The sequence below is a fragment of the Eptesicus fuscus genome, chromosome 2, assembly GCF_027574615.1.
Source record: "Eptesicus fuscus isolate TK198812 chromosome 2, DD_ASM_mEF_20220401, whole genome shotgun sequence".
NCBI lineage: Eukaryota > Metazoa > Chordata > Mammalia > Chiroptera > Vespertilionidae > Eptesicus > Eptesicus fuscus.
The window spans coordinates 45646427-45718515 of NC_072474.1; the positions used below are offsets into that span (position 1 = coordinate 45646427).

Here is a 72089-nt window from a genome sequence, read left to right on the forward strand (position 1 = left end):
TTGAACCAATAGGACACCTAGTACACAAAACTACCCTACCAACTTAGGGAAGCAGAGAATATGAGAAGGCAAGGAAACAGATCACAAACCAAAGAAATGGAGGAGAACAAGTGACTGGACATAGAGTTCAAAACCACGGTTATAAGGTTTTTCAAGAATTTCATGGAAAAGGCCGATAAATTCAATGAGGACCAACTAGAAATTAAACATACACTGACTGAGATAAAAAATATCATACAGAGACCCAAAAGCAGACTAGAGGATTGCAAGAATCAACTCAAAGATTTGGAATACAAAGAGGCCAAGGACACTCCTCCAGAGAAGCATGAAGAGAAGAGAATTCAGAAAGTTGAAGATAGTGTAAGAAGCCTCTGGGACAACTTCAAGCGAACCAACATCAGAATTATGGGGGTCCCAGAAGAAGAGAGAGAGCAAGATGCTGAAAACCTATTTGAAGAAATAATGAATGAAAACTTCCCCCACCTGATGAAAGAAATAGACTTACAAGTCCAGGAAGCACACAGAACCCCAAACAAAAGGAATCCAAAGAGGACCACACCAAGACACATCATAATTAAAATGCCAAGAGCAAAAGACAAAGAGAGAATCTTACAAGCAGCAAGAGAAAAACAGTTAGTTACCTACAAGGGAGCTCCCATACGATTATCAGCTAATTTCTCAACAGAAACCATGCAGGCCAGACGGGAGTGGCAAGAAATATTCAAAGTGATGAATAGCAGGAACCTACAACCAAGACTACTCTACCCAGCAAAGTTATCATTCAGAATTGAAGGGCAGATAAAGAGCTTCACAGATAAGAAAAAGCTAAAGGAGTTCATCACCACCAAACCAGCATTATATGAAATGCTGAAAGGTATTCTTTAAAAAGAGGAAAAAGAAGAAGAAAGATAAAAATTATGAACAACAAATACATATCTATCAACAAGTGAATCTAAAAGTCAAGTGAATTAAAAATCTGAGGAACAGAATAAACTGGTGAACTTAATAGAATCAGGCATAGAATGGGAGTGGATTGATAATTCTCAGGGGGAAAGGGGTGTCTGTGTGGGGAGTATGGGAAGAGACTGGACAAAAATCATACACCTATGGATAAGGACAGCGGGGGGGGGGAGGTAAGGGCAAAGGGGGGGTAGGAACTGGGTGGTGGGGAGATATGTGGGGAAAAAGGAGAAACAATTGTAATCTGAACAATAAAGATTCATTAAAAAAAAAAAGAAAAGAAGAAATATCTAAAATTTATAACCTAAGTTTCCACCTTAGAAAACTGGGTAATGTAAAGTAAAGCAACTTAAACCTAAAGTAAATAGAAGAAAATAAATAATAAGAATTAGTATAAAATTCAAATAAATTGTAAACAAGTCAATAGAGAATATAAAAAAAAAAAAGCTTTTTTTTTAGAAAGGTCAATAAAATGGATAAGTCTCTAGCCAGACTAACAAACAACAACAACAACAACAACAAAGAGAACACAAATTACTAATTTTAGAAATGAAAGAGGAACATTATTACAGATCCTATGGATATTGAAAGGATAATAAAAGAATATTATGAACCACTCTATGCTTATCTCAAAATGTTTTTCACGAACCAAAAACAGCATTCTTTGTAGGACGTTTAATTCTATCATCTTCATTAATTTTACCACACTCACCATGCGAATCATTCACTCTTCATCAATCCAAGAATACATTTCCTCTATTCTTCTCCTCAGCAGCTAAAAATCCACTGCAAAGGCATACATATATTCCATTTATGTTGAAATATCAACCACTTTAGCCTTCTCTAGCTTATTTAATTAAATTCAAGTCAACACATATTCATTATTTAAAGTATTCCATAGAGTCTGTTAAATCCTGGACTGCCCTCCTTATTTCCCTGAGTGAACATTTCAAATATTTACCACGGATTTTATACACTACATCTGCCCCCACTTTTACCAAATGTTCCTCACCTCCTGCCTCAATGAAACAACAGAAGTAGTCAGAATTGAAATCTCTTTTTAATTCCAACTACACTACTTCAGAATTTGCCATTATATTCCTCCATATAACCTCTTTACTTTTACTTATTATTCTTCCCTCTTTGCTCTTTTTTTTTTTTTTAATCAGAAGATTGTTTTTATTCATTTCCAAGGCTAGTTCTATCATTTGGACTTCTGGTTTAATTCTTAAATTTCCATTTTAACTTTATAATTATTCTCATTTATATATTTTATCTTGCTCACATTTATTCATGCTTTTTTTAATCGAATTACTACTATAAACCCTGCATTAAAATAGCTTTGAATAAAAGTGCCCTGGTTCTTGTATAGCTTACCTTCTGTAAAGAGAAACAGCTTTTAAAATATGTTCTTTATATACTGTTAGGAGTGAGAAAATCCTATCAGGAAAATTAAGCAGTGCATTCGTCAGAATTCTCTAGAGAAACAGATCAATAGGACATGCACATATAGAAATAAGGAATTGACTCCCACCGTTATGGATGCTGAGAAGCCCCGCAATCTGCCATCTGCAAGCTGGAGACCCAGGAGAGCTGGTGGTGCACTCCCAGCCCCAGTTTGAAGGCCCGAGAACCAGAAAAATCCATGGCGTAAGAACCAGTCTGAGTCTGAAGGTTGATGTCCCAATTTGAAAACAATCATGAAGAGAGACTCAGTTCTCCCTTCCTCTGTCTTCTTGTTCTATTTGGGACCTCATCAGATTGGACAAGGCTCACCCCCACTGAGGCGGTCAATCTGTTTTTACTCAGTGTAAAGATGAGAAATGTTCATCTCATTCAGAAACACCCTCACAGACACTCCCCAGGAATGACCTTTAGCCACACATCTGGGCACTCCGTGACCCTGTCAGGCTGACACAAAAGTAAACATCCCAAGTAGGAAAGGGAAATAAGGCGTGCCAGTTTGTGAGACAACATTTTAAAAAGTGGACAGGTAATTCCTCACTGAGAAGGACCTCTCGGTTTGAGTGAAAGCATGAAGGAAGGAAGTGAATAATGTGTGGGGATGTGGGGTAGGAAAGAACAAGCCAGGCAGAGGGAACAGCCCTGCCTGGTCTCGAGGGAGAGCAAACCTAACTATCGCAGGAATAGCAAGGAGACTGGAGTGGCTGAGCATGGAGGAAATTACATAGAAAGGTGAAAGGGAGCCAGATTATGTAGGCCTTTCAGCCACTATAGACACTTGGGCTTTCACACTGAGGGACGCAGGGAGCCACTGGGATTATCACACAGTAACATGAAAAACCTGACATTTGTCTTAACAGGGTCACTATAGCTGCAGTGCTAATAATAGCCTGTAGGAGAGAAGGGGGAAGGAGGGGACCAGTCATGAGGGACTGGAGGTGAGAGATGCTGGTGGTATCAACCAGCGCGTTAGCAGTTGAGGTGGTAGGAAGCAGTCATATCGTTGATCTGTTTTTATTGTAGAGCAAATAGGAATTACTAATAAATTAGATGTGGATTGTGAGATTAAAAAAGAGTAAAGAATGATACTATAATTTCTAATCTGAGCTACTGGAGTGTTGTAGTTGCCATTAACTGAGGGTCAGTTTCAGTGGTGTTAGGAAGAGAGGTGTTCAATCTCAGATAATTTATGTAAACTTTTCAAATATCTATAATAATAAAAGGGTACTATGCTAATTAGACCAGATGTCCTTCCTGACGAAGCCGGGGCTGGAGGGAAGCCAGCCGGGGCCCCGGGTGCCTGCTGGTGTCCCAAGGAGGGAAGCCTGGGTTCCGGGTGCTGGAGGGAAGCCGGTGCTGGCAGCCAGGGGAAGGAAGGCCTACGCTTGCATGAATTTTCGTGCATTGGGCCTCTAGTTTAGATATAAAAGTCCAGATTGAAGATTTACATATTGGAGTCTTACGTATATAGATGCAATTTAAAGCCATGAGATTGGATGAGTTCAGAAAGGGAGTGAATGTAGACAGATAAGTAAAAGAAGTCTGAAGTCTGAACCTTGGGTCACATCAGTGGTTAGCAAGGCAGGAGATAAATCAGGAGAGTGGTTTCCTAAAACCCATGTGAAGAGAATGTCAAATGCTGCAGATGAGTCAAATGAGGGGAAGACTGAAATTGATCTTTGGATATAACAAGGTACAAGTCATTGGAAATCTTGACAAGAGCCTGATTGGAGTTAGTTCAATAGATAAAGGGAGGAGGGAAATGTGACATTGCATATACACTGTTCTTTCAAGAAATTTTGCTGTCAAAGGAGTGAATGAGCTCTAGATAGAGGGGAGGAATGAGCTGAAGTAGTAGAATCAAGAAAAGACAGTGGAGTAAGCAAGGAGCTTAAGTTGAATTTGCCAAAGATTAAAGAGAACTCCAAAGTCCTTTAAATAGATGACTTCAGAACAGAAGCAGATAATGCAGTGTGATGACATTAATGTTAAAGCAGGGAAGGGGAGTGTTTGAGAGCACAAACTAATCTCTAAGTGGCAGTGAAGAACAAGGATGAAGCTTTCCTATCATGGACAATGGAGAGAGCTACAGGGCATTCAGTGCCTCTAAAGGAGCTACATTTCAGCAAGAAGCAAGAAGAGAAAGGGAATTTTCAGAGCAATTGTTGAGGACCTGGGGGCTTTGCTCATGATAAACAGTTTCAGGAACCAGGGAGATAGACACTGAAAGATAGATGTACAGAGCTGTATGTAAATGAGTGTGGAAAATAACTATGCCCTGGGAATCCAGGGTTTCTGATTGCAACCTACAAAAGTAGTGATGAAGTACATAAAGAGATGAGACTTGATGATCTTGATGACCCTGATGAGGAGGTGAGTGTTGGGAATTATGCAAAGATTAAAATCTATGCCCCTCTCTACATCATCTTGATGGAGGTGTGGAGATCACAAAGGTGATGTTCTTAACTGAATAATTATGCACAATAACCATAAATCCTTTAACCTCTTCTCTGAATGGCAGAGAATCCTTATTGCCATATGTGTTGGCTCCATTTGAGGCAAGCTCAAATATATAACAGGCACCTCTAGTTTCTGGGTATTTTTTTCAAATATCTACTAGTATAATAATAAAAGGGTAATATGCTACTTAGACCAGATAGCTAAATGACTTTCCAGATGTCATTCCGAACATACTTCGGGATGAAGCCGCAGCAGCAGGGGCCGAGGCAGAGGCAGTTAGGAGTGATCAGGCAGGCAGAGTGGTTAGGGGTGATCAGGCAGGCAGGCGAGTGGTTAGGGGTGATCAGGCAGGCAGGCAGAGTGGTTAGGGGTGATCAGGCAGACAGGCAGAGACAGTTAGGGGCAAGCAGGCAAGTGGTTAGGGGCGATTAGGCAGGCTTGTGGGATCGGGCCTAAACTGGCAGTCAGATATCCCCTGAGGGGTCCTGGATTGCGAGAGGGTGCAGGCCATCCTAAAGCCCTCCCCCTCGACCTCCTTCTTCCCCATGCATGAATTTCATTCACTGGGCCTCTAGTGAATAATAGTTTTCTATAAAATAAATAATAAAAATAACTGTAATTTTGGCACATGAGTAAGCAGAAGCTAATTGTGGGGTTGTACTCAGAGTAGTAATAGTAAAGGGAGTCTCCCATCTCTTCCCAAACTTATTAGTGGTGAAAATAAAACTACTCTGAATACAACGCTAGGATTGTCCCAAGCAGCGTCTTTGAAGCCTTTCTGAAACTTTCAGCATTATTATTTGTGTAGAAAACGCAGCAGTTTAGGAATACTCTTTCTTTCAGGATTTCCTGTCACTATCTCCTTTCCTGGTGGCTCTTTCCGACTCACCTTCCTTGTCTTCTGAAGCTCATCTGTCCCCTAAGTAAACGGTAGGCATATCTAAAATTTTCTACTTGGTCTCATTTCTGTTCCATTCTTCAGCAAGGATTTGAGTTCTAAAAATGCCCTTAAGGAACAAAATCTCCTCCCTCCAAATCATCTCTAAGGTAAGTCAAAGTCACCTTTAAAAGAAAAACAAAACAAAACACCTGATAGTAAACATCCTGTGCTCAAAACATTTACTGTCCTCTTTTTACTACTGAGCAAGACTTTTTCCTCAGCATAACGTTCAAGGTTACATACATTTTGACTCAGTTCTTCTTCACGCGTCTCATTTCCCATCACTTCTTCTCTTCTTGGGGGTCCCTTTATTGTAGCCACATTCAACAACACACCATTCCTGGGCTCTGCTATACACGTCACTTGTGTTCCCTCGGCTTTTGTGTGCACTCATTTCTTTTCACCAAATATTATTTCTGCTCTTCTCCGTTTGTTAGTCATTCTAGTCCAGAGCAGACTTCTTTTGTGAGGTCTTTCTGAGGAGCATCCCAACCCTCCCAAATGTCTAGTCCTTCCTGTTTGCTATCAGTGCACTCTATTTACACTTCCCATATACAAGTTTTCAGAGTCTGTGTTTTGTTACACTTTACCTAGTCATATAAATTCTTGTTCAAAGAGAAGTGAGATAATTGTCTTTAGATCTCTCTCCTCTCTCTCTCTCTTCTCTCTCTCTCTCTCTCTCTCTCTCTCTCTCTCTCTCTCTCTCTGTGTGTGTGTGTTTTCTCCGTATCTGAGTCCTCTTCAGATTATTAGTTTCTCCAGGGCAGTTTGCCACTCCCTCAGTACTTAACACTGTGCTGTGCATTAACTGGTATTTAGGAAATGTTTACTCAGTTAAAATATTACAGGGAATAATCAGCCTGGAAAAGAAGAGTGCATGGCCACAGATGAATAGGAGATGACAGTGGAATGTGAGTTCCACAAGGGTAAGGATTTTAAACGATTCTGTCTTTTGGGGATGCTGTAAAAATTCACTGAATAAAAAAGACTAATATAGGAAATTTCACACACATTCCAACACTTAACCTTGAGCAATAGGCAGGTGCTGTATGAAGGGTGGAGTTGGTCACATCCCAAGTCAAATGCATTTTCGAGAAACGGTGGCTATTTTCTCACAGTCAACCTTTAAAAAATCTGAACAGATATAAAGGAGAAAAATGTTTACCCAAGTATAATATTACAAAAAATAGTCATTCTTCCTTCTACCAAAATTTTTGGTTTAAGGAATGCTTATACTCCTTAATTCTATTCCGTTTTTAAAATCAATCACTTTTGTGCTGAATATTTTTAAATGAATATGACACTTTGCATGAATTCCCTAAATAAACAAAACGTGCACAGCTTTGTTTATGTCAGGAACCTTCTGCTAAGTGTTGCTTCTATTTATTTACTTTAAAATTATGCCAGATTTTTGCAAATTTGAGTCAGTTTGAGGGTCAATTGAAATTTTAAAGACTGGCTATTTACTTTGCTTCTGATACTTTGCAAATACGTGAAAGTAATAGTTTTAAGGGCCAACAGAAGGTCTGAGGAAATTATTCATGATGGATTTAATTATGGAAATAGAGGTGCCATATTATAAAATTTTTACCACTTCTTGTAATTTAATTTGGCTTAACTTCCTCATTCTCTTTGCTTTCTTCTCATAGCCACAGTTTTTAGCTCCATCCCATGTATCTCCAGCTTAGGTATTTCTTGATTTGTGTGTCACAGCACAGAAGTTCTTAGACTATGAACATAAGAGGATTCATTAAAGAAAGGTTGATAAATCAAAACTTTGCCCAGAAAGTCATGTTACTATAAACAAGCTATACTTATAGATATTCCTTACTGAGATTGTAAGTCACTAATTCATTCATGATAAAGAGCTGGTATCCATAAACTGACTTCCTTTTATCATGCACTAGAGGCCCGTTGCATGAAGAGATTCGTGCAATAGGCCTTCCTTCCTCTGGCTTCCGGCACCGGTTTTCCTCCGGCACCCGGGACCCAGTCCTTCCCTCCGGCTGGAATCTGCCACCTTTGCTGCAGACTCTGGCCAGAGTCTGCCATCTTCATCTTTGCTGCAGGCTCTGGCCAGAATCTGCCATCTTTGTCTTCGCTGCAGCCAGAGTGCTGCTCCTGTAGATCCCTTCGACCCCCCTCCCCGCCCTCCCTCTCATAGCGGACATCCTGACCCGCCCAGCCACTCCACGCCTGGAGCAGCTGGGTGACCGCCATCTTTGGCCTTCTAATTTGCATATTCCTTCCTGATTGACTGGTGGGCGTGGCTTGGCGTATCTGAGTGATGGTTAATTTGCATGCTTCTCTTTTATTAGTGTAGGTAATCTGGCAAGATCCATGAGATTTAGGGCTGGTTAGCTTTTCTGAGAGAGAAGAAATGAGGTGATGAAGTTATACATAAGGACAACAGACACTGATACTAGTCTGACCAACATCCATCCAATCCCCCTACCTCTTCTTTCTCTTTCTCAATCAAACTATGATTATGTTCAGATATTTCTTATCTTCCACCCTGTCATGTGCTTCAGGATGATCTCATCTCTAGCTCCAGGAATAGTAGAGACTTAAAAGACCAAGTCAATCTCATTCTCTTTGAGAGTGGTTAGTTTCGGTGTGGCATGTGACCTAATTTTGGCTAATGAGATCTCCGTGGAAGTGAGCCTCAGTGCTTATAGATTTTATGACTCTAAAGATAAAGACACAAAAAGACAGTCCTTTTCTCTTCTTGAAAGCTTTTTATGCCTGGATGTGATGACTGGAACAGTAACTGCGAGAGAAACTTGCCTGAGGGGAGAGCCAAAATGATGGGGGTAAGTGAGAGGAGAGATGGGAAGAACCTGCACCACACTTGACATACTGAAGCCACAGATTGTTCCCTGCCTGGAGCCTGCCCTACCTGGGACTCATCATTTAAGCCAGTTTCAGTTACTTGCTCTTACATGTAGTCAGTAGAAATCTGACATTCTTCCTTCTCTTTACGGTTGAAGAATAAAGTTATATTATGTTTTGCATAAGGAACAAATATACATATCTGGATTTCTTTGGTAAGTCGATTAGTGGTCAGTAAAATATCTAGATATTAGCTTTCATTGGACGTTGTTCAAATTTTGGACTTTTAAATTTGGCAAAGAAAGAGGTGTAAATCAATTAGTGCCATCACTGGGTAACAAAATTGTTTCTTGTTTTTTACTAATATAAGGTAGACAAAATTACAGGAATAGAATGGCTTTGAAAATAGAAATGCTGGAAAGGCTATCAAATCATCATGTATTTTGAAAGAGCCCAGTTACAAATAGGCAAAAACAACTGCTCTTTCAAGCAAGGCTACCATTATAAAATGTTAGAAGTTAACAGAAAAAGACTAGTGTGTGAACAATGGCTCCTTCTTTCAAAGAGCAGGTGTCCTCAAAGAAAGAAATATAATATTATTATAACTATCCAATATACATTACTCTTTCAGTCATTTTGTTCATTTTCAACTAAAAATAGCCCGTTTCAGCTGCACTGAGTTAGCACAATTAAAATCCTCATATTATTTACACCTTATTTGAAAAGTGGTTTGTATTGTAATGTGTTTTAATAAAAAATGCGTCTACAAGAAAGGGGTAAAGATAAAGTTGCATATGATTTTTAAGCTTAATGTAGATATAGTCTTATGGGATATCATTCCAGAGATGGGATGCTAATTTCTTAATACTAATTAAGGTGGCTGTGACATTCACTGCTCTAATTAATTGACTTATAGTTGGTTGGAATACCAACCAGGCCATTTCTGGTCCCTAGAATGCTCTGTGCAAATTAGACCCACCAGAACATGTCTTGGCAAGCAGAGCAATGGGCTGGATTCCAGCTCCTACTTGTCCATTTGGCCAGGCATTGTTGTGCAGTGAAGAGCTAACACCAATGTACTCAGAGGCCCTGAGTTGCAAATTCCAATGCTTAGGTGGACAAATGTAAGATAATAGGGAGTGCTAAGAACGCTGGCAAATGAAAGACTCCCATCGCTAATCTAGCTCTAGCTACTATATCCAGGAGGGAAGGTAGTGATTTAAATCTCCCAATTTTTGAAACAGGTTAGAAGTCAAATGCAGTATATTTAATACTATGGACTCAGACAAAAGATGTTTGAGGCCCAACTTCAAATGTGGACTGCAGTTTGTTGACTCGGACTTAAGAGAAATGCCAAGCCACAGCTGCTTGCTTGGATACTAAAGTTAATCCTGATCTTGTTGAATTCAGGAATGCTTGAGACCCTGGGGGTGCTGTGAAACTGAGAAAGGTTAGGTAGAGGTCATATTTTTCATCCAAGGTAAGTCTCAAGAAGGAAATCCATAGATCTAGACTTGGAGGGAAGTGGAAAAAGCAATACATGTGATATTAACTCTGGAGAAGAAAGGAGTGTATAAAACTAGGTACCATGTGGGGAGGAGGGAGTTTTGATTTTCAGGTAGTTTGCCTTTTATAGTACCATTCTACTAAATAGCTCCAACACTTTGCTAACATTAATTAAACCTCGAAAACCCTGTGAGATAGGTAATTACTATAATTAAACTGATATTCCAGATCAGTAAAATGAGCCTTAAAATGCCCAAGGTCATAGTAAGATTGTGTGGCCCAGTTTGGCAGACAAACTACATGTTCTTAGTCCCCTAAAAAAGGCTTTCCTAGCTCTCTTCCAATCAGGATAAATAAACTTGATCATTGAGAAAAACTACAAAATTGATTAAGGAAGCTTAAAATGGAAAAAATAACTAAATGAACAATCCCTATTCCAAAAACGTATGTAATATGCGAATTCAATTTCAATTAGTTGCATTTGTTTAAAATATTTTTATTTAAAATGCTGTTTTAGGTAAATGCACCAGTAAATCAAGAAATCAATGCACGTAAAGCATTCTCCATACTACACAACAGCACAGAAAAGACTGTCATTAGTTCGGAAAGAGAACACAACAGACAGACAGAAGGAACTCTTCTTGTTGCTATAACTACGGCATAACAAAGGTCAGCACGGAGGAAAAAAAAAACAAAAAATCCCTCCCTAGATTGAACGTTAACAACTCAGGGATATTATCCTCAATTCTTCCTCGTAACAAAGAAAGATAATAATCCTTTATTTTTAAAAGGGTTAATTGAAGATAAACAATGGAAACATGCCTTTTAAAAAATCATGCATAAAAAGTGGTTTTGATTTGGAATAGAATATTGTGTGAGTTAATACCAGAAACCCGTGCTTTCTTAAAGGCAGAGATCCAGATGACATTGGAAGTCAAATCTCAAGTTTAGAAGGAAAATCACAGGCATTTTATAAAAACGTTCTTCACTGTATTTAAAATGATGAATTCAAAATGATTATTTCAATGAACATTTTTTAATAGAAAAATAGTTTAAATTTAATTTCAAAGTTTTACAGAGCTTAAAATGAATGACTTTTATAAGCTTAGATTTATGTCTTTAAAAGGGGAGATTTTAGAAATAACTCCATTACTAAAATTCTTGGAGATGTGTTGTTTCTTTGTTTTGAATAATTGGGCAAATTCTGTCTGGTAATTTGAAGACCCAGAAGCATATTTACAAAATGTCCAGTTTCTGCTTACAAGTTAATTTTAACCAAAGTCCACCTCTCTCCTTTGAGCTAAGGAAAACTTTAGTTAGCTGAGTTATTGGTGTTGAGGTTTTGACTGCAAATAAGGAGAGGGATTGCAAGAGGGGACTTGGTTACTTGCTTTCAAGTGTTCAGTAAACCCCATCAGATAAGACCTTGTGCAGAGAGAACGGCTGAAAGCAGAAGGCTCCGAAGCTCGCACGTTCTGGACTGCTATCCGGAAATGGTTGTGACGCTGGGTACTTATGGACAGAGCTGTAAGAAGTGTTTTCTGGTCAGCTCATAATTGCCAATATTTCACAAAGTTTCCAAACTCCATATTATTTCATCATTACTTATCTCTCTTAAGAGAGACACTTTCAGGAAAGCACACAGGTAGCTCCACGCCTAAGGCATATTTTCCCAGGATAAAGGTCAATGAATGATGCCTTCATACTGCCATGCAGAGGAAATGAAAGACCCTGAAGAGCAACTTGGGGTTTAAATGGCAAATGTGTGTTTAGATCTGTTAGTGCCTGGAAGCTATTTGCTATGACTTGGTGTTTTAAACCAAAATTGATGCATTATTTCCTCCATGAGGAAATACTTTGAAAAAAAGCCAGAATGTTATTGCTTGGGTTTTCTAATAATCCAATGAACAAAGCATACCAAGTATATATGGTAATATCCAAGGAAGCCCATAGCTCATCAAAACCAAACTAAGTTCGGGGTCCTATGGAAGAAGTGTTCTTCTGGAGCCTTCCATTTCTAGCACATTGTTACTTTCCTTGTACGGGTTTCTATGTTTGGGGACAACTGCCATGGAATACCACAGATGTAGTTTTATATAAATGAGAATTTATATAATGAGAAGAAATGCCATGAAACAATAAGAATGGGCCTTGACCAAATTAGGTCTTGTGAAGAACAATTCTAACATCAATACCCAAGATAGTATTTGGTAGTTATCTGTCTAGTGTCCAAAGTGTATGTAAAAATAAGGGAATATGTATACTTGATGAATATAGTTAATTTGAATATGGTGCTAATGAGGCCCAGGTAATGGGTTTAACCCTGTGAACCCATTATTATCATTATCCTCAATAGTTGCAGATTTTATCCTTACCAGTGGCTAGCCATTCCATAAATGCATCTTGTTAGTCATTTGAAAAACAAGGCAAGAGACTGTAGATAGCTTAAGACAAATTTATTATTGCTGAAAAAGAAAGCTCAAAGCACATGACCTGATGTTGGCAGGTTAAGAGTGGCAGCTTCGAATATGAAGGTCAGCATTGTAATAATGATGTATCGATATTTAATTAAAAGTGGAAGAAAATAACAGGTGTGTAGAATATTGATTTTAAGAACTAATTTCATCAAATTCCTCCTAAGTCACCAAGGAAACTCTGAAAGTGTTTTTTAAAATGCTCAGTTAAGGAACTTGAAAATATTATTTCATTATAACATTATAATTCATTATAAGCAAGTCTTTTTATGTAAATAACAGTGCCTTCATCTTAGCTTATGGTTATTATGAAAAATATGTTTTTCATCTGGTTATGGTAAGATGAATGATGTTTTCTGGAAGAAGTGGACCTGCTGAAATAGAGAATTCTTTCAAGGTATAATAGGAGATGAGATTCAAAAGATGCGGCCAATTGGAGAAGGGCTCTGAATGCCCTTTTATGAATTTTGCATTTTTATCCTACAAACAAAGAGAAACTTACTTCCACATGTTATGTATTGTGTGCTGCAGTGTTGGGAACCTGTCATGTGCCAGGCAATGTATGGGGAAGGACACAGCTGAATAAAACACAATCCCTGATGTCAAGGATCTCGTATTCTGGAAAAGAAGACAGACAAATAAAAAATCCCAGGAAGCTACAGTAAAAGGAGAGTTAAAGAAATGACTCCCTATTTGTTTTAGTGGCATATTCCTTCTATGAATGGTTTGCTTATATTTTTAACCAGTGTGAATTACTGTGGAAAGAGGCAGTCTTCAGACTATAAACATGATATAATATCCCAGATGTAATTTTATAGAAATGAGGTGGTTTCTAGGATGCTAGGTGAGAGGGCTCCACAAACCTTTCCTAATCTGTATGTTTTTCTTTAAAAAAAAAAAATTGTGACTAATAGGGAATACCTTATTGGTGGGGAAGGGGCAGTTAAAGATGACCTCTGCTAATGCTTAAGATTTATCTCTAAGTCCCTTTATTTCAGATTCGTGGTATTTCCTCTGCTTCTGTTATTTGTGCTTTCTTTATTCTTCAGCAAATTCTTGTTTGAATATTCTAACCGTAGCTTGGCTCTCCTGTAGGTATTTAAGAAAGCAGAATTTGCTCATAGATGCCAAACCTTCCCCAAAGTCATTAAGGCTGCTTTTAGTGGTAATCTCTAAGGGCAGTAATCAGCAAACGTGCACCCACGGGAAGAGGAATCTCCGGGTAGGTTCAGGGCTGTGTGGTCCACTTAACCTCTTCAGCAGGTTATTCTTCTTCCACTGTACTCTGTGGGGGGTGGTGCCAGCTGTTCTCCAAAATGATTTCTCTACTCCACAGTCACGGAGTTTCATCTAGGAAGTGTCTGTCCGGCCATCTCTGCGACCAGTTGTGGCACATGACTCTTTTTGACAATTGCATGTGAGCTGCTGTGCTGTGGGTCACTTCAAGACCATGGTCTTTAGGAAGGGATCTTGCCTCCTTCATGCCCTTCTGCTTCCCAGATGGAGTTGATTAGCACTCCCTTGGGGATAATAAAGTCCCAAGGTGGAAGGAAACTAGATCCATGAATCACGGGTAGAGAATAGCCATCCTTGGATCTGAAATCCCCACCCTGGATTGTTACATGAAAAAAAATATATATACTTCTCTAGCTTTTGCACTGATACTTTTTTTCAATCTATCTGTAACAATAAATAAACTACCTTTTTACAGAGTCTAGGATAATGACAATGATATTGATCGTGACCATTATGGAAAGCAGCAGTGCATTAAAAACAGCACAACACAAAATTTCTGCAAAGTATGGGATACTTTTTCAGGCGCTGCTCCAGTTGGAATTTTTTATTCCCACATGAAGATATCAATGAAGCCCCTGCACTCCTATTTCAGATCTCAGAACACATAAATGAGAGTAACAGCACAAACCACTTCCAGGCATTAGAAGCTGTAGCAGGCATTTTGCAGAGGGAACAAACCTTAACTTTTAGTACATTGTAGAACTGTGGATTCTGAAGGAGAGTTAGTGGAGGACTAAGTGTTCTCAGCAATTGTTATAAAAACCTTGACACTTAACCTGGAGAAGACAGCATAGGCCATGGAGTAATGTGAGACATAGCAGATTTGCAAGTAGAAAAATTAGTATTAAAATAAATAAAGGATATGAGGCAGACCAGAAAATTGCTGTTTCCTTTTATCACAATGGCTAAGGATCAATTCCTTAGAGGCAAGGCAACGGATGCTATAGCAGAGCTATGATGTATTGTTTATATAATATGTTTTATAAGTTCAATTGACATCATATTAATGAGGGGGGATGTGATCATAATTAAAAGTATGGTTCTAGGATGCTGAGGGTTTTTTTTTGATTAATTAATTATTGATAGTGAGACTAGAGTAGAGGTTATAAGCATAAGGCTTTGAAGATACATAGGATTGAGTACAAATTTTAGCCTTATTACATACTAACTTTATGACCCAATCTAGGTTACCTAATTGTTATGGGTCTCAATTTTCCATAGAAATATCTAATTTTTATAGGCCTATTGTTTCCAATGAAAATAATAACTACCTCATAGGGTTATTGCAAAGATACAATAAAATATCAGATTACTCAGTACAGTGTCTAACACATATAGGTTATGAATAGTTGCTCTAATTATTAAGACTAAATGTTCTGTAGTATTTCCTTTATAAGCTAGAAAATACAATTCTTTGGAATTAAGACCTTATTTGCTCTCATTTGTTTAAGGTTTCATTTTGAAAGTAAGCTTGAAACATTCTGAAAAAGGCAAGCAAATATGGCATGAGAAAGCATGATGTCTTTATTTGCTTTAAAAACTGTTTTATTTACAAACTTCAAAACTTTTATCATTGGACTGATATTTTAAATATTTTCAAAAGATGTTTAAGACTATCATCTTCCTGGTATGTTTTCACTCATTATAAATTGCTTACATTTTGCTGATAAATTTTCTGTGATGCTTAGCTCAAAAAAATTCAAATGGGAAATTTACTTCCTTGCTTTTACAAGGCATAAACAAAGTATAAAAAGTTATTAATAAACATAAGTAATTATTAAGCACCAGTTATTTTTGTCTATAAATGCCAAATACCCAGTTTGATTGATTTTATAACCAAACTTATTCTATGTTTAAAAAATGACAATACATACATATTAATCATTGAGCCACAAATAATATGTCCCCTATTACCATAGTGGCCCACTCTTGAAACAGCACCTGCATTGCTGCACACCACAGTTCTGAACATTTTATCAATAATCAATCCTCTACAGTTGGCAGAATCCTGACATGGTCAAGGTCAACCTTTGGATAAGTCAAATACAAAATGGTATAAAATGTCTTTTCAGCATTTTTTTATTATAAAAGAAACAACTTATTATGAAATTTTCTTTCTTCACTGAAACTCTACTACTGCATTATTCTAGAATACAGAGATTTAATTTTAATACAAAACTTTTACTCTGGTTTATAATGCCATTTTTAACAATCTGAACTTTTTCCTTTCCTACTTCTGTAGCTTATCATTAGTTAAAAATGTATCATCATTTGATATGATCAAAATATATAAAAAAATTCCTATTTTTATATCTTACTGCATAAGGATTTCCACAGGAGCATACTTTATTTCAATAGCAGAATAGCATGCATCCAGAATATCTTTCAAAGTCAGCAGTGAAGAAGTTAATTCATAGCTGCATTTACTAGTATGAGTTTTGTTTATAGTTGACCTGTGGTAAAAGATTTATCTTTCAATAACTAAACTACTTTTCTAACGTGTCAAGAAGTCATACTAGTATAAAGTAGATTAATGCAGAAGTAGTTTTTGTTTAAGTAAAGTTTGGAATTTTAAAAAAGGGGCAGTAAGTTAAAAATCATATTTAATCATATGGAATAGTAAAAGAAGAGGGCTGGAAGGGAAAGGGGTGGGAGAGAATGGGGGAGGGGAGGGAGAGAGAGAGACATAGAGAGAGAGAGAGAGAGAGAGAGAGAGAGAGAGAGAGAGAGAGAGAGAGAGAGAATGGGGCGGTGTGGGAAGGAGAGAGGAGAAAGATTGAGATTGATTTTGAGATGGTCAAGCATCACATCACCATTTATTTTTCCTGTTTTCTGGCACAATATTATTAAGAAAGAAAGAAAAAAAAAAAGATCTACAATCAGAACACCGGTCCGTCCCCCCTTACTTAAAAATCCTGAATGATACTCTTTGGTAAAAGTCTTCCGGCTGCACCAGGAAAGGGATTTAAAAGCCACGGGCTAAGGTGCTAAGAGCCTTCCTCCAGCACGACCTTCCCTCTGTTTCTCGCACCTCGCCGCTCACCCAGCCAGAAAACCCAGGCAAGTTTATTCACACGCCCCCCCGCACCCGCACCCGCACCCGCGCTCCGCACGCAGCGCGGGCGGCGGAAACGCCCTGTCCCCGGCCCGGCGAACAATTATCTCTGACAGCAAAGAAAATAATCAACAGCCCAGCGCGCCGGCGGCGGGGCCGGGAGCCGGCGCGGAGGGAGGGCGGGCGCGGCGGCGGGCGAGCCGGGAAACGTGGCGGGGCGGCCGCGGGGAGGACCGCGAGGGAGCGCGGCCGCGTGCGCCTCTTGTTCGCCGTGTAATTTGCAGCCAATCGCCAGGAGGTGTCCGCGTCCCCGCGTCCTCCTCACCTCCGCGCCGAGCGCCCCCGCCCCTGCCCCCGCCTCCTCTTCGCGCTCCCCTCCCCCAGCCACCACACACGCACACGCACACACACACACAAACAGAGAGAGAAGGGGGGGCAGGGTGAGAGAGAGAGAGGGAGAGAGAGAGAGAGAGAGAGAGGAGAGGCTCCCCGGCTCCCTCCCTCCCTCGCACACAGCGACTGGAGACGGACGGAGAGCAACGCGCTGGGAGAGGAGAGACCACCGAGAACAGCCCCGCGCTCTCACACAGACACTCACACTCCGCTCTTTCCTCCCCCCGCCTCCTCCTCCTTCCACCCCCACCACTAGCACCGTCTCCTCCTCCTCCTCTCTGCAACAAGAAAAAAAAAAAAGCCATTTACAGGTATTTTTTTTTTTGATCCGCATATTTATTTATCCCCCCCCCTCCCCAACAGTTTGTTTACAAGTATTAAAGTTGTAATTGGGAGCTGCCAAGACACATCTGGATTTGTGTTTCTTTGTGTTAGGGGGTGATGTGCAACTAATTAAAGGCAGACTGGCAGCGTCTGCAAATTCTAAGGCTCCCCAAATAAAAAGAGACTGGTAAGTGATTGTTCTTTCTCTTTCTCTGGCTTTTTTCTTCTTCTTCTTTTTTTTTTTTTTTCCCTCTTAAATGTGTGCTGTCCGTTGGGATTGTAGAAGTAGATTATTAATGCTGGACTCCCGCTATAAAAGGCGTCGCTGTATTAATTTATTAATTAATCCGCACCCGCCCCTCCTCCTGAATGTTAAATATGACCTTTGATCTCTATGTCTCTGCTAGACCAGACGTACAATATTAGACATGGGCCGTCACATTGTTTAAAGGCAAAACGGGATCATGAAGTGTGGGTGTCTAATTCAGCTTTGGAATAGGACTCTAGTTATCTGTGTGTTTTATTTTGCTTTTTAGAGAAAAATCCAAACAATAGCTGCGGTTCAGGTACCTTGTTCATGCTCCAGCGAGGCATTGATTAAACAATAATGACCTGGATCCTGGGCACAGTCATTTTCTACAGTTTCTGGTGGCATTAAACCTTGAGGGAGGAAGGGGGAGGTGATGGCAAGAAGGAAAAGCAAGGAAGCTTCTGTTTGGGAACACACTCCAATACTCTGAAAAGGGCTGTTAAATTATTTCTTTATTTGGAACAAGGTCGAAAGACTGAAATGTTGAACATTTTCCCTCCACTCGGTGTGGTGATATCTAATGCATGGTTGGCATAACTATTTTTTTTTTTTTTTACTGAGTAGCAGTTATTATGGTCTTGGAGTTATAATGTGATTCGCAGAAACTGAAGCTATATGCATATTCTTGCTGTGTCTTCCCCCACCCCCCTTCCAAGCATCAAGAATATGTAGCCAGGAGCATTTTGGGGGTACCCTTTGTATTGCCATCAGAGCTCTGAAGGGAGCAGTTTTTCCTAATGCGAAACCACAGAGGTGGTTCCTGAGTGATTAGGGACTTGCTGTGATTGAAAGATGCCTGCTAGCTTCTAATCCAGCCTGGGGTGAGGTTCCTTATCTTGATTTGCTTTGCCTAATAGGGATTTGTTTACATAAACCCCTCTTTTTAGGGCACCTCGTCAGCAGGTCTTGAAGTTTTTGCACTTGGAGTTTGGGCATAAATGGTTCATTAATCTAATTATAAGCATAATTACTATAATTGATATCCATTTTGAACTGAATATATGAGACTGAGACTACTGGGCCCCATTTAGAATTCCCTAAACTCCACATTCTAGACCAATATGTGGGCTTCAAAAGATGTCACAAAAATATATTCTGGCCTAAAAAAAAAAATAATCTGGAAACAAAGAAACTGGTTTTTTTAGGTTAATATACACTTTATGTCTTTGCTTTTCTTCTTAAAAGGCTGTGGTGTACCTCTCCCTTTGAAGTAAACAACTAAAATACCTCTTCCTACAGCAAAATAATGGTTTGTAAGCAAAGAGATGAATGCAAATATCCAGTTAACATTAAACTTTCCTCTTAAAAGGAGCAAAAGAAAAGCATAATTTTGATAGTTATTTCTTCAGGTAAACAACACCTTAAGAGACACCCCTCTTCCCTAATTTACTTAATGTAAAAACCAGTGACTGTGAGAAATTCTAAAATAAATAAATAAATAAATAAATAAATAATAAATAAATAAAATAAAGTCCCGTGCTTTCTTCTTGTCTTGGGAAGAGACAGGAACCTCCATGAGGCATTACTGGAAAATATTCTTATGGAGGCTGCAGGCACTTGGTTTAAAACCTGTGACATTATTTGTGTTACTTAATTTTTTTTTTTAAAAAAAATCTAGTCCATCTTTCTTTTCTTTCTTTTAAACAAGTAGAACACCACCCTCTTACCCCCACCCAGCCCCACCACCAAATGGCTTGTACAATTGAGACCTGTCCTTGGTCCTTTGAATTAAGACCCTAACAGAGCCAGCTGTGCTGGGATTCAAACTAATGACCGCAGACGCAGAAGGACACCGTGGCAGCTGGTAGTTCTTTTTTCCCCCCCTGCCTCTTCAGTTCAGCTTGTCTGCGGGCAGTCTCTCAGCTCTCGGTGGCATTGTGTTTGCTTACAGTTTCTACTCGGGCTGTATGGTAGACTTTCTCCGTACTTCATTTGCTAATTTCCTGTTCGTTTTCCTCGTAGAGCCATTGCTGTTTTCTACTTTACAGCATTTGCATGCCCAGGCAGCACTTGTTCACACATTTCCTAATGTTTAAATGCCCTCGGCTGCTAGGTAGTATCGCCCTCCCACCCCTGATTTGCATGTCTTTAGCACTCCAATTGCCCTTTTCCCTCGGCATTTGTCACCCCCGTCTTTCCCCTTTCCTTGGGTATCTAGGCTATTAATACGTTTTCTCAGGAGGGTTATAAGAATAGCGGGGAGGAGCTGTGTGTGCTGGAGGGAGGGCGGGCGGGCGGGAGCGCGGTTGGGAAGGGAGCGGGGCGGGGGGGGGGCGGGGGGACGGGGGTCGTGTCTTGATGATTGTCATGCAAACGACCTGACGGAGAATGTGGGAGCTTTCGGTGGCGGTGGCGGAAGAGTGAGGGGGGCTGTTTATTTGCTTTTTAATCTTTTTCCCTCGTGCAGCTCGTTGGAATGACTTTCTTTATTTTAGTTGTAACAGTTGGAGGATAATGCCAAGGAAGACGCTGCCTGGGAATTCGCCGTCTGTGGACATGCGCCCCAGAGAGGAATAGAGCAGCCCTCACCTTGCTCTCCCCGCCCGGACCCACCTTCCCCTCCCGCCTCGACCCCCGCCCCCACACCACCACCATCACCCCCTTCCCGCCCCCTCACCTCTCCCCCTTCCCCAGCCAGGCGTCGGACCCGGCGGTCCCCACTTCCACCCTGCACCCCTTCTTCCCCCCCTGCACCATGAACACCAATGTCTGCGTGGAGCCCGGGCCGGGCCCGGAGGCCCCGGGCTTGCCCAAGGAGAGCCACCTGCCCGAGGGGGCCCTCAACAGCCTTGTGGATTACAACTCGGAGATGGAGCGCTACCGCTCCTTCGCCACCTCCTTCTACAAGACCAACGGGGGCGCCTTCCCGCAGGCGGCCAAGATCGCGCGCATCACCACCCCCATCTTCCCCAGCAGCGCCGCCGCCGCCGCGGCCGCCGCGCGCATCGGCATGTCCCCCTGGAACTGCGACAACGCGGCCACCGCCGCCGCCGCCACCGCCATGCTCTGGGGCAGCGGCGGGGGCGGGGGCGGCGGCGGGGGCGGGGGCGGCGGCGGGGGCGGGGGGGCGGCGGGGGGGGGGGCGGGGGCGGCAGGAAATCCTCCTCCGCCGCCGCCTCCTCCTCCGCCTCCTCCTCCTCGGCGATCCTCCCCGCCGGCGGCGGCGGCGGCGGTGGTGGCGGCGGCGGCGGCGGCGGCGGCGGCGGTGGCGGCGGCGGCGGCGGCGGCGGCAGTAGGACCGGCATGCACCACCGAAACGACTCCCAGAGGCTGGGGAAAGCTGGCTGCGCGCCAGAGCCGTCGTTGCAAATGGCAAATACTAATTTCCTCTCCACCTTATCCCCTGAACACTGCAGACCTTTGGCGGGGGAATGCATGAACAAGCTCAAATGCGGCGCTGCTGAAGCAGAGATAATGAATCTCCCCGAGCGCGTGGGGACTTTTTCCGCTATCCCGGCTTTAGGGGGCATCTCATTACCTCCAGGGGTCATCGTCATGACAGCCCTTCACTCCCCCGCAGCAGCCTCAGCAGCCGTCACAGACAGTGCGTTTCAAATTGCCAATCTGGCAGACTGCCCGCAGAATCATTCCTCCTCCTCCTCGTCCTCCTCGGGGGGAGCTGGCGGAGCCAACCCGGCCAAGAAGAAGAGGAAAAGGTGTGGGGTCTGCGTGCCCTGCAAGAGGCTCATCAACTGTGGCGTCTGCAGCAGTTGCAGGAACCGCAAAACGGGACACCAGATCTGCAAATTTAGAAAATGTGAAGAGCTAAAGAAAAAACCTGGCACTTCGCTAGAGGTCAGAGGAGATGATTTCTTGTTTCCCAGTCTACCCCCCTCCCTCCTTTCTCCCCTCTCCTCTCCCCTTCAGGGCTTCTTGTCTGGCTTCAAGATGCAGTACCCCTTCCCCGAAGCTTCATTCAGGTTGTGAGATACCATTGATTGGAGGTGGTGTGCGGAGGGCACGGCGTCACCCCCTCCCCAGCTGCACTTCCTGTGGAACCGCCCTCCAGATGGGAAGGGCGTCCCTCCTCTTTATCTCGAGGGGGGCGGGGGGGACCTAATGTAATTGGTTTGAAAAAGCAGAAGTTTCACATTCAGGATGGTAAAACATTTTCCTTGGTGGTTAAAATACCCCCTCCCCTTCTGATTATTTTTGAAAGCATCTCTGCCCAAAGGAGGATTGGACACATCACATTCTATATACTTTTATTGGCTAGGAGAGGCTTACGAGTGGCCCCAATTATAACAGTGAGGACACGGTTTGTGGCACACAAGCCTATGTGCCCATTGAAACACACACACACACACACACACACACACACACACACACACACAGTAATCATGGAAGCTGAAATACTTGGATGCTATAGGGGGCTTTTCTACCCGCTTCTAGAATAGTTCTCTTCCACGTTTCCCATTTTATTTTCTGAAGATCTAGTATTTTTTGAGAAAGCTGAATACCACCTGCGATTTTTAAAGAGATGTTCATTTAGAATAAAGGGATACAATTAGTTCAAGTCATACAGGTGATCCTAATTTTACTTGAGAATTGTTTTACATAGTTTCAGAAAGAACCCAGTTACCGAAAGATACATGCTTTGGGCTCTGCTTTGGACAAAGTAACCGTTTTGTGGCCACAGAATTGTTCTATGCACAAGCACAGTTTTGGTTGATACCCTGTATGGTCCACAGTAGTTTCCTTTTCCTGGATGTCCTTCAAAGAGACAATGTATTGATGATCACTAAATGTTAAATTAGACTTTTAGTTATGTTAAATACAAAGATTGATGTGTTTGGTGGAAACACATCCATGGTAACCTGACCAAAACAAACAGGGCGGAAATGGAAAACCACAGGTAAATGGTGTTGGCAGTATTTTTAGCAAAGAAATATGGACAAATGATCATAATTGGATTCTTGATGAATTTCACAGAGTAGATGGCTAGATGATCATATGAATATGAGACCAGGGGTGGTAAATTTAGCATTTGAGAGTATTCTGTGGGCTGGTTTGTAGGGTGATAGTGGCTCTCACAAGTTATCGCCAGAAGGGCACCTGCATGTTCTTTTAAAAAATTGTGAACGCTGCTTAAAGGAGTTTTATCCACAAAGGACTGGTCTTTAAGAGAATGAAAGATAAGAGTGGGAGATTTTTGTTGCAGTTTGAACACAAATAAGATACAGATTTTCCAACAAAATTTTATTAATATAAAGAAAAGCCCAAAATACTCTGGGATTCCAAAAACAATCAGTATATATTGATAGGATTATTGATTGTGATTGGTTCCATCAAAATGTTGTATTTATTCCTCTTTGTATGAGTACTCATCTCTTTGTTGAAAGTTTGACTTTACTCCAGAGCAGTTTATTACATTTTCTTTGGCAACTCTGCTTCAGCAAAGAGAATAACAATGATTAAAATGCAGGTGCATGTCTTTTCTTAGGCCGCAAAAGTTAGTTTTTAGCGTTTGGGTTCTCTTTTCTAGATCAATTTATTGTAACTTCTCTAGGTCTCTAAGGCCCATGGGAAATGAAAATTCAGTTCATCCTGAAATTTCCTGTTAATCTGGTTGATAAGTATTACCTGGCTTTTCTTTTTATTTTTGAATTATAGATAGTATCTAGAATTATAGACGTGGTGTTGCTGGTAGGCCTTGTCTTTATAGCTAGACCCATGGTGCTGCCTGCATACCAGTTTCGGGTATGTAGTTGATAGGACCAGTGAGTAATTCTGATTCACTTAGTAAACAACCACTCCGTAGGAGCTTGATGTGAGTGCCAGTAGGTTTCCTATACTAGTTGCTGTGCTGATTTATCAGTCTAAACACATTTCATAAATTTCCTTTTTCTTCCTTTTGATAGTTTTCCCACAATCTTGTGATACCTTACGCATTTCAATCACATATTATTCCATAGTATTGCTTTTTCTTATTGTTTAACATCCAAGTGCTTAAAAGTTCTGTTGCTCTTCAGAAGGGGTGTGAGCGGGAGGGGAAACACATTTCTCTCTCTGTAGAACTCTGAAGAAGTTTTCCTAACTAGGTACTCATCCCACCAGAGAATGGGTCATGGCTCAAGGCTAAGATTATTAGTGAAATGTTCTTTGTCAAAAAGAAAGAAGAAGAAGTTGTGAGGTTTTTGGTTTGTTTGTTTAATTGACTGAGATTCTATCGAGATCATTAATATAAAGCAATGGTGGCATGATTGCCTTAAACACATGTGTAACCACATAGTTAGGGTTCTAGGAAACCAACTGGCCACATGTCAGAGTGACAGGGTTCACATGGCTGAAGCAAAGCTGCGGCAGTGCTTGTGGGTTGGTGACAAGTCCTCCTCCTGGCCTGCTTCCCTCTCTCATTTGGTCCCTGTAAGTTCTCATCAGCTATGGAGACGTTTTAGAGATTGGATAGACACCCTAGCTGAGGATGGTGATTTGAGGATTTATTATGGATGCTACCTGTGGATTTCAGGAGTGAGTTCAGTAGTTAGTATTTGTTGGCTTTAAATTATGGACTCCAATTAATATGTGGATCTCATCATTACTTATATTCTTATTTATCCCTTCAAACCTCCTGTGCAATTCTTATATTTGACTTATTCTCATCCCAAAGATTGGAGGCATACTCAGATTTTCTGGGTGAGTAAATGGAAATGAAGGTACACTCACATGGTTGTTTTGGGATTCTTGCCCACATTTTTTAAAGCCTCCCACCTAGCATTCTTTTCAAAACTCTGTTTTACTTATTTCCACATTTTCTGCCTCGTCTCATGTTAAGAGCATCTTAATGCCTCAGAAATAGGCCTATTAAATCACCCCTTTAATATATTTCATATGATAACAATGCACACAAGACTAATTTAATTTTTTCTATGATATTGTGCACTATATATTTGCACGTAACACTAGTCATTTATTCAGTTACTATATCTAAAAATCATCCATCATTAATTATTTAAAGGAGTTTTTACAAATGCTGTATCCCCCTTATATGACAAAACGTGTTAAAAACTTGTATCCTAAATGATCCATATTCCCAAATACTTTAAGAAACATGTGATTTCATATTATGATAGGTTGCATAATAGCACTTTGTGTCATACAAAGGTAATCTTCCAGTTTTTGTATTCACAGCAGTTCTATTTCTGACACTTAACTTTTTAAAAATATCCCAACCTGATATGTATAGCTCAAGGGATAAAATTGTCCCATGGGCAACCCCAGCCTCTTAGGCCCTGAACATTGTTCAGGTGACATGATTGATCTCTGTGGGACAGCATTAGAGACCACACAGATCTGGTTTCTCTCCCATTAGCTGATTTATGGAATTACATTAGTAAGCAGAGCCTCGGGAGATTTCCCTGCCCCCACTCTTGGCTCTGCTGTGAGTTACACACACACTGGCTACCCAGGCTTCCCTTGTGTTGGTGGAGGGACTTGAAAAGGACACATTAGAATGAAGAGACTGAGGAACTGGAAAGTCAGGAAAAAGGACAATTACATTCTCCTTTTTTCTCTTTAAGATTTATCTGCTGAATGCATAGGCCAACAATAACTTTCCATAAGTTCGGTTGAACTTCTAAGGGGTTTGGTGGAAAACATCCAGATACTGCCCCCAACTTGATAACTAAGAGTGTTTTAGGGGAGGAAGGACCCATTTCGTATGTAGGCTAAGTTCTAAGAGCCCCAACCACATAAATGGCACTGGAGGAATCCTGGACCAAGCATTGTCTGCAGCTTGAACAGGAAGAGGGCACCTACTTCCTGGAGAAACTCATCTGATGACCACAGTAAAAGAAGTGTGTCACGCAAACTCAGAGTCGGTGTAGTTAAATAGTAAGAGTTGGTAACTGAACATGCCATAAGTTTTTGAAGTTTGGTGACTTGAACATGTTTATAGGTAAAATACAAATGTTTTACATCTTAAATGGAAACATCTAGTTGTTTGTCATTTAGATCATAATTTAAAAATGAGGATTCAGTGTTCAGTTTAAAGAATCAAAAACATACCTGAATGAAAATATAAATTTGTGCTTTAATCTCAAAATGCAAATATGTAACTATCAAAGGGAAAGGAAAACTTTTCAATATATTTAAACAAAATAATAGTATATTGCCCTAACCGGTTTGGCGCAGTGGATAGAGCGACGGCCTGCGAACTCAAGGGTCCCAGGTTCAATTCCAGTCAAGGGCATGTACCTTGGTTGCAGGCACATCCCCAGCAGGGGGTATGCAAGGAGGCAGCTGATTGATATTTCTCTCTCTCCCTCTCCCTTTCTCTCTGTAAAAAAACCAATAAAATATATTTAAAAATAACAGTATATTAACACTAGAATGTAATAAAGAAATAAGACACCAAATTTCATATAGGATAAGGAAAAAGCACAGACAAGGGTAGCTTGGACTAAAGTAACAAAATAAGTATAGTTGTAGCCAAGGTATGACTGTAATACAAGTTCGATGGAATTCTCTTCCCATCACCAGGTTTAATATAAGGCAGTCAAAGTTGTTTTTAAAGAACCATACATTTTTGATAATTCCTAAATGAAAATAATACATCCACCTATCCAAATATCATGTAAATTATAAGCAATCTTTTGAATGTTAATTAAGAATAGTAAAATAAAAGCAGTTAAAATCCATTTTTAAATTATCCTATAAGAATGTTTGTTTGAAATTTAGTCATCATCAGACAAAATACAATCAGAAAGCCCATCAGAGCAATAAACAACAACAAACTGTAGACTTTAATCAGAGAAAAACACTTGGATATTTTAAATAAGAATGGAAATTGTATCTTAAGATGAGGGAAATAAAAGTTTCTTGATTTTTAAACATTTTTATGAGTAGATGATTGTATTGCTGCATATTTTGCTTAGTCTTAGCCAACTGTTTTCCTGGGTGAAAAGTTAAAAGTTCTGTATAGTCAGACTGACAGACTGGTAAATATAGGACAATTAATAAAAATAGTCTGTAAGACTAAATATTGAAAAGTGTCCAAAAGAAAGGACATTTCATCCATGTTTGCTGTGGCTTACCAGTTTGGAGACTGAAGATGTATATTGGGGTGACCCTGAAAACATTGGTAGAATATTCTTTATGGTTACAGAAGGAAAACATAAAACCGTTTGGGTATTCTACAGAAATAAGTCGTAGTGTTTCGTAAACTGTTCTGAAATAATTGGTCCTCTTAGAACTTACTGTTCAACCTCAATAGGTCAGATAGTCTGAATATGTAGTTCACTTTATCAGAAGACAATTCATATTTTAAGAATGACAAAATGTCCTGCTATTCAATAAATTTCACAAGAGTAGATCTCTTCCATTTTTGACATTTATTTTTACTCAGATTATACAAAAATGCTAAAAACTCATTATATGTCATACAGCAGATAAAATGATTGAATTAAATAAATTAATGGTTTGTTAAAAGTACCATGTAAACTTACAAATTGGAGAAATGATGACTTCTCTTTTAGTTTTCCTCTTATTTTTTGATTGGCTTTTACAAAAGCAAAATTTGACCCAAAAGAATGGCAAAATCTTTCATTGTTAAAGTGTGATGTTCAGTCACTCATTAGAATATGAGATGACCTGGCTGGGGAAGCACAGCGCTCCAGAAAATATAATTTTTTTACCAAAAAAGACCCACAAAAACTTGTTTTCAGAAAAGTTTTTTTGTAATCAGGGGAAGTTTTGAGGATGCGTACATGTATAGTTTGGTTCCTTCAGTTGTGGAGTGGCGGTTCTGCTCCTTCTTAACATCCTTTTTCATCTAACATTATGCTATGCTCCTTAGGCGGTTCAAAATCTTGGGGGAGGGGCACACGAGTGGTTTTATCCTTCAGTCATATCTTGTTCCATCACATGCAAACACCTGTCCTGAAATTGAATTATTCTGCAGGGTAATCGAAAAGCCTCCCTGCATTCGGCATCATATGTTTTCTGTTGTTTATTGAGTTATGTTGCACCATACTTCAGAGGCGACAGCCATTTAATAATGTTGAAGACTTAGCTCTGCAGGGGCTAAAAGGATCCCAGCAGGCTTGTTAACTTCTACTCTAAAACATTATGAGAAATATTTTTTCCTCTGTGAAACTTCAGGGCTTTCTCTTAATTTATTTTAAGGGCACTAGATTCATAGCCAGGTATGAGAAGGAGCCTTAACATTTTTGGGGTTTCCCTATTTCTTAATATCTAACCCACCAATTTCACTTAAAAGAAAATGGCAAAGCAAACAATTACTTATTAAAAAACTAAAACTAAAGATATATTTCTTTGGCTGATATATACAAAATATAAATTATAATCAGAAAATATTCCACTGGTTTCTTGGATTTTTATTTATTTACTAGAGGCCCGATGCATGAAATTCGTGCAAGGGGCTCGGCCCTCACAGCCCCAGCTTTGTCTGGAAGGTCATCCTGATGGTCGTTCTGCTGTTTGGTCTAATTAGCATATTAGCTCTTCATTATATAGGATAATTAAAAAGTATATTTTTATTTACTTTTGGCCACATTTATGACAGGTTGTGGGAAGAGCCAGTAGTATCAAGTCAATTACCACTTGAACAATGTTATATACATCAGCAAACTTCTCTGACTTTATTTACTCACCTGTAAAAGGGGGCTAATATCAGTGTACCTTACATCTTTTTAATATTGCATATAGGTTGTGTTCTTTGCATACCGAAAGAAGCTATGCAACTTCTTGTTCCTATTTTAAAGTCATCAATAAAAAGTAGAGTATAAAACAATTATATTTAGAAATAACTCAGTGCAATAACATGTTACTTAGAACAGGTAGAAAAAATAAAGCTCAGGTAGAGGATTGCATTTTCTGAACATTTGTCTTAATCATCCAGTTCACCAAAGATCTGGCTTGATTTCACTTGGAAAGAGATAAACTCAGTAAACAAGTTTTTCTGTTCTTACGTCTGTCAAACGCCCAGGAAAACTTCAAATTACCCAAGGTAGTCAGTGGATGTGGTGAGCCAGTTTAGGTAAGTTAGTGCCTTTCCTCTGTCCACCAAAGGCACATCACCACCATTAATTAGTAAAGCGCGTGTGTGTGTGTGTGTGTGTGTGTGTGTGTGTGTTTCACTTTATTAACTCGGTACCTTCATTTGGCTACTATTTTCTCTATCTGGACAGACACAAAGGATTATTCTAAATATGAATCAGTGAGTTTAAGAAAATCATTGTAAGGAACGAATGGTTAAATGCTTATCATGAGTTCTAGTTGGAGAACATATTTAACAAATACTGGAACAGTGTAGCGTTACTTTTGTTTTGGAAGATAAGTATGTGTGTAGGGGGAATAAAACAGGTAGACATACATTTTGAGATAAGTGAATGAAGTGACTATGTAGAGCTTTCTTTTTTTATTTTTAATAAGAGAATAGTTATAAAATGAAGTTAGTGGGCAATAATAGAAAAGCCTGGTGGTTTTCTAGGAGAAATTTGTGATAAGCCCTAAAAGATTTGGAATATCAACCAAGACAGCATTGAAAACAAAAGAGAAAGGAATATTCAAGCCAGGAAAGCAATGTGGTACATATTTAGAAGGAACATTGTCAAGATAAGATACAGAAGTTTTGCAGAGAATGGAAACTGTAAAAACAAGGAAGATTTTCATGACTTGATCAGTTCATTTGGTTTGGGAGTCTGAGCCGAGGTTCAAGTTCAGTGGCATGGCAGCTGAATTAGAGACAAGGAGAAACAGTTTGTGTTATGGCTGACGTTATTTTCACTTATGCCTTTGAAACATTTAGTAGAATAATTCTAAGGTGTAGCTAAAGCAGAATACATCCAATATGGGTGAAACATCGGATCTCTTTTAGAGCTCATCTGCATCTGAATATCTAAATTAATATTTCCAAAGACATTTTGAAGAAAGTGAAGAAAGTGCCATACTATGGGAAAAACTGTGCTGAAAGTGCGGTTTCTTGCTCAAGGACTTAAAAACAACCTGGATGATTGATAATGTCAAAAGAAGAGAGATCAAGTAGAATGACAAGAGAAAGGGCTGTGTATTTATAGATCAGGAAGAGTCATGGGCATTTCTGTGTATTTCAGCAAATCTGGTGAGTTCCAAAGAGGATATATTTTCTCCAAAACTTTACATAGTGAAAAGAGATGAAATACATTTCTAAAAGAATAAACTATGTAAACTTAATTGTGTGGAAATGATGGTTCTGAGTGATGGTAAATCAGTGGCAGTAGAATGCCTATTGGGGAAAGGCCTATCTATGGGAAATGTTCTTGTTTATAATAAGGTTAAATGATATCAGTGATGGTTTTAATGGAGTCAAGAATAAGGAAAATAGATAAAATTCTCAGTTGTATGTATATGGATGAGAAGTGAGCAGATGTGGAAACTCCTAGTAAACATTAAATACTTTGTTTGCTCTAATGTTTATTCATGAAAAACAAAAACTGGCCTTTTCCATCCCAATGGAAATGCATATTGGATATTTTATATAAGGCTGCTATATATAGAGTTAAATTCATTATGAAGCGGAGTGGTTTTGGATTTTCCTCACGGTGATTCTTTTCACATAAGTATGTTATTTATATGGCATGGAGCTGTGTTTTTCAAACTCCAGGTGACAGCACATTAGTGGTCCATGAAACCAGTGTGTGTTGTTTACCACCAGGATTTTTGTAAAGTAGACTAGAATAGAGCAGGACAGAAAATATGAGTGTGTCACATATAGTAAGAGTACATATTGTTAAACTTCTGTTTCAGTTATGTATGTATCCGTAAATGTGTGTGCATGCATGTGCTAGGCTGCTATGTCAAATGTATTTCTAACTGTTGGTTGCAGTCAAAAGCGTTTGAAAAACACTAGTTTAGTGACAGCAACAACACTATCAAACAAGTCTGTAGTGAGGAAAGAAATTATATTTGTGAATGGAACAATGTTCACAAGATAAAGAGTAACATTTAAATGTGTTTCTATAAATAGTGTGTCTTTACTGTGCCTAAGCAGATCTGTACCTTTTCTGTGTATTTACGAATACACTAGGGGCCTGATGCATGAAATTCGTGCAAGGGGCTCGGCCCTCGCAGCCCCGGGCCCCACCCCCCGCCCACTGGTCATTCTGGAAGGTCATTCCACCATCAGGTCTATTTAGCATATTAGCTCTTTATTATATAGGATGACATGTTACCAAGCATGTGGTAAGCCATTGATCAATTCAGTTTAACAAATCCTTAGGTAGGGACTGTTAATTTCTAAGACATGTTGTAAATGTTGTGGATAAAAACACACAAACACATGTACTGCTTTTTTTCAATATCCATATAAATTTCCTAACTCTATATCTTATTTCATCCAAGATACTTATGATCTTAATTCTCAGTCCAAGAAATGGACACACTAAAAATGATAAAATTGAATTTAAAAATATTTTGGCAGCATCTCACACCTATTTAAAAATCTTGGGATTTCTTGATTCATCCCTAGCTTGGTTCTTCCCGAGACTCAGATAAGAAATACAAACTGTTACCTATGATCTCTACTTGGCTACATCACGTGGTTATGTAGTATTCCAGAATTTTTTTAGGAATAAGAAAAAAATACTTGCCTTAAACATTTGAACATCCTGAGAATCTACAGAGTGACTTGTTATTTCAAACGTATTTTACAGAATACTGGAAACACTTGTTTGACTTGAATAAGAAAAAGAGCCATATTGAAAGAGAGAAGTAAAGGAATAAAGGGGAAAAAAAAAAGAGAGGGAGGGAGGATGGAGAAATGGTGGATGGGTAGGCAGACCATAGTGTTACTGATTAAAAGGAAATCAGTAGGAACCTGTGGCAGGAAGGATTATTATGGTCAAGTTCATTTTCTTGTGTCTGATTTAAATAAAAAAATAGTGGAAATGGTTAATGTCTCACAATTTTTGGAAAGATGCCATGAGTCTGGGTATAGACCCACTAGAATCATTTAGCATTGTTTTTATTTACCAAAGTCGGGGACGGGGGGATAGTTTCAGAGAAACTAGTGCTTTTTCTTTTCTTTGAATTTTATTTTAAGAGTAATTCTTTCAAGCCTGCAATTAGAAACATAGAAAGGCCAAGATGGGAAACACAAAATTAATGATGGCATTTAGGGAGACAGAGGCTACCCAGCATCCATAAGCAACTAATTGTTCAAAAGTAGTATAAGTTTTAAATGATTGTCAGGAGAACTTCCTGAAAAATACAGAATTGCATGTATAGAAAAGACTCCAGAAAAAAAGGGACAAAAGAATAGTAGCCACGATATCTTATAAATCCCATGCCTGAAACAAAGTTAGGCTTATTAATTTACTTTCCTGGTTTATGTGGAGGAGACTGTGTCTGCACAAAGATGGAGAACATAATACTTACAGAAAAAGTAGTTCATGCAAATTCCCTGAGGAGAAATTTGAATCTAAGTGCTTGAGTCTTGCTGATGTCATGGTAGTGGACAATGCTTAAGAGTGCATATCCTCTTAATGAGACAGATTATCCAAAATATGTTTCTAAAGAGTTAAGTAATGTATAATAACTTGATAAAATGAAATTCTAATAATTGTTGACTCTATACCTTTTACTTTTATTATTTCAGAAGAATATTAAGGAGAGAGATTAAAAAGTCGGAGTGGTTGTGAATTTGAACAATTCAGACAGCAATTGCAGTTATTAAAAAACTTTTAAAGAGGAAATAATTCAAAAGCTACATATTATTTTCAGAAGTATAGTCATAACCACATACATTATTTTCTGAAATGTTTGAAATTTTCTCTAAATTCTTCTAAGTAATTGATGGACATGAAACATGCTTTGGTTTCTAGGCTGGGTCTATCTCAGTATTTGGGTATTTGTCAAAGAAGATTCTGAACCAAATGAAGTTCAATGGCTTTAGCCAGATGTTACAGAGCTTACCTCAAGACAGTGGTTCTCAACCTTTCTAATGCTGCGACCCTTTAATACAGTTCCTCAAGTTGTGGTGACCCCCAACCATAAAATTATTTTCGTTGCTACTTCATAACTGTAATTTTGCTACTGTTATGAATCGTAATGTAAATATCTGTGTTTTCCGGTGGTCTTAGGCGACCCTGATAGCGGTTCTCAACCTGTGGGTCGCGACCCACAGGTTGAGAACTGCTGCTGTAGAGCCTAAGACCATCGGAAAACACAGAGATTTACATTATAATACATAACAGTAGCAAAATTACAGTTATGAAGTAGCAACTAAAATAATTTTATGGTTGGGGGTCACCACAACTTGAGGAACTGTATTAAAGGGTCACGGCATTAGAAAGGTTGAGAGTCACTGCCTTAAGAGAACATTTCTATTAAACCTATGTCCACTTGTTAGATAATATAGAAAAATGAATATTTAAAAAATTCTCAGATCTGTAATAATCAAAGTGAAACACCATAATTTGAATTGTTCTTATAAAGGCTAGGTCTAACTATTCTGTTTTACTTGAATATAAGTTAGAGGTTGTCCAAATCATAGTTTAAAACAAAATCACTTCTTAATATTTTAATTGATTTTTTGAGAGGAGGGGGGGATGACAGAGAAACATCTATTGGTTGTCTCCCACACCAGCCTGGTCCTGGGATCAAACCTGCAGCCTGGGTCTGTGCCCTGACCAGGATAGAACTGGCCCACCTTTTGGTGTAGGGGAGAACACTCCTACCAGCTGAGCCACACTGGCTAGGGCAGTTAATATTGTTTAAGTCCACGCCTATCTCCTCACATTTTATATGGATCTTTTTCTCTTCAATAAAAAACAGGAAAGTTCACTGCCTGCTTCAGAATTAACCAAAATATTTCAAAATTATTCAACAATGTGCTCTTGAAAAGAATGTTTTTGTTTTCCAATAGCTGACTTTCAGTAATCTCACCTAAACTTATTGTTGTATTCAGCAGGAATTAATAGGGAGACTTTGAGGGGAGATATATTTATTTACTTGTGTCTCGGCAGTGTGTGTGTGTGTGTGTGTGTGTGTGTGTGTATGTGTGTATTCAGATGTATTTATTTATTTTTAATACATTTTATTGATTTCAGAGAGGAAAGGAGAGGGAGAGATAGAAACATCAATAATGAGAGAGAATCGTTGATCAGCTGACTCCTGCACGATCCCCACTGGGGGTCGAGCCCACAACCCAGGCATGTGCCCTTGACTGAAACCAAACATGGGACCCCTCAGCCGCAGGCCGACGCTCTATCCACTGAGCCAAATCAGCTAGGGCCAGATTTATTTATAATGTAACCATCTATATTTACATATATTCATAAATGACATATAAACAGATACAAATGAAATTAACTTTAGATATTTTTAATCATCCTTGACAGTATAGTATAGATTTCATTAGCCTAAACTTTGCTCTTTAAATCTCAATTTTACTTTTAATTTCCTTTCACACTCTTATACATAAGGTTAAAAATGATTTTTAAAATAATTTTTCAAAAATGCCTTTTTAATTTGAGGGTCATTGAAATAAATTCTTTTTTTTATTGCAGGTACCATTCTATTATGTTTTTATTTTTATAAGTCCAAGAACATTTTAATCACTAAACTACCTACTTATAATACAGTAAATTTACCTATTTCTTGGAATGATGTGGTTTGGAGTGTTTTTACCAAAATTAACTGAAATATAATTATATTTGAAGTAATCAAGAGACTTGCCTAAATAAAGTAGTTACCTTTGATACTAGGGCCAAAAGTGAATGCCTTTCCTGGTCACTACTTGATGAGTGTGAATCATGATGTTAATTCAGCTGTTACTTTCCTTCCTGCTGACTCGCTCCTACCCCATCCACAAATTCCCTTTGGACAGTTGATTTCCTAACCAGCTCTCCTGTCATATTGACTTGACTTAGTACCTGTGCAACATAATATATAAACTCATCTTTCCATTTATCAAAGTTAGCCGGGCTTCCCTTCTAAAGCCCTGCCATCACGGTCTGAAGTCATGCCATCGCCGTGGGAGGGTGGCAGTGTTCCTCAAGGATGGGGAGGAAGAGCCCTCTTAGTCCCAAGGCAGTAGCAAGAGCCACAGCCCGCAGAGAATCGATGCTAACGAAAAAGCTATCTCCAGTTTTCCACCATGAATCAGAGGAACCCTGGCCACAACTGTCAATTTGGAAATCAAAAAAGAAAAATACTCCTTATAATCATATTTAAGGCCCCCTAAAATCGGGTCATAAAATTATCCAGTTACTTATTTGGTGCCTTCCTCCTTTTAAAGAGGGGTCGAACATTCCAATTACTGGTAATATTGATAGGTGTTTTTTGGTTTACATATGGATAATGGCTAAAATAAGATGTGAGTATACCAGTCTTATACAGCTTATATGAGAAGTGAATCTGAATTATGAGAAAAGTTAAACTGATATATATAATACATATATATACTGTATATGTATAATACATATATATTGCAGCAGAAAGGAAGGAGAAAGTTAGATATAATTTTAAAAGTGAAAACAGTGTATATATACATCAACTCACATATTTTTAAATTAAGGTATTAAAATATAAAGTTGCTTTTGAATATAATAGTGAACTACTGCACTGTGAGATTATCATCTATTATAAATTGTCTCTCACACTTACTGACCTGTGCTCTATCTGTGCTTGCTAATAATTCTGTTGTAGTTGCTGGATTATGATTTTTTAATATGCTATTTATAAATAGGATATGGAAAAATATTTCTGCTAAAACCATTTTGGGGCATTTCTAACATTTGCTAGGTATCATTTTAGACCAATTAATTATCCAAAGATTTATATTCATATGCATGTGTGTGTGTGTATTTACATTCAGCCAGGCAGGTTTTGAAATTTTGTCAGTAAAAACGTTAACCTACATAACTTGATATTTTAGCATTGTTGTGAATTAAATCATGAAAAAATATTTTTTTTCCACCACCCGGGATTCTTTTCCTTTTGTTCATCTTAAAAATCCAAAAGTTTGAAGCAAATATAATCAAATATCTAAAAGCAAAAAATAGGACTTACTATTATATTTTGTCATATCGATTCAGATACTTTTTATTGCAACATTCAGTGGTTCATTAAGGTTTTCAAACCCGAACATGAAGAGGCAAATCAAATGCAGCGGGTGTTTCCAATTCCAAGGCCTTGGATGTCCAAGAGTTTAAAAACTTATAGTGGAACTCCTCATAGTGAGAACAATATTTCAAAATAGTTTACAAGAGGCTGCATTGGCTAAGTACGGTTTCAAATCGCTTTGCTTTTGGTTAGATAAGCATCATTATGTATGGGAATCAGAAAATTATTAGATGACATATTTCTTTTATTAATAAAAAATGGGATTGAAGAAGCTTATTCTTTGAATAGTGTAAGAATATTGGTATCTTAAAATACTGACATCCGTGTGGAAATCCCTGCATTAGAGACATCGTGTTTCACAGTAGAATTCTGAAGGCATAGGCAAATCATTGAGACTTCTGGATTTCAAAGTGTGCTAGTCTGAGTAAATATAAAGATACATTTAACTTTAGCTACAGAATTTGCTGCTGTCATAATTAGTATCTCAATTTATTACATGCATCCTGAAGTAAATTTTAACATTGAGTTGCTTTTTGAAAACTCATGTCTAGCTCTATTAAAAATAATTCATTTTATTGTGTCCAGAATACTGCTACATTTTACATATTGTATCTAGATAGGAATAGCCAACCCAATATATTTCATATATACAAAGTTGGAGATACTCCACATTCACTTTTTAGGAGGTAAGTTTTTATTAAACTTGATATATTTTTAACAAGAGGATGTAAAGCCCTGATCAGCCAGAAGATACTGTAGTCCCTGTGACTGCTTAGCAGGCACCAGAAAGAAAGAAAGAAAGAAAGAAAGAAAGAAAGAAAGAAAGAAAGAGAGAGAGAGAGAGAGAGAGAGAGAGAGAGAGAGAGAGAGAGAGAGAGAGAGAAAGAGAAAGAAGAAAGAGGAGAGGAGGGGAGGGAAGAGGAGGGCAGGGGAGGGGAGGGGAAGGAAGGAAGGAAGGAAGGAAGGAAGGAAGGAAGGAAGGAAGGAAGGAAGGAAGGAAGGAAGGAAGGAAGGAAAAGGAAGGAAAGAAAAGAAACATGCTTAATCCTTAAAGTGCCAGCTTTTGGGAATCTTATCTATTTTATGTCATTTAATTATTTCTTTATTGCTAGTTTGATGAAAATCATACCGAATTACATTTCTTCCAGGGACATGGATATGTATGCTTTTTTTTCTTTTCTTTATAAAAGTAAATGTAAAATGTGCTGGACTTGGATTGTATCATTCTTCTATTCACAGAAATGTGCTGGCTTTTTAAGGTTATTTAGGAGGGAAACAGAAGGCATTCACGTCAGCTTGAAGGTCATTTCATATCTGGCTCATATAGGGATGAATCCTCTGGAACACGATGCTTTACAGCAGAACCGGAAAGAGAAAGGGGGGCTGCAGACGGCTCCCCAGGTCTCCTGGGAGCAAGACTGCTGTTCGTCAGTGTTTGCACCTGCATGAGCAGGGAAGGCTGCCTTGAACAATGCCCATCAGCTCAATTCTATTCTTTACCTCCCGCCCCCTTCCCTTCCTGGGGAATCTGGCTTTCCTGTCACTCAGGATAACGATTTCCTGCAAGCATCACTGAGATCCAGAAAGTCACTGTAATCTCATCAAGAGTGTGATTCCCCAGCTGGGACTCTTGAATTTATATAACCCAAAGGTAGCTAGCTGGCCGGGGTGCATAATCCCCCGCGTTGGTCCCCAGAGCTCCCACACCATTTAAAATGGAAGTCCTCTGATAAAGACGACCTCATCAGCTGACAAAATTAGAGAAGATATATCCCCAAATTAATACAATCAGAAAGCTGTAATTTAACCCAAGATGTTGCCTGATGTTAACCTTATATATGACAGTGTTGCTTCACCCATCCTGAAAAGAACTTAGTCCAGCCCTAACATAAACTTCCAATGAGCCCAGTAAAATTTGGGCAGGAGATGGGCTCTGCATCCTGTGTTTTGTGGCCTATGGTACACTAAGGAGCTTTGTTACTTTTTATTAGTAAAACTCCTAGAGATCCATCACTTCAAGTTTCTGGTGAATGCCTTGAAAATTTGTTCTAAATGGTGCCCACCTCATCATTTTTAGGCTTTATTACCTCAATCAAAGATATTAATATAAGAGAGAAATATTATTTAAGAGAAGTTTCCCTGCTTATCTTCCTCCTTTCCCGGGAGCAGTGGGTTCTCCATATCCTTAGGTAGAGATGTGTGCTGGTCTCAACGAATGCACAGTAATATGCCCACACCACGGAGCTGTTTGTGACAGATCATGTTAGTATAGAAAACCAGCTCTCTGCTTCTCCCATTGCATTATCTAATTTTTGTGCTAACAAGCATTGAGGAGTGCTTATCTCTTTTCTCACAACATTGACCTTTGAGCCCAGGTGGCATTTTATAAAGCTGTCTGTTTAAAAACATTATAAATAACAGTGCGTAGTGGAAAGGGTCACAGGCAGAGCAAAGAGCTGGAAAATAAATTTAAAAATATCTAAGACATAAGGAGTTCACCTCATTGAAAAATGTATTCCATGTATTTTTTGTTTATCTTCATAAACATATGTTTATCAGGATACAAAATTATATAAGCATATATTTACAATCTTGTTTCCAGTTGGCATCCGAGAGTAAGTTGGCATCTCTATGTCATATACTATACATGTAAATGTGAATATATATGAATATAAATGCACATGTTTTATTTTTCACATGTGAATCTGTAATTGCATGGATATGCTTGGATCTAACTTGTTAAAAATGACTACATTTATATAAGTATGCATACATAAATAAAATTTATTCTTAGTTGGCATCAGGCAGCAAGTTAGCATCTGTTACAAACGAAGTTTGCATTTACTGTGTGTGTGTGTGTGTGAAGCATAAATATTAGAATGAATATATTGTTTCTTATTCATAGTTCCTTTAATAATGATTAAGTGCATGTAGGAGCATTTATCATTATTACATTTATCATTGAAAAGTTAAGCTTAGAAAGCAGTAAAGTGGTGTTTTTTTCTCAAAAACCAAGCAACGAATACGTCTCCAAGGTATGCCCAGTGACCTGAAGAGAAGGAAACAGATGAAACCATAAGGAGTGGGGAGTAAATATTAGTAAGATAAGTAGCATTTTTGTGGGAGCAACAACCTTTTAGTTTGTGCTTTCAGAAAATACTTCACAAGTTAAATATTTTTGTTTATATGTATATATCTATATACAAATTGGAATTCGATACCATTAGTTGGTTCTTACCACATTCATGTTGAAATTTATTGTGTTGGCTATGAGGACAGTTTATAAAAAAATATGTTAAGTACAGATAGTGAAAACAGTTTTGCTTTCCAAAATGGTTGCTTTATATATTTAAATTTCAGTTGACATCTTGATCAATTAGTACACTTTTATTTTTAGATGACATTACTACAGTAGGACTGTATCAATCAAATAAGGCATGTGTGAGAAAGTAAATGAAAGCTAACAAGTTATCAAAAAGTATTTGTGGTAGGACTTTTCATGTATTTTCTGAAATATGAAATTCAAGTATTATTAACACTGTATGTTAACACTCTATAAGGTGTGTGTACATGTTCTTCTATACTAATTCAATATTTTTGTAACAATCAGTATACAATTAATTTAGTTATTTATCCTCAGCAGCCATCTTATCGTCTACACAGGCTGGTTGCACCAGTTTAACAAGGAATAAAATTAACTCTCATTTGCCCTTATGAGAAAATTTAGCCTTAACTTGTTTCTTATGTACCTTCAATATGTACCTATGGGATTCTGTTTTATAAAAAAGAGTGTGGCATTATGTATTGCTATAATGTTAATATATAGAGGAAAATTCAATAGCTTAACTACCATTGAATAAAAAAAACCCCATTGTAACTATTAACTTTTTGTTGAAGCAGTTGCTCAAACTTTTGGTGTTAGCTTATTATTCCTTTGGAATACGGTAGTATTTTTATGGTACAAAAGGGTAGTCATGGTCCATTGAGAATCACTGGTTAGTGTAAGTTTGTTTCATATAGATGATATTGATTTATTGAATATGCAGACTTACTTTAAAAGGGTGATATATTTTGTCAGTCTAGCTCTGATTAGATTATCTGTAGGAATATTCCGCATTGATAGTTGTTAAGTGATAGAAGTAATATTTATGTAATATTTATTGTAGTCTTGTCATAAAAGAAGTTCTCCAGAACAAAAACAAATTACTTCACTGAGTTCTAAATATTGGTCTTACAGAGGGTGCCTGTGTATGTAGCAGGTACAGATTTTAAAGACACCTGCTAGCTGGTCCTCCTATTATTGATGAATGGCATGAGCCATCCCATTTATTCTAATGGCTACCCCTGTTCTACACTGTGTTTCCTCTATTTTTAGACCAATGAGTTTTAATCATTACATTTAGTAAGTTAGCATTAGATTCAATACTCTAATGTTTGTAGTGTTCTAAGCTTGATCATTTATTTTTTATTAAATGTTGAAATATACAAGTCATTATGTTGTACCTTATTGACTAAAACTGTTGCTGAAGAATAAAGGAGAAAATTCTAATTTTGTATTGGCATAGAAAGTAAGCTTAACGTGTTTTCTTGCTCTTTTTTTTATAGAGAACACCTGTTCCCAGCGCTGAAGCATTCCGATGGTTCTTTTAAAGCAGTAGTATATCTTATTTTCAAGGCATTTGGAAGTGAAGGGCAAACTAATGTCTTGTTTTAAGAAACTGCTTAGTCCACCACTGAAGAAAATATCCAGATATTATTTTCATTTTATGTATAGGGGTTTCTTCAAAAAAAAAAAAAAAAAGGAAAAGAAAAGAAAAAAAAGACATATCAAAATAATCTGGGAGCTTGGGGAATTGGCCAGTCTGTTTACTTTGGATACACTGATTCTTTGATGTAATTTAGCTATCCTAGTGAAGTTGTTGTCTATTTTGAAAGTGGCTGTAAAAAATAAGTTTGGGTAAACCCCTGCTGTAAAATCATGTATCTTTGCAAAGTACATATCTATACTTCATTTTCAAATATATGTGTTTCAGTACTGTAAACTGTACAGATAGCAGCTTGTATTTTGTGTGTTTAGACACAAGGAGACAATCACGTCTGAGCATCTATGGAGATTAACAGTTTGTACACAACAGTATGGTTCTGCGAGTTAAATCTGGAGCAATAAATTTTAGCTTTAAATATTTTTTGCCAGTTGTTTCTAGAAGCAGCAACAGCGGTGGCATGTTTTGCCATGCATCTTTCGGTAGAGACTTGATGCCAAGTTTCACAAGAGGAAAAGATGATGATGCATCCGGCAATTACCTGCAGTTGTATTGTTATAGGAGGGAAGATGTGATGAAAGTTTCAATTAATCTTTTGAGCACTATATTAGAGTAGTGGTTATGCACTTGCATTGCTTACAAACGAGCTGTACAGAAGGGTATACCTCCCAAATACTTAGTGTAGTTGACTTGTCTTGGGTTGCACTGTACGGCGGAGTACCCTGAGTAGTTGGAATATGCAGAATCAGTTGTATAAATTTTTTTAAACAGTGTTTTCTAGGACACAGAATAAAGCATCAGATCGTAGGGGGAGAAATCCATGACTGAGTTTTTTTTTACTAGCCCAGCATGGGCTGTATTTTTTGTTTGTTTATTTTTTGCGTTATTATTATTATTTTTTTGGTAGAAAAAATAAACACTTAATAATAAAATGTATCCAAATGTTTTAATTCCATGTATGATATTAAATGGGTAGTTTTGTTTTACATTTTGAACATATCAAAGCTTCTGCCTTGAGACATGGCTAGGTATATTTTTAAGTAAAAAGAGTTAAACACATTCATAAACATGAGGTTTTTTTAATCTTTTGTTATCTTCCTTTCTCATAGCCTCCCATTTGGACCAGTGGCCTTCCCCTAGGCCCTCAGTGGAATGTTCCATTGCTCCCATTCCCATTCTTGTCATCAAGGATGCTGTGGTTCCAGAGAATTCCATAAATGTAAACAACCCCTAAACACAAAGGAGTATGCTTCATAGGACCCGGGCTACCTTTTCACCTAGAATTTGGTTTGCTTATGGCAGTTGGGGCTCCTAAGGCTGTCCCAGTAGGACAATTATTATTTGTGATGACATGTTACCTAAGATTCTTTTTTTTTTTTTTGGTCAGATACTGTTCAACTTCAACAATAAAATAGAGTTTAGCAAAAATACATAGAGAATCAAAGTTGCCATGTTACTGTCATTTTTTATTTTTTATCTACTGATTTCAGCCTACGCATCCATAAGCCTTTTGAAAAATGTTAGCAAAATGTATCATGTGAAGAAAAATAACTTGGGAAGAGAAAGGGTGATGAAAAAGACTGCAAAACTTTAGGAAGCCTAGCAGATGAATAATTTTTAAAAGGCTAGTTCTAGCTTTGAATTGAAAGTAATAGAACAGAGGAGATTTTAAAAACATGGAAGGAGCATTCGCCATAAGAATTCTGGAGGGAGGGATGGGTAAGGTACTAACAAATGCTAATGTTAAAGTGTGCTTTAACTTGCCTGGAATATGAATGCAAGGTCTACAGTTATGGTCCAATAGCCTTTTTGAGAAAAATTCATTATCTGTTATACCTATCCATGTTTAGAGAAGAGAATTAAATAATCACAAACTAAAACATGCTGTATATTAGTTTTGAGATCACTTTCTACTTGCTATATATTCCTTTGAGGATTTCTAGATAGAATTTCTATTCCAGCTGTGGGAGAAGAGAGCTATATGAATTATTTCTAGTTCCTTTTTTATTTTACTTATTTTTTTAAATCAATTTGCTAATTTTTACAAGTAAGTGAAAACTAACTCTCACACTTGAATGGGAAGCTTGCCTTGCTTTTTGGAAAACGATGATTGTTATTACAGCAGTGAAGCAAACTTCTTTCCCTTCAGACTGCATTAGGCACACAATAGCATATAAAGATCTCATAGCAATGTACCAAGAGTCTGAAATACATGCTAGTGTTGCATGTCTTGATGTGTTTTTGTTTGTTCGTTTTCTTAAAGAACTTATGAATCTGTATATTGTAAAATGTGGTGTTTTACATGTCAATTCAATTTTTTAATGAAAGAAAATCTGTTGATTATTAAAATGGAAATGTATAGCTTTTCTTTAATTCTCTTATATGTTCTTACTCTTGACATTGTTCTTTTACACTACCCATTTCTTTGGTTTTGCTAAAACTCTATTTATATAATGTAGGGTGCATATAAAGTTCTCGTTGATGATGTTGAAGAAGGATATTACTCTTCTGGCTTCAATCTAATTCCTTTCTCTAAGTCTATGTACCAAGAGCTGTAAAGCATATCATTATAATCCTAAGGGAATGATTTCAAGGTTTACATTTTCATGATTTTAAAATACCAATGAAAGGTAACTTTTAAAATTCCTCACTGTATGTTTTATATTCAGCACCAAGAAAATTAAGAATATAAAAATGGAATATAGATCGGGTGGACTATCAATACACCTTAATAATTTCCTATCAGATAAGTCAAATAAAATAGTTTGTAAGAGAGGTCTACATACACAGAAGTCTTGTTTTGTCTTGGGGTAGATGAGGAAATGCTACATTCTGTCAGCATTTTGGGGGGAGCATGGAAAATCTTTGGGTGTCAATTTCCTTGTCAGCTGTCACTTAGCACACTAACATCACAAGAACATCATAATGTAAACCTTTTTCCAGGCCTTCAGACTATAGTGGCTTTGTGATGAATTCTATCTGTCTGTGTACAAGGGGAGGCATGTGTACAAAGTAGAAATGTATCCATGCTTGGGAGAAAAAAAAAAAGTCTTCCTCCATTGTAAGAGTATATAAAGACATCTCCTGGTTGCTTAATTCCAAATACACAACTTCCTTCTTCTAAACACATTTATAGGGAGCAAGAGATGGTGGGCTTACTATGAATTAATATTAACTAATCACTCAAAGAAAAGGATATTCCCTTCCTTTTATTCAGAACCCCTGACATGTAAATCATACAATTAATCCTAAAGCATAGAAAGTGTTTAAGCTGATAGTATCTGTAATCAAATAATGAAAAAAGGAAAGCCGTTAAAGGAACACACCATTTAGGGTCAAATAATGTTCAGCAAAAACGGTAGTGGGTCTTTGATCACAGGGATATCAAACAGTTGGTTCTCATGTAACAGCTAAATGTTTCAGATTTTGTTTTTATTAAATTTGGCAGTTTCACACTGAGATCTGTATTCCTGGTGAATAGAAGACAGCTACTATGTTAGGAGGGGTTCAATTTTCACAACTGCAAGGAAGTCAGAGAGAAGTTTCAGGAATGGACCACAAAATGTACTCGTTTCACAGTGCTCTCCTATTCTGAACTGTGCAGTTATCTATTAAATTTTCTAACAGATATTTGTGTAAGGTGTATGTATGCTTGTGCAATTATAAAAAAAAGCAGTTTTGGAAAACAGTGTATTTATTAAAGAAAATTACTTATAGGGCATGTACAAAACTGTAAAAAAAAAAAAAAAACCCTTTAAAAAACACATTCAATTTGCCCAGTAAAGTTGTTTTTGTGAAATTTATGTGTTGTTGAATAAAGGACTTTAGTATTCAAAGTATCTCTATTTTTCCATGAACAAATTTTTATTTGTGGGATTTTTAAGTAATGAGCAAATGATCCTGAAAATCTAATTTTGTTTATGATAAAAAAGTTTATAATTCTACATTTGCCCTTATGTTAGCAAAATGAATACTGTATATAAATCTTTCATAAAATATGCCAGTTTGTTCATTCTGTTTTTCCTCATATATGTTGCCTTTCTCATACACCTAAAGAAGGGAAAAAAGAACATGATTGTTTTCACATTTCCAAAGGATATATTTTTATTGAAAGCTTTAATAGGACATCGGAAGAAGAAATAAATATATCCAAACTTTTTTCCCTTCCTCTCCATCATGTGCCAGAAGAAAGCAACCCATGAATTTCTTGTGAATGAAAAGTCCTGGTCATAGTACCTGGAAGCAGAAATGTGCAATGCCAGAATTCTTCAGCCACTCGCAGCAATTCTCTGAGATTACATTGGTATTGTTAGCTTTTTTATTATGGAATATTGTGTCCACTAATGCTGCTTATTATTTAGTGGTGAATGTGCTTAACCCTTATTTCACTGCTTCTCAGAACAAAGATCTTTTCTTTTTCTTCAATATCTCTAACCAGAAGAAATGTAGGATTCCATTTTATATCTTGGAAATCTTTAATACTGTTGTAAACATGGAACTTCAAACAATTGAAAGAGTTTATGTCCACAGAAAATATCACACTAGAAGATTTTTATAAAATTAAGAATTTCAAGATGTGTCCTATTAGTATAATATTACAAGTATAAAATATCTTGGCCATGGCCATAGAGTTGGATTACATAGGTTACATGAGGTGATAAAGAAGAATTACTATAGGTAACTTGAATTATGAAAGACCCTGGATTCTCAGCAATTTTTCAGGTGAGTCACTATACTTTTTATTATATCTTGGTGTAAACAACAATATTGCAAAAATATAAAACTGTATTTTCATACATAATACTTTCTTACCTGAAAATTTCAAGGATAAAAATACTTGGAGGCTCATATGTAATTCTTCAGAAGACATTAAATTAACCAAAAAGGGAAAGGGCAGTTCTATAACTTATTTAGAAATTGAGCCAGATAATAATTTTGTATGGTTTTTCTGCAGCATCATATATTTTGTCAAGGTGTTTATTGGTTGAAGTTGGTTTTGTTTGCATGTTTTATGCAAAAGCTATTCTCCATCTCATTTCCACTCTTGTGTTTGTCTTCTTTTAATGGAGAGAAAATGTGATTTTCAGTAAACATAATGCACACAAATTTAAGATTTTAATTGCATACACTAAAAAAGCATAGCAATATGGGAAATTTTTGCTTATTTGGAAATTTAATTTCTAATCTTTTATTCTAATATCTTGGCTTAAGATCTATCTTCGTGTCCTTTACAACTCAGATTTTTTGGCCAATATTTAAATCAATATTTCTTATTTTCAATGTATTTATATAAAACAAAATATCAACCAAATTATTTTTTTAGTCTAACTCTGTGCTTTGTTTACATGTTACTTATGACAAAAATCATTCGGGTTAACAGGTGGTGTCATTTCACAAATTGGAAGTACAGATCTCTTTTTAAAAACAGTATTTTTAAAAGCTGCTTTTATCATATATAAACTACATGCAAAGCTTTTTTAACATAAGACTGGATTACATAAATTCTTTTTTTAAAAAAATATATTTTATTGATTTTTTACAGAGAGGGATAGAGAGTTAGAAACATCGATGAGAGAGAAACATCAATCAGCTGCCTCTTGCACACCCCCTACTGGGGATGTGCCCGCAACCAAGGTACATGCCCTTGACCGGAATCGAACCTGGGACCCTTGAGTCCGCAGGCCAACGCTCTATCCACTGAGCCAAACCAGTTTCAGCTACATAACTTCTTTGATAGTTAGGTGCTAGAAGACTGATTGCTTGGTTTGAATTACGATCTGCTTATGATTTTTCTGAAAAAATATCTTCTAATTAAAATTATATGGCTTCAGAAAAACTGAGTTGGAAGGGATGTTAAAAAATAATATTTAAATAGTACTATTTAATCTTTGAACCATCATAAAACATATGGAGCTGGACATTCTTATTCATTGTATTGTTCAGGAACTTTTCTCACCATTTCATAAATTACCTTGTAAATTTACTTATAACTTATTTATTTATAAGTATTTATAATTTTATTTGTGAATATTGAATTACATGTGTGGGGTGGAGATAGTTCAATCTGTGTACTTGTGTGCTTTTTCCTAGTCAACAGAGTTGCAGTCATGTCCCACAATAGCAAAAGAACAGTGTTATTAAACATCTTCCGGAGAAAAGATTATGTCGCTGTTGTACAGTCTCAGTTGAATTTGATGACTCAGCATCTTATAATACTTAACTTATTCTCTGAGAATCAGAGAGTTTGGAAAAGCTTCACGCAATCTTTTGGGCTTTTTAGGAGCTCTTTAATGAGTTCTCTGTGTCCTACATTCAGACATTTAAGCAACTGTGTTGAAAATTATATGTACTGTTTGCTCCCCAAATGCATTATTTATCTTCATGTACTTTGAACATTTTAGATATACTTGTATACTACTGAGCTATCTATTTATATGTATGTATATTTGAACTTCAAGTACACATCTAACCACTAATAGATGGCAATATACTTTAATCATTATGGAAAAGGTCTTTATCCCCCAAACACCCAATTTCATGATGTCTATAGAGCAGCAGTGTGAATATTTTTGTGTGTTGGCAAACCGGAAATTGATTTAATTTCTTGTTTATTCAACTAGTAGCATTATGTATCTTCAATATTTCAGCCACTGGGGATATGAAGTTGAATAAAACATGGTTTCTGACACCTTTACCTTCACAATGGAACTCAATTAAGTGGTCAAATTAAATACACAAAATAAATAAAAATAGTGGAGGAGTGGCAAGAGATGTAATTCCTTCCTCTTGGCACTCCAGCCACTTAGATATTCTTCTAATCCTTACATTTGTAAAATGAGTTTTCCCTCACACCTCAGGAAAGTTTGTTTATGTTGTTTTTAATACCTAGAATTTTATTGTCTTATCTCTCCTCCTGGGTAATGGCTCCTCATTCTTCAGAATTTAACTAAAGCTTCATTTTTTAAAAGGAAAAATTCCTCAATTTTGTGACTATGTCAAATTCACCTATTATAGGCTCTCAAAGTAACTTAGAGCTCGTCATAACAATTACTAATGAATTAATTCATTATACATTATACATTTTTCATGTGTTCTTCACCAATCTAGGCAACTAGAATATATTCATATACAAGTAAGACACAAATCTCTGCCTCCATAGTGTTTGTTGTGTTCTCATGGAAAGAGTTCATAAGCAAGTAAAGAAAAAGATACAAACATAACATGGTAATATATGCTATTACTAGAGGCCCAGTGCACGAAATTCGTGCACTGGAGGGCAGGGTCCCTCAGACCGGCCTGCACCCTCTCGCAGTCTGAGACCCCTCACTCCTTACTGCCTGCCTACTCGATGCTCCTTAGTGCTGCCACGGAGGTGGAAGAGGCTCCCGCCACCACTGCTGAAAGCCCAGATTCTGGCTGAGCGGCACTACTCCAGTGGGAGCACACTGACCACCGGGGGGCAGCTCCTGTGTTGAGCGTCTTGCCCCTGGTGGTCAGTGCGCATCATAGTGACAGGTCGTTCTGCCCTAATGGCCACTTAGATTTTTATTATATAGATGGTAATACTAGAGGCCCGGTGCACAAAAATTCATGCACTATGGGGGGAAGTTCCCTCAGCCCGGCCTGCCCCCACTCACAGTCCGGGAGCCCTCAGGGGATGTCCTACTGATGACTTAGGCTCACTCCCCGCAAGGAGCAGGCTTAAGGCACAGTCTGGCCTTCCTCTGTGGGAGGCAACTGGGCTGATCAGGGGAAGGCACTGCCTCCATCGCCCCACTGCTGCTGCCACTGCCAGTCGCTGTAGCTGCCTGCCCTTGGCCTTTGCAGCCACCGCGGCTTTGTCTGGAAGGATGTCTGGTCTATCCAGTCTAATTAGCATATTACCCTTTTATTAGTATAAATAAGGAGGAAAAAGAAGATTAGGAATACTAATGAGGTGAGAGGATGATGAAGAGAAGTGAAATTTTAAATGGGTAGTTTAGGGAAAGCCTAACTGAGAATGTAACATTTGAAGTAAGACCCCAAGGAGGCAAGGAAGGAAGGAAGTCATATGGATATCTTGGCAACAGCCTACTAGTCAAAGGGGCTAGCAAGTACAAGGACCTTGAGACAAGAGTGAGCCTGGAATTTTTAAGAACCAGCATGAAGCCCATTATGTCTGCAGTGCAACAGGTAAGAGAGAATAGTAGGAAATATGGTTAAAGAAGTAAGAGAGACAAGATTGTGTAGTGTCATGTTAAGCACTTTGACTTTCACTCAAAGTGAGAAATTCTTTGTAGGGTTCAATCAGAGGGAGACATGAACCAATATATATTACAAAAAGACTGCTTTGGCTACTATGTGGAGAATAGACGACAGAAGGTCAAGAATGGAGGAAGGGGGGCCAGTTTGGGGAGGCCATTGCCATGATCCAAGTGAAAAAAGATGGTGGAACCAGAGTGGTAGCAGTGAAAGGTTGCAAGAAGCGGTTAAATTCAGCATGTAGTTTAAAACAAAGGAAATAGAATTTGTAGCCAGGTAGGAATCTCCAGTGTTTTTAATGTCAATAAGTGGAAAGTGAAGTTGCCAATTAATGAGATGGGGAAAACTGAATTTTGGTTTTGAACATACTAAATTTAAGATGCTTCTCAGACCTTCAAGTAAACATGACAAGCATACAATTAGATATATGGGCTTGGAATTCAAGGTAGACTTTTAAGCTGGGGATAGAGATGATATTTAAAATAATGAGGCTGGATGAGATTATCAAAAGAGTGAGTATGGATAGATAGGGAGAAAAAAGGCAAGGACAGATTTGGGAGTCACCTATAACAGTTGTACTTTCACCTTCATTCTAAACATTATTTGATTAATGTCCACCTCCCACACTGACCACAATAGAGAAGAAATGAAAACCCAGGAAAAATTCTGCAGGTAAATTCTTCTATTTCCCTTTCTTCCCAGTGGCCTATAATCTTTTGGCCTTTAGTTATCCCAATCCTTACCCTTCAAACACAGGTGACTATTCATCCCTCTCAATTTATCCCATCTTAATTGCACACAAAAGCTTACATTTATGTTTATTCAACAATATTCTAATAATTACATATAACAATCTTTTTTTGCTAACACAAATAGAAATACATCAAAATAAAAGTGTAATTCTGATCAGAATTATTGCATTAAAATTTAAGCATAATTATACCGTATATAGTATAACATTTTGTTCTTCTGTTCATATATATTTTGTTGGCAATTCTATTAAAGAAGATGAAACCATTATCTCGTATTTAACATCTCCAGGGACTAAAACGTTTGAGCAGAAAGTGAATAGATGTCAAAACTACAAATTGGGATTAAGTTTGGTTGACTCAGTCACAGAAAAAAGAAAGTGAGATTTCAGATTTCCCCGCACCTTCCCTCACAAGGAAAAACGTTGGCTCATGATTATGAAGATATTATGGTGCAAATGTCTTAATACTTATTGTCTTTGTTCCTTTACCCTTGATTCTTTACAGAGTAGTCATGCACATTTTTATTAATAGACTAAATGGATTACAAGGAGCAAGTTTAGGAGAGAAGTGTTTCTTTATATTTTGTATGGGAAAGAAATAATTTTGTCCCAGAATTTCTTTATAACAAAACTTCAGTTTCTAGCCTACCATTTGACAGGAATCTCTACATACCGTGAGTTCACCACTGAGTCTTCACCACCAGAGTGCTGAGGACTAGACAAAGAGTAGCTACAAATCTGAAAGAACTGAATGTTAATCATTCCAGTCCATTAAAATCCCAAGGACCCTCAATATATTCAGAACAAAAAAAATACAAACAAAATAGAACTGCTTGATTTTCGCGTTTGGTAGAAAATGGTGAGAATCTTAGGAAATGTCAAGGCTGAAAGTAACTGGGTTGGAAAGAATTTAGCAATACTACAATATTCTTTGGGAGCTTGGGCAATATTGTCACCTTGGATGGCTCTAGAACTTCTGAAGTTTATCAACAGATCCCACCATCACATAATTATCCACAGCACTTGTACCTGTTGCATCGTGTACGAGTTAATTTACATGCTGCATTATTACATGTATTCCTATACCAGAACAAAATTGTGAATCTGAGAAAGTCTAGTCCTTTCCAATTTATAAAGTCTGTCAGAGAACAAGTTCTACATGGCTAATTTAAAGGAAGCTGGCACACAATTTAAAGATGTAATTTGAGTCATGGCTGATGATATACTTTTACTTATTTAGCCTCTTATGCAGCTTGTTTGCATTACTTGAACAGATTTGCTGTTTCTAATCTAACTGCATTGTGTATGGCATGAGGAATGCTGATTAATTCTTGTCGGTAATTATCACACACACGCTGCCAATGTTGTGCATTTGGATCCTGCATTACACAATCTATGTGTGCATCCCTTATGTTATTAGCGGAAGTTGAATGCAATAGGTAAATAAGCCTGTTCTTGGTTTAGATTAAAAATGACTGTTGATCCTTTTCTGTCTTTAATAGATAGAAACTGCATGAGATGGAAGAATCTGGTGTAGGTTTTATTTGCTTCAAATAGCTTTAATTAGAATTCTTTAATTGTCCCTACAACTGCCACCAATAGTAAGCTCTAAAATATAATTTGTAATTGGAAGATAAATTTGCATTTTATTCCTGACATGAAGTTAATATGTCTTACTTTGTGAACTTTCAGACAGGGAAGCTTTTCAGTGTCATTGGAGCGTTCCTGGATAACTCTTTCTGATTGTTTTGATACTTGTAGGCAACTGTCTCATCTGCTTACATTTAAAAAGAGTAGTACTAAACAAATTACTTCTAGGTGAGCCTAATTTAGCGGGCTATTCACTGGTTTATTCAGTAGTGAGTACATAGGATTTTAAATGATGGGTTATAATGTGAAAAGGGCATTTCACTAGAAGTCCTAGGACATTTAAAAAGGAAGTGTGTCACTCCTTACTTTATGCTCATAGTCAAATTACTATTTACAGCAGAGTTGTATAGGGAAAGGATAAAAATATAAACATCAGGTACTATTAAAAAACTAATGTATCTTTATTCTTATTCTGATGTATTCATAACCGTATTCCTAACATTCTCACTCTTTTCTTGAGCTGTTATATAAGATCACTTGATTTCATATAATTAGCCTTCCTGTTTTCTAGAAGAGTAAATGAAGTCCTGATTTCTATGAGAATGGATGGCACTGTTCAGAATCTTTTATTTCATAGTTAGTCATTCAGTCCTAAAAAAAAAAAAAAGGTAGAAAATGTAACTAGGCACAATGGCTTAAACAATAGAAGAGAAATTTATCTCAGATCATTGAAAAGTCCTGAGGAAAAAGTAAAGCAATGATTACACTATTTTCTCTTATTCTATCACTATGGTAGTTTCCGTTGGCTTTAATCTGGGGCCTTATCTATTTATGTTGAAGCCTCTAACACCTCTCAACATTTATTTTCCATTGCTAGGAATTCTATAGGGGCCATTTTCCCCCCTCATGAGTTCAGCAAGAATTCCATAATTAATTCTTTGTGGATTCAATCATCCAAAATTAGATCATATGCCCAACACTTAAGCAGTCACTGTAAAGAGGGACATTTTGGTTAATCTTACAGTCTGGGTGGAAACAAGCCTCTTCCAAGCACGCTTACTGAGAATGAAAGAAAAGTAGTTCTCCAGGGAAAAATCAGGGTATGACTATCAGAAACAAAATGGAATATTGGTATTGGGCAGGAAAAAAATGAATTTGAGGAAGACAAAGAATCAAGGAAGGCCTTAAGAAAAAGGGAAGAAAGTAAAAGAAAGGAAAAAGGGGAGAGAAAGGAAGAAGGAAGTAGGCTGTATGATAGGGAAATAATGACAAATATTATCAAAAGAATCAACAGCAATTTTTAAATTTTTATATATATATATATATATATATATATATATAGAGAGAGAGAGAGAGAGAGAGAGAGAGAGAGAGAGAGAGAGAGAGAGAGAGAAACATCGCTGCTGCCCTGACTGGGGATGAGGAATTGAACTGGCAACCTTTGGTTACAGAGGCCAATGCTCAACCAACTGAGGCACACTGGCCAGGGCTCAAAAGTCATTTTTGTTTGTTTGTTTTGTTTTGTTTTGTTTTGTTTTGTTAATCTTCACCAGAGGATATTTTTTTCCCATTGAGATTTTAGAGAGAGTGAAAGAGAGGGGGAGGGAGAGAGAGAAACATTGATGTGAGAGGGACACATAGATTGATTGCCTCCCGTACACACCATGACCTGGGCAGGGGACAAATCTGCAACCCAAGTGCATGCCCTTTGGTCCTCAGGCCAATGTGTAACCACTAAACTACACTGGCCAGGGCTCAACAGTCATTTTTAATTTAAGTCAAAACTGACTTATTTACTATTTATTTACTAGTCACTATTATAGTGACTTCCACTAACACATAAGAAATGCATACATTCCTTATGGAAAAATCCAAATGTACATAATAAAATGTTATGGTGTTATGTTTTATTAAAGGGTTAATGTGCAAGGAAGCAGCAGGAGAGAGAAAAGAGAGAAACTGAGTTCTCCACTGGAATTCTAATAGGATAATTAATTTCCGTATAATTATGTGATAACTCTGTTTAACTTGAAAGACCCATTTTTATTAATTAGTCATGTTTATGCATAAACACACAGACGATGCGCAGCACACACGGTGCCATCAGGACTCTGATTGGGTCTACATGAGCACAGCACTGCTCCTGGGGTGGAGACGACAACTTACAATGAGTTTGACAGACTTTCCAGCAAAATTCTACTCCTTACTGTTACCCCACTGCTTAACAGAAATGTGTACACATGCTGATGGAAGATTAGCTACAGGTTTACTAGTATATATAAGAGGATTTGTTTCAGAGAATTAAGACAAGACCATAAAATCTCAAAATACAAATCAGTTTTTAGCCACCAATTTTAACATGCATTTCACACAGATTTCTTGATTACCCTATTAGAATTGATGTCACAAATAGCTCACAAACTTAGGTAATGATATAAAATGTCAAAGTCCTCTAAAGCTCCCACTGAAAAAAGTATACAACTAAAGTAGGCTGCAAACAAGTGTACATTTTTAATAAGCCTCATTTATATCAGATGTTGTCTGTATGAGCATGACATTTGTTTCAGTTCCTTTTGCTTTTTTAAAGGAATGATTAAAATTCTTATACATTAATTTCTATTTTGTAAGGAAGAAAATATTTCAAGAAATCAAAAGTACTGGGAAAACAAAAGTAAAACAAACTTTAACAACTTTGAAAGACGTGACCTCTGTTGTGGTCTCCCTCCTACCCCACCTCAGCCCCATAAAAGCTCTTTCACCTAGTAACAAATTGCTCTTTCTTAACTATTCTCTAATGAGTTTTTATTAATATTTTTTATTGATTTCAGAGAGGCAGGGTGAGGGAGAGAGAGAGAGATAGAAACATCAGTGATGAGAAAGAATCGTTGATAGGCTGCTTCCTGCACATCCCACACTGGGGATCGAGCCTGCAACCTGGGCATGTGCCCTTGACTGGAATGGAACCTGGGACCCTTCAGTCTGCAGGCCAACGCTCTATCCACTGAGCCAAACCAGCTAGGGCTACCTAATGATTTTAAATCAGATATCAACACGTTTGTGTTGATTCATTTGAAAATGAAATACATTTGTTTGTTGGTAAATGTAATCATTTTTCAAGTATATAATCATATGACAATTTCTTAACTTAAATAGACCCTTGTTCCATCTCTTATTTCACCATAACACTGCTAAAGGTGAATGACAGAGCCTCCTAACTGGGCTTTGAGTTTCTGGGACTGCTCTAAGGAGAAATAAAAAAGGGACTTACCGACCTATTATTTGCCATTGGCTTAGTCAATCATTTAAATATAACTATCTCACCCATTAACACAAAGGATGTATGCATTGTTACCTCAAGTTTAAAAAAAAAAACAAATAATTTTCAAATGTTGACTTCTCAGTCCTTTTGTCTTTCCCTACCCTGATGCCCAACTTATTATATGCCCAGCAACCTTTGTTTATGCTACATACTTACTATAAATCTTCATTAGTTTTCTCACTATAACACCTGAGTTAGGAGTGAAAACATGATTTCTCATCTGGCTCTTAAGGCACATGATTAGATCCAGACCTTAGTTTTTAACCTCATTTCCTAATTTTACTCCTATAAAAACCAGCTGTGTTTACTTTGTGCGTTAGTATAGGTCCACCTAAAAGCAGACAATATGACAGGATTAGAGGTACCAGAACTTTACTATGAAAAGGAGTAGAAGAAGATGGGGAGAACAATGGATGTGTAACTCTTGGGTAAAGAGAGTGCAGGATTGCACATCTGTAGGCTGAGCGGTGAATTGTAGCCCAATTCCACAATGGATCTGCTTAGGCTCTTCCACGCAAGCAGCTGATCTGCCCATTCCCCGAGGGCCTTTGTCAGCGTGCACAATCTGGAGAAAGTTAAGTCTCAAAGAAAGTGCCCCTTCTTCCTGCAGCCTCCCCCCCCCCAAGTCAATGAATTATTTCTTACCCAATCTTACATTTTGACCCTCTTGATTAAGTACTTTCTAAATGCAATCCCAGGGCTACTTTCCTGGCTCTTGCTGGCAGATGCTAGCTAAATCTTACAAGTGCATTCTGCTCTCGTCTTTTTCCTCCCTTATCAACACCCAGCTGTGTGATTTGGGCATTTAACTTTAGTCACAGTCCTGGAAGCCAGGAAAGCAGGTGGAGATAGGTCCTTAGGGAGACACCCGCTGCTTTGCAAGAGAGTGGTCTTTGCGGCATATTCTAAGTGTGGGGGGGGGGAGAAAGGGGGGAACCTTTAAACTACCTCTGTAAGCTCTGAGGGATCAGGGGAAAGCTAACATCCTCAGGGACATCATGTGTCCCTATCCCATATTTTAAGATCCCAGGTTTTCCCAACCAGAGCCTTGAGTTCAGTGTAACAGATATTCCATTCCTGAGTATTTTAAGGTCTCTGGAACTCTGTGACTCTATCAGATATTTGGTCTGCTATTTAGCGGTTCTGCTTTTCCAGTCTAGGAGACAAGGGCTTATTGTAGGCTACAAGAATTCTTCTCGCTGTCAATATCAATACAAGTTAGCAGTAAGCAGCCAACTCTCCCTTCTTTCTAATGCCTGAGCCATTACACGTGAAAGGCAAATCATCACCCCTTGAAGTCTTTAGCAATTGGGCCTTGTGCCAGGGACTTTCTGTGGCCCACCTTCCACTCAGAATGGGTGGCTCATGAGCCCTAACCAAATGCCTATCTTACCACTTGTTTCTCAAACCACTGTCAGTACCACTTGCATTAGTTGGGGTCCCTAGAGAAGCAAAGGCCAAAAGAGGGTTAGACATGCAAGAGATTCAATGGGTAAAGAAGCAGCAGGATGTGAGGGAAAGTTTCAGACCACGGTACAGATTTCACAGCTGTGGTAGGAGAGAGGCAAGAAAGGGGAATTAGGCAGGAAGAGAGTCAGACTGCAGCACAGTTCCAAGAAAGATTTGGTTTGGCCAATGGGAGTCCTTGAGCCACAACCCACATTGGAGGAGGCCCACCTGGGAGCAACTGGAAGAAGGTGTGGCATTAGAATGAATGAGAGATAAACCTAGAGGGACAATAGTTGGTGCTGTCAGTCACTTCTGTTCCCCATAGCAGGAGATGTAAGCAGTGCATTTTCATGGACACCACAGTTGCCATTTCCTGAACAAATAGATGACATATTCATTGAGACCATGCATTTGGGAGTCAGATTGAGCTCAAATACTATTGGGCCAACTACTAACTATGTTACCTTGGACAAGTTAATATATATGATCTTCTGCTTTTGCATATTTCAATTTATAATAATGTTTTTTTTTCAAACAGCCATTGGAGGGATTAAAAGGGATATTCACGTAAAACCTGTCATTATCATTATAATGTCCACAGTTCAGTCATTTTTCTATGACTGAACTCGGTTTCATGTTGATCTGTACTCCTAGCTGGTGTTAGAAACTAAATCAGGTAATTTTGTGTCTTGGTTAGAAAGCATAATGATTATGAGCACTGAACAGAATCAGACTATTAGGATTCAGATACCACCTCTGCCATTTCTAATTGAATGACCTAGGATACATTACTTAACCTCTCTGTAACCAAGGTCTGTTATCTAAAATGGTGGCACCATTACAGTAAATCCCTTATAATCCAGTTATGACAACAATTGGTAAGAATAATGTCTGGTCCTATTAAGTACTTGATCAAAGCTGGCTCTTATTATCCTTATACTTGGGTTTGAATGGGTCCCATCCTGTTTTTGGTATCTTAACCCCAAAGATTTAATTATACCTTCCAAAGTCAAGGTAGGATGGAGTATGGGTCTTCCTTAGGAACCTAACAGCATCTAAGCCCCAGCTTCCTCCTGGGTTATCTCCCACTTTTTCTCTGTCTGTGGAATCTTTATTTAGTCTGAGTGAGGAGGTCTGGTCCTTTATTCATTGTTTATGGCGTAAACTTTATGTCTTGAATGGTTCAGGGCTTAGTTTCTTTCACTGCAAAAGCCTTGCCTTTTGAGGTTTAAAATCTTTAGTTTTTGAAAATCAAAAGGTTTTTCTTTATGTTTTGTGATATCCTACCGCTTCCCTAATGTATGAGGAGGAATAAGGAAGGGGGCAAAGAGTTAAAAAGGAAATACATTACCAGAGGCAAATCTTAGTTAATATCTCAAAATATTTTTCCTCTACAATGTTTCTGTTTAGGCTCCTCTCTGTTCTTGAAATTCCTTTTGGCTACCAATTGGACTCCTATATATCCAAGTTGAAATTTGGATGCCTCTTCTCATTGGAAGCATACTTTAATTATTCTAGTTCAAAGTGCTTTCTTCTAGCTTATTAATGTAGACATTGCCACTTTCATTTTAAATGGCCTGGTACATATACTATTGTTCTCACTAGACTACATGTTCCTTGTGAGCTGGGAATGAACCTTATTCATTTTTGATGCCTATATTCTCTTAGTGCCTAACATGGGGCTTGACACATAGAAGTACTTAAAAATATTTGAAGGTATTAATTAAACAAATTACAGGAAACTGGTTATAGCAAAGGATTACAGCTCTGTCTGAATCTATCCCTATGGTTTCATGGTCTCCTTAACAGGCATTATCTGTTGCTATGAATCCTTAATGTTGATGTAAGTATGTACAACATGTTAATCGTTATTTCAGTTAAAAAATATTAAGCACACCATGTACTAGCTATTTTACCAGAGTTGGGAGACACAAAATTGAATAAGACTTGCCATCAAAGACAGAGATGCTTAAGAGAAGCAATTTAGATGACACAGAGACCTAGCCGAGAGGCTGACCATGGCAACCAGGGGAACTTTGTTGGAGAAGGAAGGACTGAACAGTGCCATTGGAGTTATGCATGTGCTACTTGGGAGCACATGGCTAAGGCCTTTTGTTTAGCCCAGGGAAGTCTTGAAAGAGGCTGTGACCAAGCTGAAGCTCAGAGGATGAATAGCAGCCAGGCAAGGAAAACACAGTAGAGTGACAGGTTTGACAGCGTAAGCAAGAACACGGCGGGTAAAGCAAAAATAAATAAATAAATAAATAAATAAATAAATAAAGTGTGTGTGTGTGTGTGTGTGTGTGTGTGTGTGTGTGTGTGTACTTTATGTAAGCAAAAAATCATGCTTGTTTATATTTTAGCCAAAATACAATTTCTGGGCAATCGGAGCATGGTTCTATGATGTCACTTAATTATTTTACCATTTTATACTCTGGGTGCCCAGGCACTGCCCTTATAAGACTGAAAATCATACTCCTTAATGTTGTTATGAACTTTAAATGAAGTAATACATATAAAGTGTTCAAAAGTGTCCAACTCAATAAATTTTAGATTATGCAGATTAAATATCATTTTCTCTTTTTTTTTTTTTTGCAACTTTTCACAAGAAGTACTTCCCATTTAACATCATGAGATTTTTGTTTGTAATCCAGAGATTCTCAGTAGTGAGAATCAGTAGAAAGAGGGGTCCATTTTCCTAGGAAACTTAATAGAAACTTTTGGGTTTTCTTATAAAATTGCATATTCATTTGGCTTCCCTTGCACTCCCCAATTTCAGAAGTCCTGTCACTGCTTCAGTGATCCACCGTTAGTAGGGGAGAGTGTAGTGTGGCATGTTATTCAGAGATGGTGAGACAGAACGCCTTTGAACTTAGCATTATAGACATTCTAGGTACAGCACACATACAGCTCCATTTTAGATAAAAATACCTGAACTATCTGACCTCAGGTCTCTTCATGTCTCACCAGTCTATGTGTGGCCAAGACCAGGAAAACACCAAGGAGGAGCGCTTGTTCTGAGTGCACTGCATACTAAATGGCTTCTAATAAGAGCTCCATAATCAATCTATTCCTTTGTTGCTGCTTTTTTTCCTGAAGAAAAAGGTGATATATTTTTTTAAATATGTGTCTACAATGAATCAAGAGAAAATAGAAATGTGCAGTAAAATATCCAACATTTTGACTCAAAAATCAAAATTTTTAATTTATGGCAAAGAAATTTCACAATGATAAACGTTACTTTATGCAAGAATGGATTTTGGCTTGCCTATAATATCAACTTGTTGGAGGAAATGGTTGGGAAGTGTGGTGTGGGAATTTGGAATGTATTACAATGTTTTTCATGGTTCACACTCGTTAATTCAATGTTTAAAACCTGTTCATTTTACAGCTATATGCATCAGTTATATTTACAAAGACTTTCATTTAGCCAAAAGTGATTAATTATTAAGATTTTATTTCCATGTTTTTTATTTCTGGCTTATACCATATTTTTTTTATAAAAACAAGTGTCACCTATTTAGTCAGAAAACGTCAATATTAACTACCCATTATGCACACAGGAGTTTATTTGTAAAGTGGCATAACTCTTAAAACTAAAATGTAGATAATACAAATATGATATTCTACACTCTATTTTATTTGTTAAAACCATATAACTCAAGGAAAATAGGCTTCAAAAACTGGGATACTTGATGACATTATAATTTAGGACTAACATATAGTTAATTCATAAAATAATATTGTGAGTTAATCTACCACTGTAATTATAATGCTACATGATAACCCAACAATCCAATATAGATGTGGCATGTTGATGTGTTATAAATTGCTACAATAAAACTACTTTATAGATGAATTTTCCTATAACATAAATAATTATATTTAATAATATCTTAACTTGTATAATATTATGCAAACTTTAAACTGTAACAATTTTTATAGTTTCCTTCAACCTCACGCAAAAGGAGTGAAACAGGCTCCATTAGAAGTGATAATAGTTTAGTATTTCAACACGTTGTGTTAACATTCATTAACCATGTACAAGTTAAAATATCTGAACTCTTCTAATCCTCATAGGAAACCTCTAAAGGAGGGACTGCATTATCCTCATTTTACAGAAGAAGAAACTAAGACAGAAACCAAGGTAACATAACTGCTCATTGGTAGAGCAAGAATGGACATAAAGATGTGTCGGATGTGGCATCCACATTCTTAAGCACTATGTCACACTGCTTTATATCATCTTTTTCTTCTTAGCACTGATGAAGTTATGCATTTATCTCATCCATAATGTCTAGTTAGGATATTTTTACACCACCTGATTAGAACCTTAAATCAACTATTTGATTTATTTGAAACCAGCTCCCTATTTACAGAACATAAAAATGATAATCAGTTTAGCAAACAATTAATTTGTACATGTACAGTTAATAAAAACTATCTGTTACCAATTATTGGGAATGCATTTGTTATCATATGGAAAGCCTGGGCCCAGATCTTCTCATTTTTGCTCTTATTTTCTTGTCTTCCTTTAAGAGCCTACATTGTCCTTGCAGATCCTGCCGGCTGAGCAGGCTGTCATTTCCTGGACAATCTTCCAAGCTGGCAGACATGCTATTCCAAGGCTCTCACAGTTGTTATGAGTTTTGTGGGAGATTTACAGATTCCTTCTGCAGATATCTCATTTTCCTGCTGATACGACTGCCTGCTTTCCTTGCAGTAAATCCTTATTATCTCACCTTATTTCTCCATCTTCTCCTTCCTTTCTAGTCATGCTGCTGCTGCTTCTGCCCACCTATCACTAAAACTCACTTCTCTTTATCTTTGTGCTGTTGGCATTCTCATTTAGACATCATTCTTGTTATGTCTACTTGTTTATTTGTGGACATATGCAGGCCTTCCTAATTTTTTTTCATTTATCCCCCGCGAACATCACCGTTTTGTCAGAAATACCACCTTCTGGGTAAAACCACCAGGAATACATTTCTCCCCCAGGAAATATGACAAAACCTTTCTCTCCAATGCCGCCTGTTCTTTCCCTTTAAAGCATTTCTCTGCTGAAGCAGCTAAGTGGCTGCACAACATAATCCTGTATAAAGCTGGCAGAAATGCTATTTCAGAGCATTTGTGTTTAACTCCTCACTGTCCATGTGGTACAAGCTGCAGAAGCACATGAATACTCATTCAATACATTTCCACTCAGCATACACTCTTTAAGCTTTGAGGCTCTGTCAGCCCCTTGAGACCCTGCATCATATTTTTTTCTTTGTTGTTCCAGTGGGACCTACTCCCATCCCCCCTTCTCTACCCCCACCGAAGGCTAACCATATGGATTACATCAATGGGCTGCATTTCCCCTGGCTTCTGGGATGGGTTCAGAATACAGGGAGATACTAGCAGGGATGGGGGACACTGAAGAAGGAGTATTTGTAACCTCAGTTCTCTCCCTGTGGGCTTGTTCAGGGTGGTGGCCTCTCTGTTGAAAAGGCCACTGCTCTGTGCCACAGGAGGCCCCCTCCTCCTGTAACTTCCCTCTCTGGGTTCTGTAATCACTCCTTCCTCTTATCCTGCAGAATGGCTATCCTCTATGCTAGCTCCCAAGTTCTGACTTGTCCATTATTGTTCTCCCACATTCCTGCCACATCTCTTGATCTAAGTTTCATGATTAAGCACTCCTTACTAGTAAATCACAAGCTTTGAGTATAGCATCTGTCTCCTGAACTGACTGATACAGGCTTTGAATACACCATGTGGAGGGATTAGATCCAGGTGCTGCCGTTAAAGAACGTCCACTGTAGAAATGGAGCTAATCACGTAAACACAAAAATGATGGACATGGGATAGAAACAGACAGAAGATACAGAGAGGTCACACAATAAAGGGATCGGCTCTATCTGGGAAGAGGGGATCAGAGAGGTCTTGCTGGAGTAACATTTGAGTGGTGCCTAGAAAGATGAACTTGTTGTCAATAGGTCAATGGAAGGATGGGGCTGAGGCTGGGGTAGAAAGGCAATTCTCCGATGAGAGAATAGAACTGGTGAAGCAAGAAAGCCTGGGATATTACTGTGTATGTATTTAACTACAAACTCACAATAGCCAGAGCTTACCATGGGAGAAGGAGCATGTAAGGCCAGAAAAGTCTGCAGATCTCAGAGGGTCTAATATGTCACGCTAAGGAATTTGGACCTCATTCTGTATGTCCTGGAGAGAGAAGTTGGTGTGCTAAGTAGTGAAAAACTGAGTTTGTCTTTAGACAGAGAGCTTTGGTGACATTTGAAGGAGAACAAGACTGAAGACATGAAGAACAAAGAAACAGGGGAAGAGAAAAGAGACTGATTCAATGAATAATAACATAAAAAGATGGTAAAAGGGCAGAAGTCATAAAAGTTGGCCATGTGTTGGAAATGGCGGTGGAGACAAAAGGGAGCCCTAGGATGATGCTGAGTTTCTGGCTTGGTGGTTGATAGCGCTGTTTGATTAGACTTTCAGTGTGAGGGAAGGATAAGATTTGGCATAAAATAATAAGAATACGCAGTTCACATTGAGGTTGAGCTTTTTGGGCAACACTCACATGCAGAAACAGAGGTTCAGAAGAGCTCTTGACCAATGGTATAGGTTTGAGCATCGCCACAAAATAAATGTAGCTGCTGCTATGGAAATGGTTGAAATTGCTTAGGAATGTTGTTTCACCCAATAATAGAGGAGCAAGGATAGCACCAGCCAAATTTATGCAATTATTTAAAAACTAAAGTTATTTAATATTCAGAGTATGCTAAGCATTTTGATAATTAATTTCTCACAAATCTTAGATCTGTACCACATAGCTAGTTTATAGACATCTTATTTTCCCAATTACATAAATAAAGGAAGTCTGGCTTAGAGAGTTAGCTAAGGTCCCAACACCATAAACTAGTACAAATGAGGCTAGAATTTAAACCTTTTCACTCTTCTCTAGGACTCATACTGCCATCTGATTGCTTTCTTTAGCAATACTTATAAACATAGAGCAAGGAATAAAAAAATCAGAAAAAAATATAGACAAAGGACCCTTGGGATCCATTAAAATGGTTCTAGTGATAGAAAAGTCTATAGTTTATAATATGCCATTATTTAAAACATTTTATTTTCAACCTTATTTATTTCACATGTTTATAAATTGCTTCAAATTTAATTTGGTTAACTTTTTAAATTTCTTAACCTAAACCTACTTTGTCCTCACTCTGACTGCCACTGTAGTATTTGCTCACTATCATTTGACTATTACACATTACAGCTGAGTTTAAGGATCCAGAGCTCCAAAGGCTGGCATATTCTTCTTTCAGAACTGCCACAATTTTCACTTATAGTTCAGTATTACACAGAAGTATAGATCTTGAAACTAATTTGGAAACAGGGCATTTGCACCAGGTTCCTGCTTCACACTTCCAGAGTAGTTTTCTGAATTGTAATCTAAATCAATGAATTGGAAATGCCTTGTGAAGGAAAATGCAAAGATAAGAGTTCTTAGATTAATGTTAATGCTATGCATTATGCAACATGACCCAAAAACTAGACTATTCTTACTAGATAGATGATACCATGATATAATAATTTATGGCTGACTTTCATAGGAACAATTGGAGACATTCATGATTTTCTAAAAAAAAAAAAAAAAAAGGATTAATCAGAAAAGCCCTTTACAGTCCTAATCCCAATTTCTGAGTATTTTGCTGAAGCCTTAAGTTAGCTTTCAGAAAAGAGATTGAATAAAAGAAGACCCATCAAGTGGGCCTGCTTCAGTCTGCAGATGAGAAGAAATGAATCTGACCGAATGCCACCATCATTAAATTATATGAAAATCTGGTGGCAAGAGGATAAGAAAGCTCTTTTCCAGTTGCTTCTATTTGCTTAGTGAAATAGGAAACAAAATCTTCATCTGAGAGTCAGAGAGTGTGGTGTTGGTGATTGGAAGAGAAAGGAGGGGTAAATGCAGACAGGTAGAAGTATAGAACAGGAAAGTAAATTGGGGAAGTGTAAAGATTTAAGAGGCTGGGAAAAAGTTCACTTGAAGCTTGTGGTCGTTGATTATAAGTAAAACATACTTTCCTTTCATCCATGTTCACCAGAGGAGTGTAACCTAAGGTAAATAGAGAGTTAGATTTAGCAGGAAATACTGTGAAGAGATAGAAGGGTATAGGGAGCTACATTCATGTAATATCCTACCTAATAATAGACAAAAATGCAAATTGACCACACCTCCGACACGCCCACAAGCCACGCCCATCATCCAATCAGAGCGAGCATGCAAATTAACCCAAACCAAGATGGCTACAGCCACAGAGAGCAAGGTTTCCTAGGTAACAGAGGAAGCCAAGCTTTCTGCCTGCCCTTGCCAGGCCTAAGCCTCCACTCAAGCTACAAAGTTTCAATTATAGAAGGTAAACAAATTCAAACAAATGGCGGCAGAATGGAGCTTGAGAGAGCAGGCCAGGGTTGTCCCCGGCAACAGGGGAAGCAAAGCTTTCCGCACACCCTGGCTGGGCCCACCCGCTTAAGGCAACAAAGTTTCAATTATAACCCCAACAGAAATGGCTACAGTTGCAGATGCTGCCGCGGAGGGAGCCCCAGGCTTGGCTCCGCTCCAGGCTACAAAGTTTCAGTTGTAGAAGGAAAATAAATTCCAGATACCAGGGCCTCCGCTTGGGTTGCCAGGGGGCGTGGCTGGCCTGCAATCTACCACAGGCCCCTAGCTCAGGCTGCCCCACTCCCCAAGGGAACCCCCACCTGATCCGGGACACCCTTCAGGGCAAACCAGCTGGCCCCCACCCCTGTACCAGGCCTCTATCCTATCTAATAAAAGAGTAATATGCAGATTGACCATCATTCCAACACACAATATAGCTGCCCCCATGTGGTCAAAGATCCTGCCCCCATGTGGACACAAGATGGCCACCACAAGATGGCCAGCAGGAGAAGGCAGTTGGGAGGCACCCGGCCTGCAAGGGAGGGCAGTTGAGAAGGACCAGGCCTGCAAGGGAGGGAAGTTGGAGGTGATCAACCCTGCAGGAGAGGGCAGTTGGGGTTGACCAGGCTGGCAGAGGAGGGAAGTTGGGGGCAAACAGGCTGGCAGCAGAGTGGTTAGGGGGTGATCAGGCTGGCAGGCAGAAGCGGTTAGGGGCAATCAGGAAGGCAAGCAGGCAAGCAGTTGGGAGCCAGCAGTCCTGGATTGTGAGAGGGATGTCCGACTGCCCGTTTAGGCCTGATTCCACTGGGATCGGGCCTAAACGGGCAGTCGAACATCCCTCTAGGGGTCCCATATTGGCGAGGGTACAGGCTGGGCTGAGGGACAACCCCCCTCCATGCACGAATTTCATGCACCGGGCCTCTAGTGATGATTATAATGATGTAACATTAGTAAGTTAAGGAGAAAGAATATGAGGAATCATGAACAGTAAAAATTAGGATATTCAATAGATTAAATTGGTGGATATTTCAAATAAATATTGTAATGGGGCTACCTTAGGAAATGTGATAGATGAAAATAATAACTACTTAAATTTTAAAATTATTGAATTGTATAAAATAAAAATAATGAAAGAATAGCAAACACTCTAGATCCTAAAATTTTATCTTAGACTAATTGCAACAAAAGGGTATGAAGACAGACATAAGGGACATTTTCTCTTTTTGCTAGACATCTGGTAACCTAGTTTAAAATACATATTTGAACAGTATTCTCTTGATTATCTGCTAAACAAAGTGTGTATGTTTCATGCATATAAATTCATGAACATCTCACAGTTAGATTTTAATTGATTTTTACATAGTAAACCTATCATATAAAGTGGGACCAAGCCTTGCTCAATGTTTATTTAAAATTCATTCATTTTCAAAGGGCACTAGCTAAAAAATCATTTTAGCTATATAATCTCATATATCATAATTTCTTGGCAAGGTTGACTTATCTAATCTAATAATAGACAAATATGCAAATTGACCGCACCTTCGCTACACCTAAGCCACGTCCACCAGCCAAGCCACGCCCACCAACCAATCAGGATGAGTATGCAAATTACCCCAACAAAGATGGCGGCTAATTTGCATATCAAGACAGCGTCCAAAGAAGCCAAGAGCTGCAGAAGGGAGTAATGCTTCCAAGAAGCAAGCAAGCGGGCGGGGAGGAGGGCGGGGCGGAGGCGGGGCCGGGGGCGAAGGGGAAAGCAGGCGGGCTGGCCGAGAAGGCGGGGCGGGTGACAAGGGCGGGGCAGAGGCGGGGCCGGGGGCGAAGGGAAACGCGGGCAGGCTGGCCGAGAAGGCGGGGCGGGTGACAAGGGCGGAGCGGAGGTGGGGTAGAGTGCAGCAGGAAATCCTATTGCAGGATTTTTCCTGCAACAGGAAAGCTAGTATTTTATATTTCCCCTTATTAAAGAAGAATTCTGAGAATGCCAATGGTATGAGCATTCTGGAAACATATTTACTAAGTCAAAAATTTTAAAAAGCAAATGCTCTAATAAAATTTGTGACCATGATTTCAAGATGGTGTATAACAATTACACTAACCATTAGTATCTCTGTTTAATACATCTTCACCTCAATACTGGGTTTCCTTATTTTATTATTCACTAATTTTATGATATCTCATAGATATTTTAATTGACATTTATCTGTTTACTGGCATGATTAAAATCTTTCCCTAAGTTTAGTCTCTTATATTTAGTATTTTAGGTTTCATTCCATATCTTTTGTCTATTTTTATACTGGACTTTCAGTCTATTTCTTAACAGCTTCTAAAACCTTTTAAAATATAATATTAATTCTTTAAATTTTTGACAAATACTTGTCCAATTGTTTGCTTTTAATCTTATTATTCAGGGGTTTTAACATATGCATTTTAATTTATATGTAGTCACTCAACTATCATAATAATTGCGCACAATATATATTATTATTATTCCCATTTTGCATATCAGAAAATGGAGATTCAGAGAAATGGAATCATCTGCTCTATGCCCCACAGACTAAAGTTTTGATGCATATCTGTCTGGCCCCAGAACTCATTCATTTTCCAGTGTTACATTGTAACTGGGTCCACAAAGCCTAATAACGAGAAGATTTACTATGAAACATGTAAGAAGGGGATAACGTGAAAGCATAGTGAAGAAGGATCATATTTGGGAAGTATAAGTATAATTATGGCAAGAGTTAAAGAAAATGGATCCACAGAACAAAGGACAGTGATGAGTTGACAATTACTCCAAGATTTTCTGTGTAGCTGGCTGCTGATATAGTGGCATTAGCCAGTGTGACAAAGACACCAGGTACAGAGCTCTGTCACTGCAAGATGATAAGCTGAATTGTCTTCTCCACATTTCATTTCTGTTAGTGACAGTAGATAGTTTGAAATGCCTAGTACAGAAAACTCTCTCCAAGTTGGGTGTAGAGGCCAAGTTCACAGCTAGACAAGTAGATTTGGACAGGTTTTCTGTATGCAGATGGAACCAAATGACATGCCCGATGTTTGGTGCATGGCAAGAGCAGGAAACCTATTAATTTCCAGAGGAAACTCCATGGAATCAGTTTAAGAAGGAAGAAGAAGCTCGGGCAAAGAAGGGGAGTTTCTGCTAAAACACAATATATAGGTTCCTGAAAAATCCTGTGTTCCATAACATTTACTGGTACGGAAGAACAGCAGGGCATACGAGAGGACAGGTTTCAGGGTAGACCACTTGAAACTTGCATAGTTTTGTGAAACTAAGAAACTTTGAAAGTTAGTAATTAGTGCACTAACCAATACCAGTAACAATCCTAATAAAAATACTAACACACTTTAAAAGATGTGTTAAGCTCCTTACATGTGAAGAACTACTAGAGTAATTACAGGAAGTTTACCCTTCTAAAAATAGGTTAAGGTAGATTTATGGAAGAATTTCAACAAAAGGTTGAGGTTAATAAGATAAGGGGAAAATGCACAACTATCAAAGACAGTGCAATACATTTCCAAGACAGAGTTTGGGATGAGTAAGCATTGTTCCCAGGATGATATCCCGGTACACATTCACTGGGTTTAGCTGTGGGAGAACTTAGAGGAACAAAATAGTAATACACCACGGAAAAAAACTGTGCATAAACCAATGCAACTTCCACGTCAAACTGATATTGCCCTCTTATTTACAATTCATGATTGAGGGAATTTGCCCACAGAATTAGAGCAAACTGTATTTCAGATTTCAAGTCCACACAAATTAGTCCTCCCATCCTTGATACTCTTTTACTTGCTATGTAACTTTCCTTTTTGGCCATTATCATCCTAATATATAAAAAGCCAGGGGCTGTCACGACTGAAACAACTGGATGGACGACTGAACAGCAGGCTGCATGGGGCAACAAGGCCAACAGGGGAGCTAGTGAGGGACGACCAAACGACTGAACAGCAGGCTGCGTGGGGCAACCAGGCTGGCAGGGGAGGCAGTAAGGGGCAACCAGGCTGGCAGGGGGGCAATTGGGAGTGACCAGGTTGTCAGGGGGGGAAGTATGGGGTGCCAGGCCAGCCGGGGGGAGGGTGCAGTTAGGGGCAATCAGACCGGCAGCCAGAGACAGTTAGGGGTGATCAGGCTGGCAGGGGGGGCACTTAGGGGAGATCAGGCAGGGAGGCAGGTGAGCAGTTAGAAGCCAGAGGTCCTGGATTGTGAGAGGGATGTCAGACTGCCAGTTTAGGCCTGATCCCAGGGATTGAGCCTAAACTGGCAGTCAGACATCCCCTGAGGGGTCCCAGATGGGAGAGGTGCAGGCTAGGCTAAGAGGACCCTGCCCCCTGTGCACAAATTTCATGCACTGGGCCTTTAGTAATTTCTATCATTTTCCTCACTATATACTAAGCTCTATAAGGGCAGGGACTTTATTTATTTTGTTTACTATTATATCCACTTTGTCTAGCACAGTGCCTGGCATATAAAATATCAATAAATATTTGTGAATTGAATAAGTACAAGAATATATTCAATAAATGCATAACAATGAACAATTTGAGAAGATAGCTAGCAAGATCTAGTAGAATCGACCTTTAAATAAGCCATTATAATACAGTGTATGTGACAAGTGCTTAAATAAGATAGGCACAAGGTGCTATGAAATATCACGAGAAGAGTACATACTTGGTCTTGGGGAAGGGTGGCTTTTAGAAGAAATGAAGTTTAGTCTAAAATCTGACAGGTGGTCAGAAGTGAGGGAAATTAAAGGAATAGGAGGGCAGAGGATTCTAGATACTTAACAGCATGTGTCAAACATGGAATGGCATGAACACTTGAAACATACCAGGAAAAATAAGGTAACTGGGGTCAGGCTGTAAATGCATGTAGAAACAAAGGGGATGCTAAATGCAATTAAAGATAAACCACAAATTCTAACCCACTGACAATGTTCCTCGTGGGGCAGTCTCCCATGTAATAATTCAGGGATCTATGCTTTCTTTGTCTTATATAGTTATCCTTTGTAAGCACCCAAAGTCCTCTTTATTTAGCAGGCAGATGGAAAAAGGTACCATGGGAAAGACAAACGCATGTCTTAACCACTCTGCTTCATGAAAGGCATTGTTCCTGCTCACATTCCATTAGTTAGATTTTCCTCATGTAAGGCTAATGGCAAAGGATTCTGGGAAATGTAGTCTAGTTATGAACAGTTGAAAAATAAATGGGTTTTAATGAGTATATAGCAACCTTTGCCATGCATGAGGTAGTAGAATTAAACATAAGGTTGGAGAGGAAATAGGACTATTTTATGAAACACATTTTATGTTATATTTAGACTTTATCCTAAAGAATATGCAATGCTAGAGAAATATATATTTAACTTAAATTCTTTATTGTTTAAAGTATTACATGAGTCTCCTTTTTCCCCCATTGACCTCTCCCTGGCCGCTCCCACCCCCGCCCACCCCCACCCCCCGCCACCATCTAGTAAATGCCCTCTACCCCCTACTGTCTCTGTCCATTGGTTATGCTCCTATGCAAGCACACAAGTCCTTTGGTTGATCTCTTATCCCCTCACCCTCCACCTTACTTCATAGGTTGGACAATCTGTTTGATACTTCTATGTCTCTGGTTCTATTTTTGTTCATCAGTTTATGTTGTTCATTATATTCCACAAATGAGTGAGATCATGTGATATTTATCTTTCTCTGACTGGTTTATTTCACTTAACATAATGCTCTCCAGTTCCATCCATGCTGTTGCAAATGGTAAGAATTCCTTCTTTTTATAGCAGCATAGTAGTCCATTGTGTAGATGTACCACAGTTTTATAATCCATTCATCTGCTGATGGGCATTTAGGCTGTTTCCAAATCTTAGCTATTGGTAAATTGTGCTGCTATGAACATAAGAGTGCATATATCCTTTCTGATTGGTGTTTCTGTTTTCTTGGATATATTCCTAGAAATGGGATTACTGGGTCAAATTGGAGTTCCATTTTTAATTTTTTGAGGAAATGCCATACTGTTCTCCACAGTGGCTGCACCAGTCTGCATTCCCACCAGCAGTGCAGGAGAGTACCTTTCTCTCTGGATCCTCGCCAGCACTTGTCGTTTGTTGATTTGTTGATGATAGCCATTCTGACAGGTGTGAGATGGTACCTCATTGTTATTTTGATTTGCATCTCTCAGATGATTGGTGACTTTGAACATGTTTTCATATGCCTTTTGGCCTTCCTTCTGTCTTCTTTCAAAAAGTGTTTATTTTGGTCCTTTGTCTATTTTTTAATTGAAGTTTTATCTTTTGTTAAGTTGTATAGTTACCTATAAATTTTGGAGATTAAACCCTTATCAGAGGTAACATTGGCAAATATGTTCTGCCATGCAGTGGGCTTTCTTATTGTTTTGTTGATGGTTTCTTTTGCTGTGCAGAAGCTTTTTATTTTGATGTAGTCCCACTTGTTTATTTTCTCCTTAGTTTCCATTGTCCTAGGAGCTGTACAGTAAAGATATTGCTACGACATATGTCTGATATTTTGCTGTCTATGGATTCTTCTAAGATTTTTACGGTTTCCCATCTTACTTTAAATCCTTTATCCATTGTGAGTTTATTTTTGTGTATGTTGTAAGTTGGTGGTCTAGTTTCTTTTTTTTTTTTTTGCATGTATTTGTCCAATTTTCCCAACACCAATTATTGAAGAGAGTGTCTTGACTCCATTGTATGCTTTTGCCTCCTTTGTCAAATATTCACTGAGCATAATGGCTTGGATTGGTTTCTGGGTTCTCTGTTCTGTTCCATTGATCTATGTGTCTGTTCTTGTGCCCATACCAGACAGTTTTGGAGACAGTGGCTTTGTAATATAGCTTGATATCTGGTATTGTGATCCCTCCAACTTAGTTCTTCATTCTTAGGAATTCTGCAGCTATTCGGGGTCTTTTTTTATTCCAAATGAATTTTTAGAGAGTTTGTTCTAGGTCTTTGAAGTATGCTGTTGGTATTTTAATGGGGATTGCATTGAATCTATAGATTGCTTTGGGTAGTATGGACATTTTAATGATGTGGATTCTACAAATCCATGAACATGGTATATTTTTCCATTTGTTTATATCTTCCTCTATCTCTTTTTTCAGCTTCCTGTAATTTTCTGAGTACAGGTCCTTTATCTCCTTAGTTCAGTTTATTCCTAGGTATCTTAATTTTTTTTTGTTTTAATGGTAAACAGGATTGTTTTTTTAGTTTCTCTTTCTGTGAGTTCATTATTGGTATATAAAAAAAGCCACAGATTTCTGGGTGTTAATTTTGTATCCTGCCACATTGCCGAATTCATTTATTAAGTCTAGCAGTTTTTTGATGGAGTCTTTTGGGCTTTCTATGTACAATATCATGTCATCTGTGAATAATGACAGTTTTAGTTCTTCTTTTCCAATTTGGATGCCTTTCACTTCTGCTTC

The 72089-nt window shown here is 38.2% G+C and overlaps 1 protein-coding gene across 1 annotated transcript; it reads left to right on the forward strand.

The window, feature by feature from the left end:
- The first annotated feature begins 20709 nt into the window (after nucleotides 1–20709).
- Nucleotides 20710–43221, forward strand: CXXC4 (CXXC finger protein 4). Its single transcript, XM_008150237.3, is given in 3 exon segments — nucleotides 20710–21073; nucleotides 21076–21809; nucleotides 40686–43221. Coding segments are annotated over 3 exon segments (1143 nt in total). The 3' UTR covers nucleotides 40731–43221.
- The last annotated feature ends 28868 nt before the right edge of the window (nucleotides 43222–72089 follow it).